Raw genomic sequence first — 72,089 nt, forward strand, 5'->3', positions numbered from 1 at the left:
CAAATAGTCAAAAAAGAAGAAATCGTGCATCAAATTCTTCTGATATTCTTCCTACAAAGAAAAGAGGTGTTGTCAAAGATGTTATTGCTGATTCGATTGCTAGAATGGCTTTATCATTTGAAGAGTTTATCTGTGCTGATACTAAGAACCTTGATCCAGCAGAGGTATATGCTGAAGTACAAGCAATACCAGGTCTTAGTGAAAATGAACAACTCAAAGCATGTGCTTGGCTGATAGAAAATGACAAACAATTTTAGATGCTGAAGGCACTCCCAGTTGAGAAAAAAAAGAGTATGTTGCTGATGTTTATTGCTCGTGGGGAGTGATTTGGTTTGCTAATATGCTTTGTTTGTTTAAGTTGAGTTATTTAGTTCATCAAACGATATGTTATTTTATACTTCGAGGAATACCTTCTATGTCGGTTATCAGTTTTTTTGTTCTTTCGAAATATTTAATTTATGTCATTTATAATTTACATGAGCTATCCAAACATTGAAATTTTCAATTTCTGTCATTTACAAAATTCGACATACATAAATCCAAACATTGAAATCTTCAATTGCCAGAAATTGAAATAACGGAAATCTAAATTCCGTCATTTTAGAATTCTATGTAATTTGCAATTCCTTCATCCAAACAGAGCATGATGTTATTTGAATTTTCTTTTGCCTACTTTTGTTGGACAAAACTATGGGATTTACAGATTTTCTTTGTCAAGTACTTTAAAGAAAATCTCAAGACATTGTAAGTGCTTTAAATCTTGTTTCAAGTACAAAAATGAAGCTAGACGAGTTGAGAAATAATGGTTGGGATGATTTTATCAAGAGTGTGCTATCATTTTATGAACAACATGACATTAGTGTACCTGATATGAGTGTCTATCATAAAATGGGTAGAGGTCATTCTTGTCAACAAAAGGATTCTATTACATTTGAGCATTATTATCACATTGATGTATTTAATGATGTAATAGATTTTCAGTTAGTGGAGTTAAATACTAGATTTCCTGAGCAAACAATGGAACTTCTTTATATGACCTCAACATTGGATCCTATTAATTCTTTCAAGTGATTTAACATCGATGATATATGCAATCTTGCTGAGAAGTTTTATCCGGAAGAAACCGAGTTGCAGGCTTTAAATCAACAATTGAGATTTTATAAGATTGATATGGACCATATTCTAGCCTTCAAGAATCTCGATTCCATTCTTGAATTGCTGAAGTGTTTACTTCACACAGGGTTAGCACACAGCTACCATTTGGTTGATAGATTGATTAGTTTGGTGTGAACTCTTCATGTTTCTACAACAGCAACAGAATGTGCATTTTCATCTATGAGACTTATCAAAAATAGACTTTGGAACAAGATCGAGGATGAGTTTCTTGTTGATTGTACGATACTTCACATTGAAAAGGAATTTGTTGATAATATTGATAATGAATCACTGATTAGTGATTTTAACTCTTAGAAGTCTCGAAGGGTGCAACTTAAATAGTTTTATTTTGTATTTGCATTGCATATTTATTTATTGTTGCCTTCGTTTACTAGTTTCTATCTTATGTACTATATGCATTTTGAGAGGTACGGCTCATTATGTCTGTCCTGACTAGGTGTATTATTTTTTGTTATTAATTAAATTCACTTGTGTCGTTGAGTTTTATTGTAAGGTAAATCCAGCCCATGCCATTTGAATTCCTAAATCTGTCCCTCGTCAGGAGCACTTGCGGAGCCCTTGACTAGCTTTGGTCTGGCGACTATGGCTTAGGCGCACGTCTTGCGCGCATAAATATTCTTCTCTTTTTTTGCTGCACATGCCTCAACCTTCTCTCTCCCCCTTTTCTCCTGTAGGTCCCACTTGCAAATAATGTAAAAAAGATACACATGCATCATTTTATACATTTTTGGGTGGTAGTATAAATGTACATCGTTTTACACCTGACCATTGGAGGGACTTCCGACGATATTAAATGTAAATATAGCATACAACTGCCTTTACACCTAATTATTGTGAATGCTCTAAGCAAATGCAATGTATTTAAGATGTAACAATCAGACTGAATTTCAAAAAGAAACATCCTAGAAAGAAAATTCTATGAGTTGTAGCATCAACAAAGTAAATAGAACTATGCTCTTATATTATTTGGAACTCTCATATTTGCTCTATTTTACAATATGTTACGTTATCAACATGAAAGTCATATATTTTCTTTACTGTAAATTTCTCAACTGCAATCAATGTGGTTATTTTCTATCTTGTCCGCTCTCACCTTATTATTGTGATGATGTGCAAATGTTTCTTGATGTATTATGTTTTCTCACAATTTATCTATTATTGCTTTTCATATGTACTTGATTTATTAATATGTATAACACGAATAATTAGAAAGCCCATACGATAAGTTAATTATGAAATAAAATTGCTCTCGAAAGCAAACATAGTATTGGCCTTTAAAATTTTTTTTTTGAGAAAACGGTAGATTGCATTGCATTCATAATTTAGGTGCTATCTGCCACAAGGACAAATACATTTGTAGTCACACCGATAACAGCAAGGGCACAAGATATTCCTCATAGTCACACATGACCAAATAAAATTCCTTGAAAAACCAGCTAAAGGCCTCAAAATACAAAATTACAAATACAACAACCTTTAAATTCTAACAAATAAAACTTTTAAGTAAAGACTACAATACACACAATAAACTCAAAAGAATTGATACATTTATTACAACTCAAAAGAATTGCAAATTGCAGATTTTGTCATCCCCCATTAATTAACCCATTTTCAAATTTTTCATTTGGTTGTAAAAGGAATTAAGTGCAAATTGAGCAAAATTTAGAGAAACGCACCGTCTTAATCGACTTTCATCTCTCGTTGTGACATCTAAACTTGTTGTGAGCGTGCGTTTCAGTTCTCTCTTCCAAGCCCTAATCTGTTGCTCCTTCCACCTCTCCTCTTCAGGTAAACTCGTCACAGTCTCCAACTTTCCTTTCGTTTCCTTTGGTTTCTGAGCAAACAAACGTCGCTTGGGTTGTCCATGTACGTTAACTTTGTTGAAGAAAATTTAATTGTACTGTAGAAAGCCTTGTACTTTATGCAACTGATAGGCATTTTCATGGTTAACAGCATGTCGAGGCCGCTCTCAAAGTTGCTCTTCAAGGGAATTTCAGGCTTCCCGGCTGCCTGTTCTAGTAAAATTGTAAGATTCGACATATGGGTTTGTTTTGCTTCAGTTCTAATTTCAGCTGAAATGGGAAATCGGATTGTGGGCTTGTTTCAGTGCAGAATTGATTTGATTGTGTATGCATATTCTGTGTTTTTGCATAAATAACTGGGTCAAGTGATAGCATGTGTGTGTGCTTGTGCGTTTATTAGTATTGAATTCATGAATTCCATGTCTTCAGTGTTCGCTTACTTTGTTCAAATGTTTATACTTCGTACTCCCCAATGTTAGCAGTTAAATGTTTTCTTTTAATTGGTAGTAGGTATCTGGATCCTTTTATCAAAATGGAATGAGATACTCAACCTCTGTGCCTAATGACTCCGACACACATGACGATTTTAAACCCGCTAATAAGTTCGACGGTTCTGGCCTTAGTTTGAAGGAACTTGTTGAGCAGGTAAATATATGCCAAACGAATCCTCTTGATATGAGCTCCTTGTTTCCCTTTGTCATCCAGACAAAAGTTCACTTTTCCTTAAGTTAATAGTTCTGGTCTGTTTCTGGTGTAGGATGTGAAGGACAACCCTGTAATGCTTTATATGAAAGGAGTGCCTGAGGTTCCCCAATGTGGATTCAGCTCACTTGCAGTAAGAGTGTTAAAACAATATGGTAAGTCTTGAAATGCTCAGTTTGTATTCTAACTATTTTTCATCCCTTGGTTTAGTTCACCAAAGTCAAATTTATGAAATAAGAACAAAGGATAACTAAACTAAACCGTAGTGATGTTCATGGTCTTCAGATTGTTCATATTTGTCGTCACAGTGGAGAGGCCTTTAGCTAAAGATAGACATCTAAATGGCTTGACAGTTTTGAACATATACACACAAGCTGATATGATGATTGTTGCAAAAATAAGTCGGTTTCTTCTAAAAGAAACTGAAAGAAATTCAGAATTTTTATCCCCTTTGAAGAAATTGGTCATATGTTCCTTGCATTGTTGCTAATGATATTATTATGATAATCTTTATCCATACAGCTGTTCCTTTGAGTGCTAGGAATATTTTGGAAGATCCTGAGCTCAAAACTGCTGTTAAAGCTTTTAGGTAAGGGTCCATTCTATGAATTTTTTGTTTTTAGCTTTCAGTTTTGTTTTTTTAGTTACAGATGAAGAGGAAAGATAAGAATTAAATGTGGAGGTAGACAAGAAATGAGAGAAGTGAGGGAGACATGAAAGAAAATTTATAAAACTAAAAGTTAAAAAGACAAAAACTGTTTCTAGTTTCTCTTCTCACTTTGCTCTCCTTTTCCCTGCACTATCTTTATTTAAAATAAAAAACAAAACCATTATGAAACGGGTTCTAAGTTCATTCATTTCAGCATTTTCCTGCTTGTTTTTGTCCTATGCAGCCACTGGCCAACATTTCCACAGATATTCATCAAGGGGGAGTTCATTGGAGGGTCAGACATAATTCTCAATATGCACCAGGTTAGTGCTTATAAAATTAGTACTTTTTTTTTTTTTTTTAAATTTAAAGCTTTGCATTGCTCTGATACTATGATCTATCCTACGTAGTCTGGTGAGCTCAAGGAAAAGCTTAAGGATATCGCGGTCAATCAAGAGAAGTCTGCATAAGAAAAATTATGAGAGGGTAGGTTAAATGTTATCTGTGTAATCTTTTGTTGATAAAAGATGACTAGATATGTGGTTATCCTTGTTTCCTTCAAGGTTGATAAACCTAATTTGCAATAAATGTCAGCTTAATATTCTCTTTTCATCTTCAACCTTCATGAAATATGTCAAAGTGTTCATGTGGGCTTCCATTTACTGCTTGTTCACCCAGTGTGCTCAAAGTGGACCTCTGAGGAAACATACAGTTTGGGCCAATGACTTTTCAATGGAGTCAAATTTAGGAGTCTTGAAAAGCCTAAAAATTACAACATTGCCACCGAAGTTTGCGACTCTGAAAACCATATTGCAGGGATAGTAATAGTATTTTACAACTGGTCCTTTTTGGGTTTTTTGCCTTTAATTTGTAGGTGGTTGTGTTTATATATAAAATCAAGGCTAGAAACGGGGTTCGTTATAGATATCTACAAAGGAAACCTCTTTCAAGGAATTACTTAAATAAAATTTCAGTTTTTATTTATAGGACTTCAGGTTCTGATTTGAATTTCATACAGAATTGCATGTTAACATAATTCATGAAACGAAAAAGATTGAAAAGTATTTATGCATCTCTTATGCAATGGACTACTTTACTAGTGTGTTGTGTGATATTGTGCCCCGATGACATTTGAAGGATATTGTAAACCATACGGTATCCCTCTATTGTAATTTGAATGAACTAGAGAACTAGCAAGTGATATCATGTAGATGGCGGCAACGGGTCTAGTTCAGTATAAAAGAGTCTTAACTTGTTGATCAGTAGTTTCAGAGTTCGAACCTTCATGACACCTTAGTAGTGTACAGGTCTGTTAAAAAGAGCCCAAGTCCAATGAACTAGTTCGAATTCAGCCCAATTGTAGAAAAGGTAGGGCATGGGCATTTCTTGTATTTTTTATTTTTTTTAGAAGTATGTGGATGGCATGAGATGGAGAGAACATTAGATTGGGCCAAATTTCAAACCAATCACCCATTGACTAGATCCTCCAAATGGGCATTGTAACCTGTCAAGTTTGCTTGGGCCATAGCTTAAAAGTGTCAACTTCCTTTTCAGTCCAATCAAGTTGCTATAGGCTCGATAGTTACCCGAGTAGGTAGGTACCTGTCTTGCAATGCAATTATGCAACAAATCTCACCGCCCAAAACACAACAAATTGGCATTATTTTTTTTCTTTTTGGGTTATCATTGACATATCATAATGCCATACAAAGTCAAATTTCAATCTAAAAAAAGTGGAATATGGAAAATTACAGAATCATATACATGAATGATTATACATCAAATATTCATCTTCCAGGGAATGCCGCTTTTATGTTTTTGTTTGGTTTGAAGAAACTCTATTGTATATAACAATAGTTCCAAACCCGAGAAACAAATGTTCGTAAAAAGATACATTAATGCAAGACGCTTATACTTAAAATGATTAACAGCATTTGAGCTCCTAGATTCGATTACGTAATTCTATATTGGATAATAGTAGTACAACTAGGACACTTAAAAGAATGAGCTAAGAGGACGTGGACCCAAGACTCGAAATAATCTGAGGTACCTTACATTATTAAACATGCTTGGTGAAGAATAATAGAAATAAAAACGAAGGGAGCAATGATCAAATTGCAGCGTCTGCTTAAGGATATTCAAATTCAATACACGATGTCTGTCCAAACCTGAACAACCAAAGGGCCCAAAGGGGACCAAGCATGTGGGGAAGGGAGAGAAAGCCAACGCGTCACAATTCTCACCACACAATGGAATTGAAAACATCGATGTCATGTATTTTTCCCATGCTTTAAAGAAATCAGTTCGTAGGGTTGGGCTTGTGTCCATTTCTTTACCACATTTCACTTCTTGAATTGGATTCGTGGATTGGTAAGATCAATTGCATGGTAAGATGAGACACAAGGGGACCGGCACTCTTCTTAATCTCATCAATCTCTTGTGTTATCCGACTCAAAAGGATCTTAAATTTCCAAAATAAAAGAAGTGGACGACATGTCATTTGAACCAACGGCCGAGATCGAGTTGCGATGCACTATAAACATCTTCCCCCTGGTCGGGTCCGCGTTGCGGAAGCTTTAGCGCCAATTCTTCTTCGTTTTGCGATAATGTCAACTCTTCGTCAATGCCCTTCATCCAATCGCGTAGCCACTACATGGCTCATTGTCACACCATGCAAGTGATGCATCTGCGTGTTCGGGTTGTCCATTCCACCAGATGGACGTCTGCAATCGTGCCACGTCTTATTAAAAAATTTATTTTTTAGTTTTAAAATTTCAAAATTCCACCAAAATATCCTTGATCTCAGAGAAATTCATCGAAAAATACAACAAACTACTAATCGCTTCTACTAATTTAAAATAATCCCAAACTAATTCATCTTAATCTCCAAATTCTTCATTTATCATCAAAATTGAGTTTCCACACTTGTCTCGGGCCTCATGTTTTTTTTTTTTTTTTTGGTTATGTTCACTAGCACATAAATTATGTATATTAATTTATCTAAGTATTTTTTATATACTAATAATTATGTACTTCCTTCCTTTATGGTAGAGTATGATTAATGTACCTACAAAAATGTTATTTTATGAATAATGTAACTAGTATGAATGATATATTTGCATATTAGGTAGTGATTTGGTGTCGCTCTCTCGTATACGAGGAGAGGCGAAACAATTGGGGGTTTGCACGAATCCTCCCCTTTTGTCCACTCTCTATAGTCGGTGTTAGCTCCTGGGTTTTGCTTTGACGCTTATAGCAATGTACAAAGAACTATGCACTCATAGGAGGTTTTTGTCGGTAGTCTTACGTTGTGGTGGATTGTTATTTGTTGGGCTTGTAGTAGTGCTTTGTTTTGTCTGGTTGGTGGAGGTGCGATTGGTAGTTCTTCTTTATTTTGTGTTTTGTTCTTGTGGCAGTTTCGTTTTGGTGTTCTTTTGGTAATGAAATTTTGCATGCTCAACAATTATCGCGCTGTACAAAAGACTATGTTTAAATAGGAGGCCTTCTTTGACAGAACCTGAGAGGTGGTGGCGTGCTCTTTTGATGGGTTCCTTTTAGTTTTCACTTTGTTTCTTTGTATTTTGTTCCTGTGGACTATTCCTTTTGGTGTGTCATTGTTTCTAACCCATTGCATGCTGAACAAATCTTGCGCTGTACAAAGGACTATGTTTACATAGGAGGCCTTCTTTGACAGAATCTGAGAGGCCTTGGTGTCCTCTTTTCAATGGGTTGCTATTAGCTTATATTTGGTGATGGGTTAGATTTGTTTTAGAAGTGTCTGTTTTGTGATTCTGGTTTTGTTTGGACTCTTTTGTTAGTCTGTTGCATGTGTGACACTCTTTTCTCGCTCGGGCTTAGTTTCCTAAGAAGGTTTTAATGAGACCACTGTAAACATGCCGGTTTCTTTTGTACTATTCCTGGAATGAATTTCTCTTCTAAAAAAAGGATAGTGACTTGGCTATTAAGTATATATATATGAAATGGGGGTTTTTTTTTTTTTTTGGTCGTAATATATATGAAAGGGTTTTGTTATGCATTCTTATTCACAAAGTGATATTTTTTATAATAAAAAAAATTCTCCAACTCATGAAAGCCGCCTCCGTTGCTCTTGGCGGGTCTTGTCCAAGTTGAGGTCCAGTAGTGAGCTGACACATGAGATTAGCGCGGGCATTTTAGATCGAAAAATCGCAAATACCGACCTAGGTTTACCGCATCTAAACCGACCTATCATGAAAACCGACCGCAATATGTGATTGCAGTTACGGTTCCACATTTTCAAATAATGCGGTATATCGAAAACGGCAATATAATTTAATTAATTATTAAAATAAATACTTATAATTATTTTATATTAACTAATAGAGGCTAGGACTTCATCATTTAGATGAATCTTTCTCTCTTCTCTCTTATCACTTTTTATTTTTCTTTTTATTCTTCCTCTCTCTCTTCCTATCTGTCGGGCTCACCTAGGCTCTGAATGTATTACTAATGAAGTGATCTCCGGCAATCTCTTGAAGTTCCCTCTATTGTTTTTTTAAAAAATCTCAGCCTTGAAAAAATATCTTTTGAATATTTAGTGAATTAATATAACTTAATTAGTAAATAATTAAACTTTTTCTAGTAGGAACCTCGGTTTCAATTAGTATTACAAACTCATCGGTTGTGTTGATAATTTTCATAGGTTGTTGTTAGTGAGTTAGCCGAGATAATCTCTAACTTGCAATCAACTATGTAGGTCGATTCATGGTTCGTCTTTTTATCATACCATAATACGTCAGTCCGATTCACGATTTCATTAAAAAGTTGCGGAAATCGAACTGCAACCACCCCTAAGCGGTCAATACCCTGTAACAACGAGACTAGAGGAGAGACAAACGTTGGTTGGTTAGTTAGGTACGAGTAAGTCTGGTGCTAAGTCCGCGTCCATGTGGCATAATATTACTGTTTTGTTCAGCAGGATAAGTCCCCACATGTCAACATATTTGAAACATTATAGATGATAAATTGAGAGTGGAGGACAAATGAAAGAAACAATTTCTTTTTGTTAGAAAAGATATGTAGTCGATGACACAAATATTTCTTCCCCTATACATGACTTTCTCATCACTACAACACACAGTACAAGATGCAAAGTCACCTAACTGTAAAATGCAAGAAATCCTTTTGTTGTCTTTTTTCCTTTTTATATTCCCCAACCAAAACCAATGATGCAAGGATCCCCAAAATGGACCTACTAGTCAATAATAATGAAATTGGGATTTATATTCACTTTACCAAAAACATAAAAAGATTGTGATTTATTCACCAAAGGAGATAATTTTTGGTTTCCCTATTTCCCGATCAAACAAGTTACTAGAAAGTTGACACAAGGGGACCCAACGTACCAAACTTTATCGAGTCCAGAGGCATGTGCATTTGTACTATTCAGTAATTAAAATGGTTGGTACATATTTTACCAAATGTGCATTTCTAAGTGCTACCAGACTCCATATTCAGTCCTTCAAACTCACAACATCATTAATAAATACAGAGGTTCGAAATCCTACAATCTTATCAAGTTATAAGGACGAATATGTTAAAATACTTTTGTTAGATGGAACATACTCATTCATAAAAGTTGTTAAAATCTTTTATTAGACCAAAGAATAATAGACAATAATTTTGTTCTTGTAATTATATGATTAAAAGGTCATCCACATTGTGCATGGGGTTTAGTTAGTGGAAAAGGGTCTTCGAATTCCCGCAACATCATAGTTCTATGTGTGTAAAAAATCTTTCTCTACTGTAGTTTAGATTATCACTTATGCTAAAAAAAAGTTGAAAAAACAATAAGATTGTGGGTGGACACGTGTGCACTCTATCCTTTCTAAACATTATGTACAAAAAGCAAATAGAAGGGATTTGAATAAGGGTGGACGGAAAAGTGGAAATAAACATATGCAATATGTATTGTTTAATAGATAAAACGATTAGAGGGAATGGGAAAATGGATGGGTGATGAAAACCCCCATGCCACAATTTTTAATATTTCTTTTGGTTATTTGGTGCCTACCAAACAACGAGAGGATGCCATTAAAAAGGAGAAAAAAACCTCGTATGGGTCCTCGATCCTCCTTTATTTCAAATCTCAATCCTAAATTTCTAACCCTTTTCATTGTGGTTCATTTCTTTTAGGGTTATTGATGAACTAGTTTATGATATGTTGCAATATTGAAAACTGTCTCAAGTTTGAATCATCTTTTATATGTTATAAAAATTAATATAACAATAAATCAGAGTTAGACATAAGTGGATCGAAAGAGGGATCATAAGGGGCAATTGCCTCCACTAAACAAATTGAGCCTCCATAGATCTTCTCAATTTCCTGTCTAAGACATGGAAAAATAACTAAGTGAGGACAAATGCTAAGGAAAAGGGTAAAATAGCTAAGTTGGTTTGCAAAGTGTTCATTAAAATGTCTTGAAGAGTCCGGGCAAGTAAACAACTAGTAGTTATGCAGCTTAGGCCTTTCTTCTTTTACAAAAATATTTTGAGAGCTTATTCATCTTATTCCGAGACAAGAAAATTCCTCGATCCCCCACTAATTAGAGTAGCCATCAAAAGGTTGCATTAAGATTTAAACACAACTTGGTAATTCATGGAACATCTGAAGCCAAAGTGAAAAACCAACTCTGTTTTGTGATGTAAAACCAAAGTGAAGAACCAATAGCGTTGAAACAGAAAAATTAAGTGAAAAAAAATTCATGGTGATAATATAATACACAAATGGCATTTCTGTACTTACCTTCATGTCGTACATGGACAGTAAACATTCTCTTCGGGTTTCGCTTGATCTTTTTAGTCAACCAGAAGAATATTGAATACCTGACATTAACAAGAAAACTGAAGAAGGAAGAGTACAGAACTTTTATTTTTATGAATAGTTCTATAATTTGAAGAAAAAAAAAACCCTTTTGGTTCCTATAGTATTTATTGAACAAACCGTATAATCAGTTGTGACAAAATAGAGCTAGTTCTTTTCTATACGTTCACATGTATAATGGTTCACGATTGGTGGTTCGAACTGGTGGGTCGAATTTTCTATAACCATTGTTTGATATACTGAGACTGAACTTATTAAATTGAACAATAATCTTATATATTGTTTAAGTTTCATCTAAAGGAGCGAGACTCACAAATACTAACTTGAGCAGTCCAAGCGAAATCATTGTTTGTTGTTCCAAATTTAAATATGAATTATTACAATATTGGAAGAGATCTCAAATTCAAGTCTCTCCACTTCTATAAGCGAAAAAAAGTTTATTATTAATAATAGCATTTGGCTTATAATTGGAGTAACTTCCATAAATCATATTGTCACACATGGTATGTTAGATACCCGCAATAATTTCTAGTAAAAATGAATAAAGCTTATGTCTACAATTTTTTATTATTATTTATTTAAGACCAGAGAATATCAAAAGAAGAAACTGAATCTTTCCCATTCTTTATGCATAGGGGGAACCAATTTAGCTGAAAAAAGCAAAGAAAGGAGGCTCCGAGTGATCCAAAACAGTACCTACTAATATGCCCATTACTACACAGCCTGTAAGAGCTCTTCGAAACCTCTTAAGAAGCCGACAATTGGAGATAATTCCAAGCACCCCATGTGAGTGAGACTCATCCCTTTTAGTCTCCTTACATCTTTCTCAGTTTCACTGCCTTCTTTATCTGCTTTGTTCTGCTGCTATCTCATACAATCTCTGTGCCTGCTCTTATTTGTAGCCACTTTGTCGAGAAAATTCCAGCTTAAGTTTTCTGGGTTCTCTTCAAAATCATGTGGGATTCAGAGACTGAGTCAGTTGGAGGGAGAGATTACGGCAATGGAGTTCTTAGTTCAAGCAAGCACAGTGTTAAGACTGATGGATTTGAGCTAAAAGGCAGCTCTTGGTATGTATGAAATTAGATACAATACAATTTAAGCTGCTAATTTGGACTTTGAAGTGTCTTGGTGTACTTAGTTGAGTCTAAATAAAATGAAATTTTACTTCTTCATCATGCTTGTGGTGTGTTGGTTAAAGGGTGGATGATTTTTTAGCATGCAAACTAATTAAAATATTTGGTGGGTTTGGTTCACATATAGGTATGTTGCAACTGATATCCCAAGTGACCTGCTAGTTCAAGTTGGAGATGTGAATTTTCACTTGCACAAGGTACCATTTCTAATTCTCCCTCAAATCTTTGTAGTTTCATATCCTTGAGCTTACTAGTCTAATAATTTCTTTTGTTCTGTTATAAGTTATAACCAGTCTAATTATTTGTTTGGTAAGAACTTATAAGAATGGAATTTTATGTTTCTGTCATTCTGTTTTGGAAGTATCCCCTGCTGTCAAGGAGTGGAAAGATCAACAGAGTTATGTATGAATTACGCGACCCGGACTTGAGTAAGATGGCGTTGGATGACCTTCCTGGTGGACCGGAGGCGTTTGAGCTAGCTGCGAAATTCTGCTATGGAATTGCTGTTGATCTAACAGCAGCTAACATTTCAGGCCTGAGATGTGCTGCTGAGTACCTTGAAATGACAGAGGACTTGGAAGAAGGCAATCTTATCTTCAAAACGGAGGCGTTTCTCAGCTATGTGGTTTTATCCTCATGGAGAGACTCCATAGTTGTGTTGAAAAGCTGTGAGAAGCTCTCACCATGGGCGGAAAATCTTCAAATTGTCCGAAGATGCAGCGAGTCTATTGCTTGGAAAGCTTGTGCCAATCCAAAAGGAATAAGATGGGCATACACTGGAAAGCCACTAAAAGTTTCAAGTCCAAGCTGGAATGACATGAAGGACTCAAGTCCAAGTAAAAACCAGCAGGTCCCTCCTGATTGGTGGTTTGAAGATGTTTCGATTCTTAGGATTGATCACTTTGTCAGGGTTATTACTGCAATTAAGGTAAAGGGGATGAGATTTGAACTGATTGGAGCTGCAATAATGCATTATGCATCCAAATGGCTTCCGGGTTTAATAAATGATGGCGCGGCTGCAGCAGATGAAGGAAGCAACAGCAGCAATAGTAATACCAGTAATAATGGCAGCAGTTGGAAGGGTGGACTCCATTTGATTGTGGCAGGAAATAAAGATGAGCCTCCAACTGTTCAGGCCAAAGATCAACGGATGATCATTGAGAGCCTCATCAGTATAATTCCACCACAGAAGGATAGTGTCTCATGCAGCTTCCTTCTTCGGCTTTTGAGAATGGCAAACATGTTGAAAGTAGCACTTGCTTTGGTTACTGAGCTGGAAAAACGCGTGGGAATGCAGTTCGAACAGGCTACACTGGCGGATCTTCTTATTCCTTCCTACAATAAAAGTGAAACTTTGTATGATGTGGATCTTGTTCAAAGGCTTCTGGAGCATTTTCTGGTTCAAGAACAAACAGATATTTCAAGTCCAAGCCAACAATCTTTCCCTGGAAAACACTATGATGACATTCAAAGGGGTACAGGCCCAAATGCTAAGATGAGGGTAGCTAGGCTTGTCGATAGTTATCTTACCGAGGTATCCAGAGATAGAAGCCTCTCCCTAACAAAGTTTCAGGTGCTGGCAGAAGCTTTGCCTGATTCTGCAAGGATCTGTGATGATGGACTTTATAGAGCAATTGATTCCTATCTTAAGGTATTTGGTTCTTCCAAATTTACTCTGTCACAGAACTGTGTTTTCTATCTTTTGGTCTATTCTGTTACAGAAATTACCTTTTCTTATGCATGAACGTTTTGAATACCAATTGAAGGTGGAAAAAGAAAGAGAAATTAATCACTCACAAGAAGTTTGCATACAATGGGAGGTCCTACGAGTAAACTGCATGAAAAAGTTTTAATTATAGATATTGCTTTTCTCCAGCTTCCATGCTTGATTGATTTTAAAGCAGAAAACTTTGAAAAAATGTGAATCTGAATTTACTGCAGAGGTATTCAATACTTAATTTGTGACCCTTTTTGACATGGTTATGTGCTTTTTTTTAGCTTTTGTGCAAATCTGCCCAGCAGAGGTCCAAAAATACAACAGAAGTTTCCCTGTCTCGATAATTCGAACATGTTATAACATATAAGTGGAGGCTGTAAAGAAATCAGAACCATAATAATCATAAATCAAATATTAGAACGATGGTAGAGTATTACATGTTTTTTTTGGGTCGAAGATGGTAGTCCTCCACTACTATACTCCCAAATAAGACTTAAAGGAAGTCCTAGTATTACTGACTGCTTGTAATGCTACATTTCTGTTAGTGAAAAAAATGTCGATGTGGGATCTACAATGTGTGTAGAAAGTGCTGCAAGTCGGCTTTCGTGACTATGAACTGAAACTACAGTTAGACAATGTCATTCGCCTCTGGTTTATATAAGTTTGATGAACCATTCTTGATTTTTTTTTTTTTTTGGTTCTGTTTTTCCTATAAAGCATGACAGTATTTTTGTTGATCAATTGCTTCATATTAAGAGTTCCCATCTCCTTATCATTAACAGGCCCATCCTACACTTTCTGAGCATGAAAGGAAGAGGCTTTGCCGAGTGATGGATTGCCAAAAGTTATCAATTGATGCCTGCATGCATGCTGCCCAAAATGAAAGACTCCCATTAAGGGTGGTGGTGCAAGTTCTTTTCTCTGAACAAGTAAAAATAAGCAATGCATTAGCCACCAGCTCCCTCAAAGAAGCTGGAGAATCTCAGTATCAGCCAATGGTTTCGAATCGAAAAACACTCCTCGAAGGGACCCCGCAATCATTCCAAGAAGGATGGGCAGCAGCTAAAAAAGACATCAACACGGTAAAGTTCGAACTGGAGAGTGTCAAAGCCAAGTACCTTGAGCTCCAGAATGACATGGATAACTTGCAGAGACAATTTGATAAGATGTCAAAGCAGAAACAGACATCCGCATGGAGCAGTGGGTGGAAGAAACTAAGCAAACTCACAAAGACCACGAACTTAGAAAATCAGCACAACATTGGGACTGAGCACCAAGCAGCTGTAGATCAGCAGAATAGAAAGACACCTAGGAGGTGGAGAAATTCTATTTCCTGAAAACAAAAAGACAGATTGAAGGAAAGAGATATACATCTACATGTTTGAATTTGTGTTCCAAAGGTTTTCTTTTATTATTTTGGGGCTTCTTCCCTTTTTATTTCAACAGGAGTTGGGAGACTTCTTTTCTGAACACCTGTATCACTAAAGTCTGATTTTTTTTATATTATGTGAGTGACTTCTCCAAGCATGCTCTAGGGAATTTGTTTTCAAGGGGGAAAGAAGCTAAATATGTGGCTTCGACTTATATTCCATTCAAAGTTTCTTGCTCGATAGATCAATCGTTTGATTAGAATGAGATCTCAAAAGCATCATCTACTTATATTCTATTCATGTCACTCGACAAAAAAAGACCAGAACTCTTTCTAACCGCCAACTGGCCGAAGACAGAAAAACAATACCAAAGCAAAAAATAAAAATAAAAATTCAATCTTATGGTGATTTTCAGTGAAAAAAACTTTCCCCTAGAAAATTTAAATGCCCCTAGAAATAGAAAAAAGCAAAAAAGAAATACAAGAGCATCAAATCGGCATGCCAGTAAGGTAAATGTGATATCAGTAGTTTTTAGTTTTCCAATTTAAGCACTGCATGCACTGGGGCCTTTTAGTCATCATTCACAATATATGTCTATTCTGCATTAACTTTTTGAAGGGCTTTCCATCTGTTTCTAGAAATTTGATGCATGAAAGAATTGATCGGTAACCGAATTAGAGACCATAAGTGTGATTCTATGGGACCACTAAGCTCAAAGATGGTGTTCGTTACTATAATAATCACACCAATTTGGAAAACAATAAAACAATCATGATAAGGTTTCCACTTAAAACAGTATAATCTCATGTTACCCGAAACTCGCATTATTGACATAAAATGTCCAGGTTGAATGTTTCAAAACAAATGTGTTCCAATGTCTTATGTGGACGACAACTTTCCAGGTCATCTGTTGACACTACGTCAAGCAACAGCACCTAGGGCTTGAAAAAAATTAAATGGAACTCTACACTAGAAATTTTTTCCAAAAAATGCCTATGTACTTTTAAGCTCCTTAAGGGGGCCGTTCGGTTACGTTTTCACGGCCTTATTATCATTTTATGTTTTTAGTTGTTTCAAAAAATTCTTTTGGTACCTTGTTTTTCAAAACTGAAGAATTCGTTTTTTGAAAACAAATTTAAACCTATGAATTGTCGTTTTCATTATTTTCTAAAAACTTATTTTGTCCAAACTAAAACCATTCATATGTCACCTACTTCCACTTCATCTCTCTATCTCCTCACAGCTGAGAATCTCACAACCATGAATTGCGTCCATCTCCTCTAACCCAAAAAAAAAAAACAACCAACTCTAAGCAAAGCAAGCACTCTTCTTCTTCTTCTTCAAGAAAGTAATCAAGACACCCAAGTTGTCATCGTCAATTGGTGGTGGCGGGGGGAAGAGAGGGGGAAGAAAGGACAACCACATGGGAGGGATGGGTTGCGAGAAAGTATGGGTCAGAAGAAGGGTGGTGGGAAGAGATCTTTTGGGATTCTAATTGTGGGTGGTATGAGAGGATTTTCTCTTGGGATGGGGAGGTGCAATAAGTGGAATTAAGATTGGGTGGTATTTTTTTAGATATTTTTTACAAGTGTTTGTACCATAATTAACCGAGCACAGTCAGTACTGGGGGACTGGTCCATAGACAAGCACACTGACTGCCGAAGGAAAAACACTCACGTTAATCCCTAAAACTCTAATGACATCATCATGATCCCAACCTGCCGAAGAGATACCTCATTCCGAAGTGGCAATTTGCCTATCGAAGCTGGTTGCTAAAGCTCCCAACTACATAACCTAAAGCCTTGGACACGTGTCATCACCACGGTGATTCGCACACAGTTCCACATCGAAACTTTGTGCAAACTCTCATTTTCTCTTCTCTATAAAAGAAGAATAGTGCCCAAGTAAAAAGGGAACTACTTTTCACCTTTACTGTTACTCTGTGAAAATTACTGTATATCTCATACTTGCTAACTTAAGCATCGGAGAGCTTTCGGCATGTGCCACACCAGTATCCAAAGTTTGACGATTGCTTCTTCCTTCTTTCTTCTGCAGGATCGCTTTGTGGCCGAAGACCCCTCATTGCCAAAGGTCCATAACCCTCTTCATCTTGCTGAAGACTCCACACTTCTTCTATCTAAGTCAACACCCGATTTTGGGCATCAATACTTTGGCGCCGTCTGAGGGAATTTGAATTTTACATCCCACATCTCTACTAGTCATGCTGGGCCTATCAGACTCCGTCGTCTTTTCAGTCCATCACACTTCAAAATTCAGAGCGAAGCTAGCCTTGGCACTCAGCATCACATCCCCATGTGGAGTCTTCTAAAAGGAAACCCTCGATTGACACGCATCTTCAGGCTGAAGTGGAGTGACTTCGTGCCTATGTTGCGAAAATAACGGAGAACTACGACCAACTCCGTACTAAAAATGTCAAGTTGGAGCATGACTGCCGAACATTGAAGCATAACTTGGAGAATACTCACCACCAATTCGTCCAGCATGACGTCAACCATGATATCGAGGGCACCCTGTCGAACCAGCTGGTCGTCTCTTTTCACAGTGCTCCAACGCAGCCTACCTGACAAAGGCAAAGGCATCCTTTATTCTAAAGCAACCAAGTCACAACCTCTCGAAATTTCCCCTCCAAGGGATCGGCCTCATACCCCAAGAAAGATATACAAGGACTGCGTGGATTGTATCTCGGAGCTTTGGCTAGAGCCCATTCAGATTCTCGTAGATCTCGACGACCCATGCGTATGCTCAATTGGCAAGCCATTCTTGAAAGTGGAGGATGCGATCCGATTATTGCATCCCACAATGTTGGACTTTGTCGCTTTGAACCTCTTAATGTAGTCTCTGATGGACTCATATGGCTTTTTCTTCAAGTTGAAAAGATGGTCCGCCTACTTCTTGATTATCTGGTATGAGGTGTACTGCTTTATGAAGATGAGAGCTAGCTCCTTGAAGCTATTGATCGACCTTGGTGGCAAAGTATAGAACCAGTCATGGGCTACTCTTTGCAAGGTCATAGAAAATACTTTGCACATCAGCGCATCTTCAACCTTAAAGAGAATCATAGAACTCCTAAAGTGCTTGAGATGGCTCTCAGGATCGTAATCCCTGTTGAATGGTGTGAAGAAAGGAGTCGAGAACCGCTTCGGTGGAGCTCACTTGAACAGTATCTGCAGTACAAAGAGGTTGTTGCATGTATGAATTTGATTTTAAAGAAGTTGGAATTGGTAACCAACTTAAAAAATAATACCGAGCACAAATGTTGGCAGATCATTAAGATTAAAAACAATACCAATGTGATTCAGATAAGAAGTTTCTAATTAAGAATTAAACTGAGCATTTGTTTGGGAGAAGAATAGAATTCCAATCATGAGTTGTCAACTGGGAACTCAAAGAGTATAAGAGGATTTGGGTTCAAGTTTTGGCTCTGGTATGTTGTGAGACACTTTGACAAGGTGTTTGAATGTGGTTCAAATTGATTGTTTGTTCTTGAGATTGGTTGTATTGTAATCTTGGTTTCTGCTTCTATTTATAGGCTCTTTAATTTATGAAATTACACGATCTGTGGAAGTGTACTAAACTGCTGTCAACTCCTTTTCGGATGAATTTGGAAAACTCCGATTTGCTTTTGGCACACATGATTAGTTATTCAACTGCTCCAAGCATGGCTTAGCTTCAACAAGTTGGTGCTAATGAGTCTCACGAATCAAATCGCATTTAATGTGGTTGCTTAATTTCTCCTTCGCCACTAAACTCTTCCTCAACTGTCGAAATCAGCTTCGAACTCAGCTTTGGGTGTGAAGCCCATTTGAATAGTCTTAACTGTTGTGCGTGCCTATACCTTATGCATGCTAGAAGCAGGGTTCTTCACGGATTCCGAGGGGGAATTTGGGGTGAGTCTTGTCAACTTGGTATCAAAGCATTAAGTTCAATTTCCTGTGGACTCTACACCTCGTGTGCATCCTTAGTATTGTTAAGTTTAGTGTGTTCAGTTATGAAATGATGCCTCTTCGATGTGGATTTCAGGTACATTACGTAAGTTCATCTCCTTTGACACGTGGCGAACTTTAACTTATGGGTTGTTAAAGTTGTTTGAGTTAACTGTGAGTTTTGGCTAACTATAATTAAGGAGTAAAGGTTCTTGGGGTAAAACGTTTTTGTTTATTGTGCTAATGAGACCCGAAAGTAACTCTTGTGGTCTCAAAACGATTTTACCAAAGGTCTACTGGGCTTGTTATTGTGAGCCCGGAGTTAATCTTGTAGGAAAGTTTGCGATAAACTTTCAAGAAAAATGTTCGGTGTTTTCAAAGTAAACTTGTGTAGGAAGTTGTTATGAGTGTAACCAGAGGAGGGTAGTGGAGATTGTTAACCAAATGATGACAAGTATATCACTGTTAGCAAGGGAACCATTTAGGTGACATCTATAGTGTATTGGAACAAAGTTCCATATGACTAAGTACGGGTTATTGGAGTGCACGTGTTTAGTTGAAGGGAAGTAAGACTATTGAGCCTCTCAACTGAGTCTTGAGGGTTTGGTGGTGAAAATATCACTAGTGGAAGCTGAGGAATGAGGATACTTCTGAGATTGTTCTTGTTCAAGTTAGGAATAACATGGTGGTAGCAGGTGTGGTTGGTATCGTGATTCACTCAAGAACTTGAGAGGATAATGATAGAGAAATAGTTTGTATGGGGGTCGGTTTCAGTTAGTTGTCTGGGTGGCATTAGACTAATGCACAAATGTTTTGGTTCATTACACTAGGGTGTGTGAATCCAATGGTTGTGTTTGAGGACCGAGAAAGTTACTATATGTTGAGGACTAGTATGACTATTTCCTCAGTGTTGACCATTTCCTCAGGTGGAACTGGTTGTGTGTTAGCATGGGGAATCTTGAGACTTATGTTTCAAGATGTTCAATAACCTAGGTCTAGGGAAATTCAACTGATGATTGGAGTTGGCGACAGTGTTCTTTGCTGAAGAGTTGAAAATATTACCGAATCGGTTAAGAGTTTGTTGTGTTACACTTGTGCAGCATCCAGGGAAAAATAATGTGGTTGTGGATATCTCAAGTCCGAGAGTCTAGTGAGTCTTGGAATGATGATGGTGCAAGAAAAGGAAGGTGTCGGAGATTGCATCCAGTTTGTGTTACCTTTACCTTGCTCATGCTTGGATTCCAAGGGGAAATCTGGAGCAAGTCCTGTCAGGTCTTCCCTGGGATTCGACCCTAATGGGTCTAGCGTGAAGGATAAAAAAGGGTATGAGGACGGATTCAGGGAATTTTTCGGGTATGGTATTTTGGGAATGGCGGGGTTGGTTTTCTAATCCCCAACTGTAACCCTCCCCATTTAGAATATATACATATATGTAATTTATTTTATCATATAATTATATTATTATAGCATATCTAATGGGAATGATCTGGCCTCAAATGAAAAAAACACACTTTCTAATGCATGTGTTTGACCCAGTCCAATTTGGCCTATGGCAAGATAAGGCGCTGGTTTTGCCCCACTGTTAGCCTGGGCAAGAGTGGACCCCACGATCAAGTTTTGAAAAAACAAAAGAGCGAAACTTTTGCAGACTTTTCCAATTGCAAAGACCATTGACAAGCTGCCACATGGTGCCCTCAATGGCAATGGCCTAATGGCTATAGTTCTTGACCTTTTTTGTTTTTTTTTTTTCCAGTTCCTAACTTGCTATCTTTTTCTTCTTCTTTTTTTCTTTTCTTTTGTTCATCACCTTCTCACCTAAACAATCTCTCAATTACTCCAAACATTTCTACTTGTTTGTCTTTTTTCATTTTGCTCAAAATTGTTGTTCTAAAGTATGGCTCAAAAATAAATTTTCTTGTTACTTTTGTTATGCTTTGATTTTTATCACAAATAAAATAGTAATAAATTAAAATAACAAGTTTTGAGTTTTAGCCCCTAGCCCACACCACCACTAGAACCAAAAAAATTTAAGAGGCTAGATTTTGTGAATAGTATCATTTTGAGGGGCCACAACAACATCTAGCCCCTTATCCCTTACCCTTGCATGTATGATGGTGGTGCTACTTCTATACTGATGATCATGTCTTGAACATGTAGTTATGACATGTATTAATTTTTAACTAGTCTAGATTTTTTAGTTAATAAAAATGAAATTGATGCATATCTTGTGCTAATAATGCTTTTATTTTCTCATTTAACAAAGTAACTTTTTATGTTTACTTTTTCATAATGGGGTAGGTCGGGGAACCCGTTCCCCAATGAAGACTAGAATGGAGAATCCCCGACTTGAAGATTGCGGGTATGAAGGCTGGGATAGGGAAAAAAAAAATACTTGAAATGGGAATAGAAATAGCATACCCACCCCCGATTCGGCCCATTGTCATCCCTAGCAATATTATGTTAATATCCAAGTTTCAAACAAGTCTTTTACAGTTAATTAGCATTGACTGTTAAGTAACTTCCAATTTACATAAAATGAACTGGGTATTGGAATAATTATCCACATTTTGTATTTAAAACCATTTAGTTTTGGTTGTTGGGCCTTAGTTACTTAAACCATATAATTGGTCCAAATACCTACGAAATTGGGCCATGCTAATTTTGGTCCAAATAGGGTGATTATTAAAATTTATTTCATTTAGAAAACCAATTTTAGGCAATGAAGATAACTGTAGAATATTTTTTCTCAAATCCTTATTGCTTGCTTGGGAAGTCGTTCTATATAGTAGCTTCACTTAAATTTAATGAAATGATCATGTAACTAATATGATACTCTCACTACAGAATTTTGCATTACTTGGGAGCCTCCCAACTTGGGCTATTTCAAGCTCAATGTTGATGGTTCCTGTAAAGTGTGATTCTGATACCATTGAAGCTGTAGGAGTAACTCGTGATGACAGAGGGGATTAGATTGATGGCTTTGTGGCTAGTTTCTTTTCTTTTCTTTTCTTTTTTTTTTTGGTCAAAATCCAAGAAGTTTTTGGGTGGAGGCTTGTTGTGGAACAAGGTATTAAAAACCTAATAGTCAAAATGGACTCTGCTACTGCAAATATGCTACTTCAGAAGCCTGCGTTACATGCTTTCCATCCACCGGCTACCTTGTTGTCTAGCTAGGGTGAACTTCTAGGCCTCGTTTGGTTGGCTGGCTTAAACTGGTTAGAATAAACTTTGAAGCATTGGATTGGACTGACTTGGACTGACTAAGTTTTGAGTCCAATACTATTCATTTTTGCACCAAACAACATATTGGAATTAATTTTATTTTTAATAAAATCAAAATTTTATTTTATTAACAATAATCATATGCAAAATTCCAACTTTTTGCCTCAGTGTCTTTCTTTCTTTTTTTTCCTTCACTTTCTTCCTCTGTTTTCGGTTTTTTTTTTTTTTTTCTACTCGAAATTTCAGTATCTTTCTTTATCATATAAAATTCATATTTTTAACCAGAAAAAGAAAAAGGGTCATTCTTTTTCTATCATAATAAAATATGTCTTTGTTATTATACAATATTTATAAAAAAGATAATTCTGGAAGGAAAAGATTGTAGACTAAAAACAATATTAATAAATAAATAAAAAGAATATGCAAATTCTGGAAGGGAAACAAGATCTGAAAGATCTTCAATGCAAAGTGAAAAATAAAGGAAAAAAAAACGTACTCAACATCTAACCCAAATCTTCCAGATCTTCAATTCTAGAAGGGAAACAGAGATGAATGAAATTTTTTTTTCAAAGATATCAAAAGAAATCAAACCCACAAAACCACACTAAACATCTAGCCCAGAAAAATAGGCTAAGAATTATCATACATCTCAATATTTGGCAATAAAATCGAAAAATATATTGAAAGAAAGCCAAGTAATCCAGAACAGAGAAATCAGTTATTAAAAAAAACAAAAGAGAGAAGAGATGAGAGAAGAGGAGAGACGAGAGACGAGAGGAGAGAGGAGACCACGCAGAGCAGGTTGAGGGAGCAATGCGAAGCACACTAAGGGAGACGACGCGAGAGAAGAGAAGACGAAAGCTCATTTCCACGTAGTCTTCGAAACCCGTGTCTCAGCGTGGGTTTTCAAATCCGGTGTATGCTGGATTGATATCCAGAATTTTTTTTGAGGCATAACCAGTCATGATCCATTAAGCCCATCAAACAACAGACTAAACCCATGTTCATTTTAATTAAATTTGACCAGTCCAATCCAACCAACCAAACACGACCCTAAAGCATTTTGATCATTGTTGGGGATTGCTTGGCCAAGGAGAGTTACAATTTTGACTTGGGCCTTGTTGTGTTTGCTGATGAGTCATTCTACGGTGAGAGTGTCATATATAAACTACATATATAAACCATATCAGCCACGTGATTCATTTAAATAGTAACTTCACTTAAGTTTAATGTAATAATATGAAAGTCCACATAAAGAGTCCATATATAGCACTCTTTCTGCAGAATTTCGCAAATGATGATATGTTATAAGTTCATAGAACTCTTACTATTTCTACTTTTAGTTTTTGTGTTTGGGGTTGATTCCCCATTTCATCCAAAAAAAAGTAGAAATAAAAAATACACATCACACCCATATCCATTCATTGTCCCCCCCATTATAAAAATCACAAGATAACTCTAAAAACAAAGGAATCCAAGTACATTATTCTCATCTCTCAACAAATACACATACAAGCATGCATAAAAAGACACATCCAAACCACAATACAGCTAAGGTGTGCAGTACGTACCACCACCACCACCATCATATCCCTCCACACCCCAATTATTTATACTCACACACAATACTGACAAACTCAGAAAAAGCACCACACAGCAGAAGCAAATCTCCACATTCAAACTAGAGATCTCCCTAACCACGAGCCCATACATTTCACTGTACAACAACAACAATTACTTTCCACACCCACATGTAAAACAATCTTACCTTTTGCTGCTGCTGCATTATTTGATCATAAGAAAGGGCCCCACCTCAACTCAGCACCAAGCAATATACTCCCCCACACCAGAAACTTTCTCACCCTTTAGAAATCTCCCATGCGTTTAAGTCTTTGGTGACTTTCCTTAATCTTTAACACCCAAAAAGCTAAAAGATAATGATTTCTGGTCAACAAACATAACCCTTCTTTGATCATCTCCGGCGTGCAATATCATCCCAATGCTTTGCTTCCTTTATTGGCCCATTATATACACTGCTATTTATAAAGAGAAACCAAAAGGCAGAGAAAGGGCCCCATAAAACCAAAGCTACCTTGCTGATTTCAAATTCACCAATCATTCAAGCCTGGAATTCTGGGGGCCTTACCACCTTTTCCCTTAGCATGGACGGAACGCAGCTTCTTCATGGAAGCTCACTCCCAGAGTTTCGGCTGCAAGCTGCATAGACTTCAAGTATTCTATAGCTTTGTCTATAATGAACACTGAATCCTTGCCCTTAGCATCAGGAATCACGCTCTCAAAAACTCTAATTTTCTCACGAATTGTGTCTTTTTGGACTTCATCTTACCCACAGTAGAATGTATTTCCTCTCCTTGGATCTGGCCAAGTCCGTAGCTCGATTCCATATTGTTCCCGTGCCCGTGAGATCCATACGGCTGTATCAAATTAACAACAGTCTCCATTGGTGATAATTGCCTGTAACCACCCTTGAGTAATTTATGCCTTTTGTTTGAAGCATCAGAACTGATGACCTTCTCTGTTAATTCCTCCACATGTTCTTTCTTTCCATAACTCACTTGAAGATCTATTGGAGAATGACCCGTGCTTTTTACTTCATCATCCTCACCACAATCACTGTCATTATCATCTCCGTCATCATCATTATTATCTTCATCATCATAATCATCAGAGTAAAGCAATGCATTGATTTCTTCTGTGTCTTCATGCATCTCACTCTCTTCAATTATGTGATTCTCACCGATCTCTTCACGCAAGAGGTACTCGGTTGAACCAATTTGGTCCATGCTGGTTGTTAGTCCTGCTTCATCTGAACCATAACCATAAACGAACTTTTTACTGGCAACAAAGGGTGGATCCTGGCTAGGAGGGCAATCAGAATTATATATTAGCTTTGTTTCATTCCCAGACTGATCAAAAATGAAGAATCCCTTCTGGGAAGACCCTGGATTTGCATTTGGCACAGCCATGCGACCACCAAATCCATAAGAAAATGCTGACTGCTTTTCATTAAGATAAGAATTTGGTGGAGGAAATAAGGTCTGAAAATATGGAGGTAAATGTTGAAGCACCCCATGACCTTCATTTGTTTGTTTCGCCATAACACCCTGAACACCAGAAACTGTGGACCCTGGCAATGCCATATGTCCAGAAAAAGGGCAAATGCCCTGATTTGTAGATGATGGTAAACATTCCTGTTGCCTGGGCTCAAGCAACATGCTCATATGATTCAAATTAGGCAGTTGCCAGGCAGAATTCTGCTCTGGGAAAAGCCAAGAGTTGTTGTTTGCCTTAACCATCCAACCAAAAAGATCACCTATACATAAGAGAACAAAGATGATCACTCAAGCATGACCTATGATTATCATAGCTACATTGACAAGCAAGACATTACTATACCTGACAGGAGATAGATGGTGCTTTGACCTGTAATGTTCAATTACTTTCTGGGTCGTTTCAAGAATGGAAAACAAAAAGGAACAGAATACTACAACTTGCGGCTTGGTAAAATGACCGAAAACCTGAATAAATCTACGTAACAGGCTTAAGAAGATGTCGAAAGTACTCAGCCTGCAGAACAGCAGTAACAAAAACACATTATTAACTACGCTTCTTACAGAACTCTAAGGAAATAAGTGTAAATCATTTCGTAACAAGCAACTAGTATAATTCTTACTCTCATGAAAGCATAGTTGAGAGATTAAAGAAAATAGGCCAGCAATTGATCATGTAAACAGTTGAAAAGAATTCACATATTGAAAGAAAATGAAAGTTGGTCACTGTATGCAACACTAACCTGGCAATCCTGTAAAGGTTGAAAGCATGCAATCACTCTAACTATTATTGTTGGTCTTCCTGCGATCCCATTTTCATGTTTCAATGCCCGAAATCTTGTTTGGCTTGCTCCTTGGCACACCATAACTACACTTGAACCTTGATGGAACTACTCAATCTAAAAGAATACTGGAAGGAAGACTAAACAGATACCCGATTTGCAGAATGTGCACACAACTAAGCCAGATATTAAAATCAGCAATGGAGGAATCTACTTTACTAGAGAGTAAGAAACAAATTGAATAACTGGTGATAGAGAAGAATAATAAAGGCCAAGCTAGATATGATGATCAACAACTGATGAGAGCTACACTGCGAGGATAATATAAAAGAAACTAAAAGGGGTTTGAACTTTGAGACAAACAAGGTTTTGCTTTCTAGCTTCAGATGATCCTATAAATATCAAGAGAAGTGAGAAAAAACTTATTTGATCCCATGGAAAGTTGAATGAAAATCGACAAAAGGATGAAGAACTTAAAGTTCAATGAATGCAGAACAATTTACAGAATAACCCTGCAATATAAGTTCAAGTGCACAACTTTCCGATACACGTCGACTGACAGACTCAACCAAGGCATATTGTTTCTCTTCTCTGTGATATAGAATTATCCAAACTTCTGAATTGATTTTCTCTCGATATTTCACCAATTTCCTGCACATATAGTACATACAACTAAAAGTAAGAGAACAGGAGACTTATCAGACCAATAACATAAAGCCCACTAATAACCCAAGAATTAAGAAACCCAACAGAAACAAAGATGACCCACTAAGCATCTGAAGAGGCAGCAAGGGAAAGGAACACAGAGAAATGAAAGGAAGAAAAGAAACTGTAGACTTTGCACTTTAGATGTTTAATCTTCTTAAACCTTTTTCCTCATTTTAAAATCTGGCAGCTGAGAAAACAAATCCACCAAAACTGATTTTTCATTTTACTAGCAGAGCAGAGGGTCCAAAGAGAAATCCAAATACCAAATGAAAAACTATAAATAAATAAATAAAAAAACATAAATTTAAAGCCACAAGGCCGACATCCTGTCGAGAAAAAGCTTAGAAAAATAAAATTAAAAAGAACAACTTTTACAGTTGAAGTGCGTAGAACAGAATGAGGGTTTTACTGTTCCCATAGTTCCCAGAAATTCAAAACTTTAAGATCCAACATCCCTTTCTCTTTCCTTTTCTTTTCCCTCACTTTTCTCAGGAACCAAACGGATGATATCGACAAAATAAAATTTATGAAAAATAAAATGAAGAAGAAGAAAGCAAACACCAAATTTAAGAACAAAGAGAAGAGCTTTTGGAGAATGAAAACAAGGGATTGAGATCACGGACTTACAGTGCAAATTGACAAGCTTGGATGGATCTGAAGGCGAAAGCTCACCGCTCAGTCACAGCAAACACAGAGAGAGAGAGAGGGGAAAGTTTTTAGCTGTTTGGTAGTTGGACAGAAGATGTCTAAAGAAGTGAATTTGTTCAGGGAATGCTATGATTATATAGTCGTTTATATGACCATTTTGCCCATCCCAGTTGCCATTCTCTCTCCTCTGTTAGAGTGGCACTGTTACTGTAAAAGGTTCTGATTGACCTGCAGACAACCATTTTTTTATTTTATAATGTATTTCTTTTTGTTTAATGTTTGGCAGTAACATACAGTTCAGAGTCTTCAGAATATTAGATTTGGCTTTACTATTTTTCGTGTTTCTTAATCAGAGCATGCAATTTTCATATCCATGAATATTCATTATTTTGTACTAGTGCTTGTGCTAATTAGTTTTTTCTTTCTTTCTTTTTTTTTAATTATAAAATTAATAAAGATAAAAATAGGATTCATGTTTTGATTTGTTATTATTTTAAATTTGTTTAATACGAAAAAGTATAAAATTATTATATTATTCTCATTTATTTAATTATTATATGATGGGAGGGCCTTTTTTAAGTATTGCATTTGCAACGTGTCAAGCCCAAGTTTCCTTTTTTTCTTTTTTGGACCTAACTAGGTGTTCATGCTCTTCCGTTCTTCGCCATCAATAGTAATGAGCTAGAGATGCCCTTGCTATCACATTACAAAAGTAGCATTAGACACCTTGATGTACGCTTAGGATATCTCCAGTCAGAGGACTAAATGTAATTCAGGGTTAAATATTTAGTCTTTCAAAATATTAATTTTTAAAAAAATAGTGCATGGCTAAATTTTTCCATCTCCAATCATGCAGGGCTATATTTTAAGGTCATTCATATTTTATTATTTTGAGAAAAACTATGGTACAATACTCATGCATTCCACAACTATGTATTGTTTAATTTAATTAAACTACTATTTGGAGAAAATATTCCATGACCAATCCATTTCTATAATTTTTTTTAAACAACACTTGAAAAGATTTAAAAAGGTGACCACATTTATTTTTATATTATATAAAAAATAAAAATAAAAAAAGGATGGGTTTCAATGGTCTTACCTCCAACAGTCATGACCAGTAATTTTTTTTAATTTTTTTTACTAATTGAAAACATTTAAAAAGGTGACCACATTTTAAATATATATAATAAAAAAAGGTTGGGTTTCAATAGTCTGACCTCCAATGGTCATGACCAATAATTCTTTATAAATTTTTCTTAAACAACACGAATTGAAACATTTAAAAAGGCCTTTCAAAATATATATAGATGACGTCAACACTTTTATTGTTGGCTATTGGATATGCATTTGCACGAGATGATTCGTGTTCTTGCCCATACTTGATAATTTATCTTCTTCAAAAGCACATACATGGGACCCACAAAAAATTTGGCCTAGGCCAAAGCTGGGCTAAATGTGGCCCGGTTGGAGAGCTAAAGGGCCAAATTTGGCCCTCCAAATTTGGCCAAAATTTTATTTAGCTCATGACTAGAGATGGGTTTTGCATTATTTTAGGGCTATATCCCAAGACTGGAGATGGCCTTACGTCCTAGTTTCCTAGCCTTTAATACCAAGATTTCATTAAAAAAATTTCTCTTCATTTATAGTCGTAATTGTTTAAGGCCAAAAAGTGTTCCTTCCTCGGTCGTACTCACTAAATTCATATCTAGTGCATTTACCGACATCAATTGTACCCTCAGTTTTTTGTGTACTGGCACACCAGCAATAACACACCGAAGGACGTTCAATTTACCTCAAAATACAGCATGTTTCCAAATAAGTTATTTGATTTTAAGGTCATTCATTTTGTATTGAGCCAAGGGCAGCAAGGCCGAAGCTCAGGCTTGCCTTGGCCATGCCTCCCTCCACGTCTAAATATTCTAGCTTTGGCAAGCGAAGGTCTAGCCCTGTGAAAAAAGACTTTGAATTGCAGGTTAGTAGTCTCAAGTTGGAATCCCCATGGCACTTTAAGTGTGCGTGCATGCATGCGTGTGTGCCTCTCTTTGGTAGGCATTTTGGCACATGAGACATATGTGAAGCCCAATTTTTATGTTTTCTAGACCTAACTAGGTGTTCATGCTCCTTCTTTCTTCACCATCAATCGTAAGGAGCTAGGAATGTCATTACTATCACATCACGAGAGTAGCACATGACACATTGACATACGCTTACGTCTTGTTTCTTAGCCTTCAATTCCCATATTTAAGTAAAGTTCTCTATTTTTTTAGGGAGGTGATTTTCCCACTCCCTTTTTTTGCACTTGCACTCCTTTTTGCTTTTAAATACTTTTTAATCAATTTTATTCTTTTGTTCTTTCTCTTTCTTATTCTACCCTTACTCTACAATTCCCTTTAATAAGAAGACATGTACAATCACTTACTAATATTATAAAAGAATAAAAATATGAGACTATTATGCATACCTTGCTCTCTACATATCTAAGCTCTTAATGACAGTTTGGTTAGCAGCATTCTTTGTGTCTTCTATCTGTAAAAACGTTAGCCCATAAATTTTATTATCTATATAGACAAGTATGGATATATTTAAATTATCTATATAGATGAGTATGTTAGCCTAATAATTTAAATATATCAGTTTATACCACACATGCTATAAACTGATAAAAGAGTCAAAATCAAGAATACGAGACTACACAATCATCTTTAAGACAATGCTAGCACACCATCAACAACAAACTTAAACAAACCTCATAATGCAACGAGTCGACGACCAACAAACTAGAAAACAAAGTATCCAGCACATCAAATCTGCCAAAACACTAATCCTTCTCAGCAAAATCCAAGGACAGGCGAACCACACAAATCTGCAAAAACAAAAGAACAAAAATCAAACCAACAAAACAAAGAGGGAGGGGAAGAAAGAAACCCAAGAGAGGGGGAGGGGCGAGTAGAAGGAGGGGAAGGGATGGGATGGGAGGAAAGGAACTGATAGGAGAGGTGAGGGAAGGAAAGGGGAAGGGAAGAGCTAGAGAGAGGCCGCCAACCCCCAAAGGGGGCGGCAGCTAGAAGCCTTAGCCTAGGGTTTTAATTCTTTAGTCATTTTAAATACATAAATTTACGTGTGACGGGAATATATGTAGCACAAAATGAATGAAAAAATAAAGAGGGAAAAGTAGCCATCACTCCTCAAGTTTATTACAAGAGTGTTAGGTGATGATAAGTATAATAATTCTAATGATAATAGCATAGACATTCCATGTGGCATTCACTTATTATTTATATAATCTACTCATTAGAAACATAATCTTGTGATTGAAAGATTTAGGATTTCTAATTACAACGTAGGATGTCATAAGGCCATATGTGTGCACTATGGAGGAGCCAGCCATCAAGTGCAAGCTCCAATACTTTGCACACTAACAACAATCATAATGCTAATATATGATCCGCATGTATCAATAACCTATGAAACTTGAAAAAAGATAACAAGAAAACTCATAGGCATGGTGCCTTACCATGTTGCTTATGGGTGGAGGGAACAAGTGTCAAATAACCCAATTGAATATATACATCCAATCATAAGGTCTGCCCTTTTGGTAGCACAAAAATATGCTCCAAAATTATGTAGTTGAGATGCAAATGCTAGAATTCAGGGATTCCTCTAATCTTTTTTAACTAAAGTTTATTGAAACCCCATCACTTTACCACTAATTAGAATTATTATTTCAGAGCATTGCTTCAATTGATTAGGAATTATATGCTTGTGCATTCTTAAGGAATAGTAGTGGTAAGTGGGTCAACAACAACAACTCTCGTATGGTTTTAAATTTGCTTTCCTTCTTTTGTAGAGAAACATGTTTAAATTTGCTGTCACGCACTTGCTTCTCTAATTTTATTTTTCATTACTCAACAAAACAATCATGTCTAAGCTAATGGTTATAGTATCAGCAAACTTTAATTAAAACAGTGATGGAGAGTGGGATTGATCAAGGCATGTAGTTAAAATTATTTCATTTGTGCAGTGAAGTAAGGATACCAACCACGTGGTAATTATTGTGGTCAAGATAGGTTTCATTAATAAGAAACAAATCATTACAAACAGGGAATACATAATATTACAACAGAAAAAAATTGAGTAAATTGAACCAAGCCCAATATTACCACAAACCTTAACAACCCTACCAAAAAAAGGTTATAATTAAACACCAGCCGTAGCCCTGATCATTGTCGCCGCCGCCGCCAAGTTCATCACCACCGCAACCACAAGAACATGGTTTCGTGAAGACACCCGAAAGAACCGACGGGCGAGACCATATGGTAATTATTAAGATGTATATTTTTTATTTTTTTAAAATAAAATTAAGGATGAAAGTATATAATATAATAATAATAAGAAAAGTGGCAAAGATAACCACATCAAAGGAAATCAATGAGTAGGTTTGATTGTCTGGCTCGCTGAATCTTCCACCTTCGCCTCTCTTTGGTTCCATTTTTGTATCTGATTCGGGTGAATTTCGTTTAGTCCTTTGTTTGTTTCCTTTTAGCCATTTTTGGTCTTTCTATAGAATTTCATGTGGACCAAAAAAATAAAAGAGAAATCAATGAGTATCATGTTTGTCATGATGCTTATAATTCCCTCCTTTCCACATAGGGTTATACTTCCAACAATCATAATTTTGTATTTAGTGGTGTGATTAAGGGAGAATGCAGATGTAAGAAATTTATAGCTTAAGTGGTTAAAAATAATTTTCCCTGCATTTGAGATTCTACGTTCGAATCTTCCCTCTCTTAATATTGCTTGTAACTTTTTAAATAATCTAAATAAGGCCGATATGTGCGAAACTGAAAATGAAACCTTTTTCATATATGAAAAGAAAAAAAAAACTTAAAAAAGTTCCAAAGATATTCGTAGTACATGACCATTTGGACTTCTTGTGGAGGCTAGCTAGTTTTGCTTCAATAATGATGGAATCGGATGCTCAGCCGGCCAAGCATGCCCATGTACAGACTTTGCAAAGCATGTTCTCTCGAGAAGGACCAAAATGGTTAATAATACGGTCCATGCATTTGTAATGGGCTGGAAATGGCCCCTCCTCTTCTTTGGTCTAACGATGCTTTTTTTGTGGATGGAAAAATTAGCATAACTTCAAGAAAGAAAAAAGTCTCGGGCATCATTAAAAGGCATTTCCACAAGTTCTATGAGTGCAAATCCTTAAAACCAAAACATAGTATATATTATACCGAGAGTTTAAGGATGCCTTATTTTTTAATGCACACACCTTCCCGAGGGCTATCACGGTGCAATTCAATGATCAGAACCGTTTATATTTTTTTGGCTAAAATGTTCTTAAGGTTTACGAAACTATCAGATTGCATCCTAAATGTTTTTTTGTGTCACTCGTGGTCTTTAAGATTAATATGTGCGATCACAAACAGTCTCTGTCATTAGGTTCCGTCAAAAGCTCCGTTAGTTTGTTGACGTGTCATATATATATATATATATCACAAAACATCCTTGAGGTTCATGCACCTATCACAAATGGTCCTTACGAAATTTTTTAATTTTTTAATTTAAAATTCATAAAATTGTGATTTTCTTTTTAAAATTATTTATAAATGAAAAAACCATTTATAGAAGAATTTTAATTTTGAGGACCATTTATGAACCATAAACCCTTATTTTTTTCATTTTTAAATTTTATGAATTTTAAATTATTTAAAAAAAACTCCATTAGTTTGTTGATGTGACATATATATGGAGCCCACATCTACAATAATATAGTACCATATGTATTTAAAATATAATATATATTTTTAAATAATTTAAAATTCATAAAATTTTAAATTTATGAATTTTAAATTAAAAAATTTTAAATTTTGTAGGGACCATTTGTGATAGGTGCATGAACCTCAGGGATGTTTTGTGATAGCCACATCAACAAACTAATAGAGTTTTTGATAGAACCTAATGACAGGGACCATTTGTGATCACACATACTAACCTTGAGGACCACAAATGACACAAAAAAACATTAAAGATGCAATCTGATAGTTTCGTAAACCTTAAGGACGTTTTGTGATAATAAGCCTATTTTATCGTTTAATCTTTGTCATGTTCAAAACTTCATCTTTAAAAAAAAAAAAAAGATGAAGGATGAGCAAACCACCGCTAAGTAGGTATAAGACTAATAGATTAGTACCAATTAATCTTAAGGAATTTGAGTAGTCTCAAAACTACAAGGTTAACTAAAAAGAATTGTGTCCCAATTGAGTTAGAATACATCCCTTTTTAACTATAGCCTACTCACATACTTTTATTGCATGAAATATGATTCATATTGCTCTTGAAATATTCAACATAACTCTTTAAATTCTTGTTTGTAGTTGATTTTCAAGGCCGGTTCATTTAGGTCTCATCATTTGGCCCGCAGGCTCATGGGCAATGGGGGCCCGCCCGACCCATTGGAAAAAAGCCCGGTCCGGCTCGTTATGGGCTTTGAGATGGCCCGACCTACCTTGGGCCAAGCTAGGCTTGGGCTTGGGTGTCCGAAGCCCGCCCAACCCATAGGCCCGACCCGATTAAGCCCAAGAAGCCCGGCCTGGCCCACCCACAAAAGCCCGGCCCGTTAGGCCCCCATACATATATAATTATGTATAAATAAGAGTTTAGGTTTAGGATTACATCACTTAAATCACATATATAATTTGTTTCATTTCATTTACTTTTCTTTACTCATTCCTAGTTTATAATTGGATGATTAACACATTAATTTGTGTCAATTATTAATTCAATAATTATACATATATAAAAAAAAAATAAGATGAACAACATATCACATCACCAAATATAATCATATCACGAAACATAATCGTACCACCAAATATAATCATGTTTTTCTTGAACACATCACCAAATATTTGCATATTTATTCATACCATCCTTTAAAAAATATTTTTTTGATACTTATTATTCTTTATAATTATTTCTTAAAATGTATTACGATCTAATTATTTAATAACCTCAAAAATAATACTTGGTTTTATTATTTTTGTGAAAAATCTTATAAGTTGTGTGACTTTTTGGGGTGTTTTATGAATTTGGTTTGATGTGAAAATATTGGAATTAAGTGAGTTTAATTTCAAATTTGGACTAAAATGCCCTTGTGATTAAGTTTATAATTTTTTTAATGAAGTAGGGCTTGTTTAGGCCCGACCCGTTGAGCTTAGCCTGGCCCGGCCAGATGGGCTTTCTCAAGCCCGGCTCATGGGTCGGGCTTGGGCTTTGAATTTTCTTAAAAAATCCGACCTGATATTTTCTCTCTCCTCTTCAAAGCCCGACCCGACCTGGCTAAAGCCCATTAAATTTGGGCCGGGCTAGCCCGACCCGGCCCATTGACGAACCCTAGGTTCATTGATTTTGGAGATCCTTAAAAGAAATAAAAAATGCCTAAATCCTAAAAACACAACCCAAACTTAGCCCAACTTGAACTTTTAGGGTCAGGCCCACCAAGCCCAGCTTAGTGACAAACCCTAGAAGGACAAGAACAATACATTTTAAAGAAATTCATTACAATGTGTATTGGAACTCCAAAAAGGGCATCCAACATTTTTTCCCGTATAAAAACATAAGCGGCAAACTGTACTATGAGGAGTGCATGATAATAATAGTTCCCTTTAGATATTAATAAGTTATTTTTTCTTCTTATGCGTAAGGCTATTGTTGGTGTTACCAAAAATATTGAGGATAATACTAATGAGTTTGGTATAAAAGGATGACTACTTTTTCCGGTATAAAAATGATGTTATTTTCGGTATTCCCAAGTTACCTATTTTAAAAAAAAAAATACCGTTCCTAACAAATCAAGAGTGAGATTAGGGATGGCAACGGGTCGGGTAGGGACCGGGTATGACAATACTATCCCTATTCCCGCTCTTCATCCCCGAACCCATCCCCATTTATTAGGTTTCGGGGAATCCCTGTCCCCGTTCCCGTCGAGGGACTATCCCCTATACCAGTTCCGAATCTCTGAATTTTTTGCATAAAAAAATATTTACAATACATTTTAACATTAAGTTTCATATTAAATTATCATTCAATACATCCAAATTAACTATAAAGTTCAACTCAACTATTCAAAATCACATCAATATGAAATTCCATAGAAAATTACGAAAAATTAGGAGAGGGAAGTTAACTTAGGGTTAAATATAAATATTATAATTATATATTTATTTATTTAAATATAAACATATATATTTTCGGGTCGGGTTCAGGGATAGGGACTTCGATACTATCCCCTCCCCATATTCGTCGGGGATTTTTCAAGTTCGGGGATCCCCGTACCTGATACCCATTTAGCTCCGAAATCTCCTCCCGTTAGAGTCGGAGACACCTAGATTAATTTTCTCATTTAAATTCTAAAATAAAAGACCGAAATAAAAAATTGAAATTCAAGAATATTGTCTTTAAAAAAAAAAAAAAATCAATTAACACACACTTGCGACTATATTAAAGCTCTCAAGTAAAACAAATAATATCGTCCCTAGTCTATATTAAAACTGTAAAGTCCCAGAATGAATCAAATTATAGGTCTACGAGTGGCAACTGACACGTTCCCGATTTATATGAAACACACTAAACAAAACTCATTTTTTTTACTAACATGAGCCTCTCCAAGTCAAAAGCGCAGCACAGCACGCCGAGAAAGAAAAAAGGTCTAGTCTCACCCTCTCACTCTCGGGTCAAACCACAACATCTTCCACCCACAGTTAATAGAACCCGCGTAAGCACACGCTTTGCAATTAATACCTCCGTATCTATAAATCCACGCTTCTCCTCTTCAACTTTCTCAAAACACACTGCAACCCTCTCTCTCTCTCTCTCTCCCCTGAAGTTGGAAATTGAAAACTCTTGTTTCGTTTCATCTTCATTTTTCTAAGTGTAATTCATTATAATCGCAAAATGGGTGTAAAAGGCTTCGTTGAAGGTGGCATAGCTTCCATCATAGCAGGAGCTTCCACGCACCCACTTGACCTCATCAAAGTCCGCATCCAACTTCAAGGCGAATCCCACCTCCCCAACCCTGCAATGCAGCCTGCTTTCCGCCCGGCCCTCGCCTTCACCTCTGCCACCACCTCCATGCCTTCTACATTCTGCGCACCCGCGCCCCAACCACCCCGAGTGGGGCCTGTCTCCCTTGGACTCCGCATTGCGCAGACCGAAGGCGTTAAGGCGCTGTTCTCCGGGGTCTCCGCCACCATCCTCCGCCAAACCCTCTACTCCACCACCCGCATGGGCCTCTATGACATCCTCAAGCGGAAATGGGCCGACCCTGAATCCGGAAACCTCCCCCTCCCGCGCAAGTTAGCCGCTGGACTGGTCGCTGGAGGAGTTGGCGCCGCGGTCGGCAACCCCGCTGACGTGGCAATGGTCCGCATGCAGGCTGACGGGCGCCTCCCGATCCACCAGCGCCGCAACTACAGGAGCGTGATCGACGCAATTCGGGAAATGTCGAAACACGAGGGGATCACTAGCCTGTGGCGCGGCTCATCTCTTACGGTGAACCGCGCCATGATCGTGACGGCATCACAGCTGGCGTCTTACGATCAGATGAAGGAGGTGATATTGGAGAAGGGCATCATGAACGACGGGATTGGGACCCACGTGGTGGCGAGCTTCGGGGCCGGGTTCGTGGCGGCTGTGGCGTCGAACCCGATCGACGTGATCAAGACGAGGGTGATGAATATGAAGGTGGAGGCCGGGGCTACCGCACCGTACTCGGGTGCGTTGGATTGTGCGATGAAGACAGTGAGGGCTGAGGGTCCCATGGCTTTGTATAAGGGCTTCGTTCCTACCATCTCAAGGCAAGGACCTTTTACTGTAGTCTTGTTCGTTACATTGGAGAAGGTCCGGGAGCTCCTCAAAGATTTTTGATTTTTTTTTTCCCTTTTTGTAATTAACATTCATTCATTATTTTCCTACGAGAAAATCATATTTTATTGATAAAAGAAGTATTGCAAGGACTTGTAGTTTAAGTGATTAATAAAATTTACTCATGTAATCAAGATCCTAATCGAGTAAATAAAATCAAGAGGATTAACCACCCAATTAAATGAATCATCAATCGAAATATCAAACCGGGCAATACAATGACAAATCCCATTACATTTGCAGATCTATTGAGGGATGAGTGCAGCTCAATATGAGACACACACACACACCCATTAAATTGCCCAGCTGCTTTGTTGTTTTCTTGGAGCCTGGGGGCAAAAGGCTGCAAAATGTTTGATAAAATGTCTCAAAGAAGGCAAAGGAATGGATGAGACCTTGTTTGCATTAGGCCAAACTTTACAGGTTATTTGTAGGCTCCATTATCCTCTGCATCCGAGGCGAGACTCTACAGATTCTTGCCCCCGGAAAGGAAAATTCCTGGATCCGTCAATGCCCCGTTACACCAACTAAGAACACAAGTAAACCCTTCATCCTTAGTATGAGAACGAAGGTTCTTGACGAGATTAATGATTTTACTCATCCTCTTTTCAAACCAGTGAATTGCTACAAAATGAAGCTTTAGGAGCCTCAGATTTGTTCAAGCATGTTTATCGAAAGCAAAATTAACAAAAGATGGTCTGGCCAACATGAGATCTTATGAACTTCGTTCTATCTGTTCTAGTTGCTGCTGATGTTAATTTGGCTAGACCCAAACTGGTTTTCTGTCGAGTTATTTTTATTGTTGGATTTCGGCCCGTTTCACCTAAAATAGAAAAACTCCATTATAATAGGTAATCAATTCATTAGATGACAGAGAGAAATCAGACAAAGCCATAAAGCCCACGTCGCCTCATTCCTATTTTATTTCCAGTGTTTCCTATTTAATTAAGATCACATAATTAAACAAGCTAAATAGCACATCTAGGGCTTAATTAATACCACCCCGTTCCTAAATAAATAGGGCTAAGGCCAAGAACCAAGTGACTTTTGGTTTAGTGGTATTTATCTTCCTAATGCTAGTTAACATTGCATCAGAACCAATCCTTAAAACGTGTCAAATACGAAAGGTCGCAAGAAATTATTTCTAGGATAACCATGTGGATATATCCACCAAACCAAGTATTAAAAAAAAACAATGAAAAAGGTCACAAAAGATTACACACCAAGATTTTTCGAAAAATAAAGTGTCATAATACTAATATAAGCCCATGGAAAAGCAAGTTAATTAGGATAACCATATAGATTTGCAGAGGGTCCGACTCCCTGCCCAAATGCTTACTCCGCACCGAGGACTTCAATCTCAAAAACCAAAGCCGAATTAGGTTGTATCCCCCATGCACCAAATCCGTTAGCACCATAAGCATAATCTGGAGAGCACTGCAAATTCATCAAGAAGGAATATGAGATGTTAATGTGAGATAAAGTGCATTCCAGTTCCAGACTTTCAAAATGCACACCAAATGAAAATAAGAACATGAGACATTCCTAGCTTCTTACATCTTAAATCACTAATTTAGAAATGGCAGATTGCTAGTCGAAATAATAGATTTAAGACACTGGAGTCTGGGACCATTCAGTTTGAAGAGGAATTCATAATTTGCGCATCAGTCAAAGAAATATCAAACATTTTGCAAGGTCGCAAATAACACAATGAGAACCAAGCCTAGAAGTTGTTGGTAAATTTCAGGATGGGGCAAAACATGTTGTCCCATAAAGAAGAAAAGAGGTAAATTAACTCTGTTTCTATAGAAAACAATACAGTACTCTTAGAGGAGTGAAAAAATGTGCGAAGATTCATGAAAACATGACCTAAATATGGGAGTTTATTGCTGAAAAATGCAAAGAGATCAATTTCACAATGACAAACAAATACAAATGAGATACTTAAAAGTTTTCCAAATGAGTCTTTAGGATCATGTTCAAATGGCCTCCTAAGGGCCTTCTAATTGCACCACGAAAATTTTATAATAAGCTTCAGAGTACAGCAAAACTATTTGTTAAATCATAGAGCATAAATCTTCCGGAGCACAGAAGATGAGCATTACCCGTAGACGAGCAACTTCTCCCACTTGCATTTGGAGCACACCTTCATCCCAACCTACAAATGGGTTCCAACAAAACAAGTCATATATCAGAGAAAATATGGAACGAACAAACACACACACATACACACAATCACATATATGTGTACACATACATAAGGAAAAAACATATAGTTACCTTTTATAACAGCACCCTTCCCAATTTGGAAGCTGAAAGGATTCTGCCCAGGGTCCTTCGTACTAAAAAGATCAAAGAAAGAAAAAATTACATATCAAATTTATATAATTCAATTTTGGGAATATATATACAAGCCTGAAAAGACCCATGAAAACATTTATATAAAAAAATGCTCACCTCCAAAACTTCTGACTCAGATCACCATTTTTTCCTGGGTTAAGGACACATTCAGACCATATAATGAAATTCAACTACGATAATTATATTGGGTTGAAAAACATTCAAGGTTCAAGCAATGAAAATAAATAAATAAAGTAAAATTTTGTTTTTATATTTCATAGCTCGATATGTGGCTAAGAAAAAAGCAGATTTTAAACAGTAATAGAATGAAGAGCTAACCGTAACCAGTGCAATGAACGGTGACCTTCTGACCGACGGTCGGTTTTGGACCGGTTCCAGCACTCACGACTTCCCTCTCCACTCCCATCTTCTTTTCTCTGTGCTCCTACTGTTGTTTGCTCTCTTTGCTTAGGGTTTTGGTTGTCGAATCAATCGAAGCGTTGATCAAAATAGAGAAATCAATCTAAGATCGTTCTAGTCTCGACCAAAAAAAATCTTAAGATCTTTTTAGCAGTTTTGTCGTTTGAAAGCCCACTGGGCCTGTGAACTATTTTAGTGGGCCATATAATCATGCATTTGGTAGAATTCTAAAGAGTTGACCGATTCTTTTTCATAACTGGCACTAGGAAAAATTCATTATGCACTATTTCCTTATGAAAATTCAAGTAAAAAATGGCAATGTATGACCACTATTTTGGAGTGATAGAACATTTCACTTTTCATTTTTCATTTTTAAAATTATCACTCTACTTAAATCATTAACTTTGCTAGCTCTATCTTCAATTTTTTTTTATTGGGTAATGAAAATTTTGTTTTGTTTTGTGTTATTTGTTTTAGGCTTATTGCTTCAGTGCTTCTTGAAGCTATGATCAAATTTCATATTGCTCAATGAAATTAGGACTCGGCATCTGAAGCCAAAGTACCGATACCGTACACATACCGAATCGTATCATACCGGTTTTATCCCATTTCATTTGGTTTTAGGCTGCATTTGGTATGATACCGAACCGTGTCAACTTTGTATGGCATGATAGCGGTACTGGATATTTGATACCGTTTAATCCCGTATCGTACAGTAACAGAGACTAATTTTTATACTTCTTTCACTCTCGATCTCTCAGCCCATTCGAAGAATCTCGATGACTAGCTCTCTCTCTCTCTCTTTATCTCTCGATCTCACTCGATCATTCAAGCTCTCTCCAAGCTAAACTCTTCTCATCTCGATCTCTCGACGATATCTCTCGATTTGTCTCAGTCTCACTTTGTCGATCTCTGTCTCACTCTTTCGATCTCTCTTTGTCTCACTTTCTCAATCTCTGTCTCACTCTCTCGATCTCTCGGTCTATCTTTGTCTCACTCTCTCGATCTTTCGATCTCTCTCTCTCTATTTGGAATCTCGATCTTTCGATCTCTCTCTGCTAAAATATGAAAACTATGAGAGAATATTTGTTTGTGGGAATTTTCTTTGTATTCTTCTCCTTGTAGGAGGTCATATTTATAATACAACGAAACCTGAATGGACAAGTAAATAATAAATTCTTAAATCTATTTATAGTAGGAAATCAGGAATTAAAGTAAATCAATTACAATTATAATAGGAATTCTTGGTGTGTAAGAAAAGTAAGTCAATATCCACAAGTCACACCAACACTCCCCCTCACGTTGGTGCATAGATGTCGCCAATGCCCAACTGATCCAGTGAATTGTGGAATGCTTTGCTAGAAATTGCCTTTGTCAAAATATCCATCAATTGATCCTCGGATTTCACAAAAGGAAACTGAAACACTTTAGCCTCAAACTTCTGTTTGATGAAGTGTCGATCCACCTCAACATATTTAGTACGATCATGCTGAACCAGATTCTGTGCAATGGCTATAGCAGCCTTGTTGTCACAAAATAGATTCATTGTGGATGTAGGTTTATACCAAAGTTTAGTAAGCAACTTTCTTAACCAAAGAAGTTCACAAATCCCTTTAGTCATGCCTTTGAACTCGGCTTTTGCACTGGATAAAGCTACTACATTCTGATTCTTGCTTCTCCATGTCACCAAATTACCTCCCACGAATGTGAAGTAACCCGATGTGAATTTTCTATCTGTTACATTACTTGCCCAAACTGCATCTGAATAACCATCAATATTTAGATGACTATGCTTTGAGAACATAAGTCCTTTTCCAGGTGCAGACTTCAAATATCTAAGTATCCGAAGAATTGCATTCATGTGGTCTTCACTTGGAGAGTGCATAAATTGACTGACAACGCTCACCGCATAAGCAATGTCTGGTCGAGTATGTGACAAATATATCAATCTTCCCACTAACCTTTGGTATCTTTCTTTGTTAGTTGGAACTTGATCTGAATATTCTCCAATATGATGATTTTAAACAATAGGAGTGTCTGCAGGTTTGCAATCTAGCATTCCTGTGTCTGTCAACAAGTCCAAGACATATTTCCTTTGAGAGAGAAATATGCCTTGTTGCGATCGAGCCACCTCAATTCCCAAGAAATACTTGAGTCCACCTAGATCCTTCATCTCCAACTCAGTAGCCAAATAGTATTGTAGCTGTGATATTTCCTGTTTATCATTCTCAGTAATAATCATATCATCAACATAGATTATTAATGTTGTTACCTTCCTTTTCCGATTCAAGAATAGAGTATGATCTGAGTTGAACTGTTTGAAACCATTGTTCTTCATTGCCATGGTGAACCATCCAAACCATGCACGTGGTGACTGTTTCAATCCATACAATGCTTTTCGTAACTTGCAAACTGTTCCAGTCTGAGTAGTATTATATCCAGGAGGAATGTCCATGTACACCTCCTCCGCGAGTTCGCCATGTAGAAAAGCATTCTTTACATCAAACTGGTGTAGTGGCCAATCCAAATTAGCTGCAAGGGACAATAAGACTCTGACGATGTTTAACTTTGCAACTGGAGCAAAGGTTTCTTCATAGTCTATACCATAGGTCTGTGTGTACCATTTTGCCACAAGTCTTGCCTTGTATCGCTCGATAGATCCATCTGTATTGTGTTTTATAGTAAACACCCATCTACATCCGATAGTCTTTTTTTCTCGTGGTATAGTCTCCAATGTCCAAGTCTGATTTTTCTCAAGAGCTTTCATCTCATCTTTTATAGCTTGGACCCACTTAGGATCTTTCAATGCTTCAGAGACCTAGGTTGGAATATGGATAGCAGACAACTGATGCACAAAACCCTTGAGTGGTTCAGACAGCTTCTCAGTGGATACATGATTTGCAATTGGATACTTGGATGTCTTGCCAATATCAAGTGAATAATGATTTGGTGGCTTCCAACGATTTTGCCTGAAAGGTAATTGATATCCAACAGTTTTATCCTCTAAATGCACAAGTTTAGTAGGAGTAGTTACCTCAAGGATATTCTCAGGAGATTGGTTTGTTGGTATTGTTGAGTTAGAGTGGGGGTCTTCATCTTGTTGTTCTATATTGTCTATAGGTGTGAGACTTGTATTAGAAATATCTTCACATGGATCAGGTGGGTCAGGTAATTGATCGCTATGAATGGGCGATTGATCGCTTTTTAGCATAGAGTAATCTCGTGCTCCAAACTCGGGACGATCGATCATTTCTGTACAGAGGAGAATTTTTTCGTTTTCCAAGTTGCTCCAACTCTGCTTTTCACTTCGTATCTCCCTCTGACGCGTAGAATTGGATGATGGGTCATGGAAGAACTGTTCAGATTCCAGAAAGGTCACATCCAAAGTGACATAGGTACGTCAGGTAGGAGGGTGATAACAGCGGCAGCCTTTCTGATGAGTGGCATAACCCACAAAAACACAACGAAGCGCACATGGATCAAGTTTGCTATGTTGATTTTTGTGGAGATGAACGAAAGCTACACATCCAAAGATTTGGGGTGGGAGTACCAAAACAGATGGTAGAGATCTGTGTTGCGCAAGCACCTGTAAGAGAGTTTTAAAGGTCAATACACCAGAAGGCATGCGGTTGATCAGGTGAACTGCGGTGACAATCGCATCATTCTAGTGATGGCGAGGAACATGAGCGCCAATTAGAAGTGCTCGGGAGGTTTCAATAAGATGTCGATTCTTTCGTTCAGCAGCACCATTTTGTTGCGGTGTCTGAGGACAAGTCATCTCATGGATAATTCAATGTTGTTGGAAGTAAGTCTGAAAGTCATGATTGACAAATTCTCCACCATTGTTTGAGCGAAGAATCTGGATTTGAGCATTAAACTGAGTTTTTATCTATTTGTGGAATGACTGAAAACTGGAAAACACTTCGTTTTTATTCTTCAGCAAATAAAGCCATGTCATCCGTGTACAATCATCTATGAATGTGACAAACCATCGAACACCAGAGGGAGCAGTGATAGTGAAGGTCCTCAGACATCAGAGTAAATTAACGTAAATGGAGTAGTACACTTGTTTGTACTCAACGGGTAGGGCACACGGTGACTCTTGGCCAAAATACAAGTATCACATGTGCAGTCGGAGTCCTTGAAACCTGAGAATAAATCTGGTGTAAGATGCTTCATATAACTAAAAGACGGATGTCCTAATCGACGATGCCACAACCAGATTTTCTTTTGTTTGCTATCAAAGGGATGCGTCACACTGTTAGCCATACTGGGACTGAAGTCATCGACATAATATAGCCCCCCTCTCTTAGTACCACGACCAAGAATCTCCTTAGTGTGAATATCCTGAAGCAAACAAAAACTTGGGTAAATGAGTACACAACAATTCAATTGTTCAGTAAGCTAACTAACTGACAATAATTTATTGGATAAAGATGGAACAAGTAAAGTATTAGACAGTGAGAGAGAGGATGAGAGTGCAACAGTGCCAGCCCCTGTCACAGGATAAGTAACTCCATTGGCATTTGCAATACAAGTTCGTTAAGGTTGTGTAGTATTCAGAAAATCATCAGGATCAAACGTCATATGATCAGTTGCACTGGAATCAATTATCCAGCTCATGGAATCAATCTTATCGGAAGTGTGAAATCCATAACCAGTACCATTACTGGTCGTATTGCATTGTCCTCGATCTGTAAGAGTAGCCCACTAATCGGGATAGCCATGCAATTTAAAACAAGTCTCACGAGTATGTCTCAGATCACCATAATATGCGCAATCTGGTCCATGTGTCGGGGTTGTTAGTCGAGAAGTCATATGTTATGCAGCAGAAGATGCATAGGATACAGGTTTGGTAGGAATTCGGATCGGGATCTGAGCCCGAGTCGGGGTTGGAGTCGAAGTAGGGATCGGGGTCTGAATCAGAGACAAATTTGGGGTCGGGGTCGTCATCGGAGTGGGGGTCGGGGTCATCGTCGGAGTCGGGGTCGTCGTCGTCATAGTCAGAGTCAGGGTCGTCAAAATAGGATCCTGATTCCGGATCGGGTTCGGGGTCATCAAAATAGGATCCTGATTCAGGATCAAATTCAGGGCCAAAGTTTGCATATGAAGGAGTTGAGCCATCTGGGCACTCAACTCGGCTATGGTTGGTTGAGAAGGAGAGAAGGAGTTGGTGGTGCTACCTCCATGAGGATTGAAAAAAATATCAACCCCTATAGTGGCGGCAGGGGTTTGAAACTAGAGTCAGCAATTCCAAGATCGCCGCTCTGATACCATGCTAAAATATGAAAACTATGAGAGAATATTTGTTTGTGGGAATTTTCTATGTATTCTTCTCCTTGTAGGAGGTCATATTTATAGTACAACGAAACCTAAATGGGCAAGTAAATAATAAATTCCTAAATCTATTTACAGTAGGAAATCATGAATTAAAGTAAATCAATTACAATTATAATAGGAATTCTTGGTGTGTAAGAAAAGTAAGTCAATATCCACAAGTCACACCAACAGATCAGTCCCAAATCAACAAAGCCTCAAATGGTAAGTTGTTCTTGTTTTGATTTTTGTTAATTTGTTTTGGGTTGATATGTTTGCTGTCTAAATTTGGATTGTTTGTTTAGGATCTCTCTCTCTATTTGGATTGTTTGTTCTGAATTTTATTAATTTGTTGGGGTTTACTGTCATGCAGTCTCGATCAAGTAAGCAGTAGCATCAAGAGCACAGTGGGCTTGTTGCTTCTTCAACAGCAACATCACCAACACCACCATAAATACCACACCCTGTGCAGTTGGAAGGCCAACCTTATGAAGCTCTTGTGGTAGAGCCAGTGCAAGCCTAAGCCATTAAGAGTGAAGATACATAAATGGTTAGTGAACTGAACTCAGATAGCAAAGCTAGAGGTAATAAGAGAAGTTGGTTTTGGGATCATTTTACACCCTATGATCATAAGAAAACAGTCAAAAGAAAGGATGATGCCACAAGGAAGATGATAGATGTAGAAGTTGTGAATAAAAGAGCTAAATGCAGATATTGTACTAAATCTAAACTTGGTATAAGAGATAATGCATGTGAAAGTGGGAAATAAATGTCTTGTGGCTATGTTGTTAGGCCATCCCAATGCTTGGGGCTCTAAAAGGGGTTGATAAAGCCCCATTTAGAGCTCCAATGGAATCTTTAGGGCTCTAAAGGCATCTTTCCCACAATGCGAGGCCTTATATTCATGGCGGGCTCTATATATTTTTTTATGATGTAATTTGATTTACGTGGTTTTTTTTTTTTTTGGTGGTTAATTATTTGACTTTAAGACGTTCATGTTATGTTAAATTTTTTTTTTTGTGCGAACATTTCAACAACAAAAAAAATTCAAAATTTGGACACAATTGGAAATCAACATTTTATTTCATAGATACAATACAACAACATGGTTAAATTAAGACAAGATGCACAACATTTATTTGGTGGTCCTCCAAAGTTGGATATGCGTCCCTTGCATTATGGCTTTCCACCCCTCTCTTATCTACATTGTCAGATAATAATTGTGGTAGCATGGTGATAGTTGGATATGGGTCCCCTTTGTTATGGCCTTCCATCCTTATGCCATTTACATTTGTCAGATAATAATGGTGGTAGATGGATATGGGTCCCATTCGTTGTGGCTTTAGATAAAAATCTTATCATTTCATATTACATCTTACAATAACCGTTGGATCCAATTACCTCATATGAATCTTATCCATATATTTTTTTTATCTCTTAAACCATCATATCCTCTATAAATGAACAACCACCTCCTTTTCATAACACACCATCTCCCAACTCTTGTATTCTCAGTATTCATTCATCTACCACCGTATTAGAATGGCCAACAATGGATATGATAGCTCTTCTTGTGATGAGACAGGTGCCAACATAATGTTTTAGGAAATGTTCGAAAGCTACCCAAGGAAAAAAACAGCTAAGAAGAAAGAGAAGGCCTCGATGGTTGTCCACAGGGGTACATTGTCACGACGACATATTATACCAAGAGATCGAGTAAGTGCCTATGAAAACCTTCTTCAAAATTACTTCTCTAATCATCCATTGTATCTCCCGTTAGATTTTCGTAATAGGTTTCGCATGAGGCGTGAGTTGTTTAATCAAATAATGGAACAAACTGTCTCTTCCGACGATCACTTCAAACAAAAACTTGATGCCACTAGAAAGCTTGGTTTCTCACCACAAGTGAAGATGATAGCCACCTTGCATATGCTTGATATGGTATAGCAGCTGACCTCAATGATGATTATCTGAAGATAGCAGAGACCACATCATTTGAAGCTTACAAGAGATTTTGTCATGCAATCAACAACTTATATGGAGCTGAATATCTTCGTAAACCAACAAGAGGGGACATACAAAAATGCTCCAAAAAGCTGAGGAATGGGGTATTCTTAGTATGTTAGGAAGCATTGACTGTGTGCATTGGGAGTGGAAAAATTGCCCAATGTCATAAGATGGGGCATACATGGGCCACTATGGTCGTCTAACCATAATCCTTGAAGTGGTTGCTTCTTACGACACATGGATCTGGAACGCCAACTTCGGAATGCCAGGAGTATTTAATGACCTCAACGTACTATACAAGTCACCCTTTTGATGACGTCATTCAAGGACGTGCTTCGCGGGTCCGATATTATATGAATGAGAAATTATACAGGCGAGGGTATTATCTTGCAAATGGAATGTATCCAAAGTGGAACACAATTGTCCAGTCATTTTGGGATCCTCAAGGACAATACATCAATTATTCTCTAAGATGCAAGAGGCGTATTGTAAGGATGTGGAGAGAGCTTTTGGAATTCTTCAAGCTCGTTTTGCAGTTGTAGCGAGGCCTGCCCTCCAATGGTACCGAGATGCTATTTGGGAGGTACTGAAGACTTGCGTAATTATTCATAATATGATTATTGAAGATGAGTGTGACTAAGACGACATAACTTCTGCTGATGACACACCATATCATGTGGAGGAGGCTCTGGTGTGGCATGAATGTGGATCACGCAATATATAAATAGAATCTATTAATCGAAGCATAATAAATGATCCAACTGCCCACTACAACCTCCGATCTGATATCATTCAACACTTGTGTGAGCAATATGGAACATAACTTTAATTGTTGTGTTTTTAAATTTAGTGTTGTGTACTTAGAATTCAATAACTAAATTGCAATGTCCTTGCAATTTAGAGTTGTGTGTTTAGAATTCAATAACTAAACTGCAATGTCGTTGAATTCAATTATTTCACTAAGTTAAACAAATTAGAACATTTTTAAAATAATAAAACAAAGTACAACGGAATTTAAATAAAACAAACTACAACATTCTTTAAATAAAAAAAACTACTAAACTATTCTAGGAATTATCATTTTCTGGGGGTTGGGGACAATAGACTTCATCCTCAAAGTTTAGCGAACGGGATGAACTCTTCACGATAATATCGGTTTGTTTCTATTGGACCCATCGCCTTCTTGCCGAAGTTTGGATTATGGCAGGTTTCCTTAAACATAACCGTCAACTCTTTGTTCTCTCAATCATATAGTCTTTGTAAGACCTCATAATCTCTTTGAGCTCTTTATTATCTTGAGATGACTCTTCCACAATAGCCTTTCTTTTAGCTCCTTAGCTTTTTTTTTTTGTGTCACATAGGCTTTCACCGTGGGTTTGAAGTTTGTGGGAGCGCTTGAGTTTCTGGAACGGATTCATACGGTGAATCATCATCTACATAAATGGATTCACTCATTGGAGAATCGTTCACAAAGGGGATGGATTGGAACCCTTCAAAGGGTTGCCACTTATGAGCATGTTGGACAACATTCCAATAGTGGTCAAGGAAGAATGCTTTCTTGGTCCTCTCGAAAAAAAGTCGTTTTGCATCAATAATCTACACATATTATATGCAAGAATTTAAAATAGTTGACAAAATATTAAGTTGGCAAAATAAATTAATAAATTATAAAACTCACATTGTCCATTTCATTTTGGCCACTCTTGTTTAACCTTGCCACTTGAGTAAGACACTAGGAGAATTTGTTGCACATTTGGGAGATGTTCGTCCAACGCGATTTCAAGCTTTTTGATGACCTAACTTCCTGGGCATCGGGATGAAATTGTATGAATTGATCTCTTATCCGATTCTACATCGTTCCATTTGATTGACAATTCCTAATAATTAGATCTTCACTAATGATTATCTAAGCTCGGCATAGAGCAACATCTTCATCGATGGAGTATGCTTTGAACCTTTAGCCATTGGTAGAAAAGAGATTAACAAAAAAATTAAATAATTTTGTGAGTGGAAAAATTTGACAAATTGATCAAGAGTGATAAAGATGTTGTGATGTGTAAAAATTATAAGAGATATGGTGGATATTTATAGGAAGAATTGAGTTGCAAATCTATTTAATATATATATATATATATATAGCCATTTATAGCCGTTGGTCTCACTTGTAGTCGTTTATAGCTGTTTATAGCTGTTGGTTCCACAACTTTTGAAAAAGTGGGTCAGCATGGTGGCAAGCATGCTGTCGATAGAAGGGGAAAAAAAAAGCAAGTATGGCTTTCCACAGCCGCAAAGCAAGTGAGAGACAAAATATGTGGGTTGCAACTTTTCTCCTTGCGGGACCCATTGAGTTTCAAGGGCTTCAACCAAGCATATAGATTTAGCTAGTGCTCCGGTTGTGCTTCAAGTTTTAGAGCCTTGAATTTGCACCATTGGGGATGCTTTTTAAGGAAAATTTCTATTTATGGGAGCCTTATGGTGGTTGAGCCCTAAATAGAGCCCCCATTGGGGATGACCTTAGTCTTTGAGGGCACTATGCAGTTGTGTTGATGAAGACATGACCTAAAGATATTTATCAGGAATCTCAATAAAGTCATGGATACATGAATGTACAACAAGGAATCTCTACTCTTAGTAAGGAGATAGAATACTCCAAGAATATGATTAATCAAATCTGTGCACATAGTTGGGGATAAGATTTGAAAAAATAAATTTTCAAATCTTACCAGGATAATCATATAAAAGAATAATTCATGTTAGGATATTCAACATTAGATTCCATTATCTAGTAATGTGAATAAGGAGTATTGTATAGGAGAAAGATTCAATTGTGCAGTCATTCCAATTTGAATAGGTTCTTTCTTACATCCTATTTAGCTCGAATAACCATGACATGCTGCTAGGCATCAACCATGGTTTGTGGAAGTCCTAAAAGGTTCAAACATATTTGACCTTCACTAATAGGAAGAATTAAATAGTGATACTTAATTCACAAGTTAACTAAGAGAAGTTGAGCCTACCCACTGCCTTGCTAAAAGGAACCTACGGATCACACACCGAGAAATGAGATTAGAGGTACAAATGAAGCAAAAAGAAATTAGGAGTCAAAAGTCAAAGGTCAAGTCAAAGTCAACATATTTGACTGGAGCAATTAACCAAGTCAAATTAGTAAGACCATAATAGTGGTTTAAAAGTTAAATTATATTTCATAATTAAAAGTTGATTATGAAATTAACTTTGACATGAATAATTGGGTTGGGCTTTTAAATATAGTTTCAAAGAAGAATGACAAAATACCGAAAAGCCAATTGGGCCTATGGATAAGTGTTGTATGACAACACAAGTCCACAAGACCCAAAATGAGCCCACTTCCCATTTTGGCTGAATTTTTAGGGAGAGAATCTCTCTCTCTCCCTTTGTATGCTTTTCCTATAAAATCCATACTTGACTAACCTAGTTAGAATTTTTGGCATTTCAACTTGGAGTTCTTGATGTGTATGAGAGACATCCCCCCTCTCATCTTTCTTAGCCAAAAATCGGTCCAACCTAGAGGAAGCCTAGCATCTAAGTATTCTAGGTTGATTTCTCTTCATCTCTAGTTTATTTTGGTGTGGTGAGGTAGATGGCTTCACTCTTGGAGTCTTAGGTTGAGGAGATTGTAAAAAAAGGAAGAAAAGAAGGTATTTTCACATAGGTGTTCATTCTTGGCTTATCCAAGAAATAGTCTTCAAGGGTAAAATCTTATCCTTTCTCTCTTTTCTATTTTGTGCACAAAGAGACTAGATTATAAGATATTTGGGATAAAATGAAAAAGGCTTAGCTAAACTAGAATAGCATAATCAATCCGCCATTATGAATGTTTGTGTGTTATATGTTTTGACTAAATTCATTTCCAAGGAACATGAAATGCTATATGTTTCCTTCAAGTCATGAGATGCTATATGTTTCCTTCAAGAACTTCTTTGGAAAGAGCAGACTTTTCAACCTCATGAAATATGACCAATATATCAATCACTACTTTTCTTTTGATAGCTCTAGGAGTGGTGCCATATATCAATTCTAACGCATGATTAAGAAAAAAATGACTGTATATATAATAAGGGATTAGTTACGTTATATATACTGGTTGCCCAGGAGGCGATGGAGGAGAAGGATAAGATCTTCTTCTCACCGGATTGCAACAAACCACGCATTTGGTCTTACGGCTTGGGAGGCAATGAATGATGGAATTAAAAGCCACAAACACAACATTAGCTAAAAATGAGAGAACCCAATTGGCTTTCCCTGGAAAGAATTATATTTAAAAAAACTCAATTTACTTGATTTTTGGACTTTTTGTTTATTGATTTCAGTTTGTGGTTTTGGGTTGTTTTGTTTTAGTCTAGTGGCATTGCTTGCTGGTGGGGTCGTTTTGGTTTTGCTTACATTTGCTGCAATTGGAAGATTCAGTCATGGATTCTTTGTTTTTGTTACTACAAGAAAATTACCCTTTTGCGACCAAACTTATCAGCGACCAACTATTTTTGGTAGCTGATAGGGTGATTCTGCGACCAAGTTTCCAAAGTTGGTCGCCAATAGTTTCTTAAGATTTCCAAACATCAAATTTCAACAGGGGATACACAACAGGGGTATTACAAATGGATAAGATTGCCAATCCATTTAACCTCTTTTCATAAGATTGCCAATCCATTTAACCTCTTAATGCTATAGATGAATGTCATATGGGGGTATTCTGGATATGTTTATTATCCTTGATGAAAATATAATATGCGTATGATAAACAATTATATCATCAGTTTGGCGTATCTCAAACTCAGGATGGGATACACGTATGATAAACTTTACATCTTGATACACCATAAACTTTCCACTCACCATACGCGAAAGTATTTTGTCCCGCTTAAATTTTTGGTAGCCCGCCCCCACTTTTTTTTTTCTTTTCTCTTTTTCGCTTGAGAGCCTTTTTTTAATCAAATTTTCATTCCGCAATCTATTATTTTCCAGATCCCTCTCTCTCATCCCTAACCCCAAACGCTCTCTCTCTCTCTCTCTCTCTCTCTCTCTCTCTCTATCTCTCTCTCTCTCCATCAAATTCTCTGGCCCTTTCTAAACCCAAACCCTCTAGCGTTCTCTCCCATCTAGAAACCATCTTCGTTCCCAAACCCTCTCATGGCTACACTCTTGAGGCTCCCTATCTCTCTCACACTCTTATTTTTTCAAGATTTTAGCCTGAAAATTCAATCTGAAAACTGATGGTGCTTCGTTCCCAAACACTCAAGGTAACCCCCTTTCTCTCTCTTTCTCTCTATCACTCTTATATTTTCAAACAATGATTAATTTAATTTTTGCAGAATTCTGGGTTTCGTTTGTCTCCATCTCCCTATTCTTTACAAAAACCCTATGATGCCTGCACTCTTAAGGTAACCCTCTCCACTCTTATATTTCAAAGAGGGCTTAATTTAATTGGAGAGCAAGTGGGTGTGCAAACCGACAACATAAAAGTATGAAATGGGATCTTCTTCTTGGGTGGTTATAGATTCTTTGTTTGCCTTGTATCTTAAACCATTCATTCTGTATATGCTAGCTTTTTTTAATTGAATGAATCAGATCTAACAAGAACCCATTTCCTCATCTCCTTCCATTTCATTCAGTTGAGGTCTGTTTCTCTGTTTTATTTTTTGTTTTTGTGCAATTCAATTGGTGGGGGTGCTTATATTTTTGGGTGGTTTTTCAATTAAGTGTTCGATTGGTTGTGTTTTCCTTTATTATTATTCAACATTTTGGGTTGTACATTACAAGACAAAATTGTTTTTAAGATGGTTTTCTAATATGACATTTTTGAGTTGAGATATTCACTCAATAGTTTATGTTAAACACTAGGGACCAATGTTCAAGCACTCTGTTTAATCCTTGAGCTAAGGGCAGCAGGTAAGTGTGTGTTGACCTATGTTGCACCGATACGGATACGGGTACGGCGATACAATACGATACGATACGCCGATATGGCAAATCTCCAAAAAATAGGATATGGGTACGGCACCGATACGGCGATTAAAATAATATATATATTTAAAAATAATATAACTAGAAAATTTGAAAATGATATTTCACCAATAATAATTTCAAAACATTAACAAAACACATAACTTCATTCAAATCTCCATAAACAAAGCAAAAATTAACCAAAACACACAAAATACAAGAATCCATAAACAAAGCACAAATTAAAACATTAGAAATCACTTCTCAAAGCTCTAACTTCATTCATCATGGGTAAATATGATGCCTTCTAAGTCCGGTTCATCAAGAGAGAGGTTTGCAATCTCAAGCACTCCGGCATTTTCCAAATCCATGGAATCAAATGCATCGCCTCCAACATCCCACATATGAGTTTCCCCTTCTTTATATTCGGGCCTTTTCCTTGAAAGGAGACGAAGATTGCTATGCACAAATACTAAATCTTCCGCTCTTTCCGGTGTTATCTTGTTCCTCTTAATAGAATGAATGAAGTTGTAAGTGCTCCAATTTCTTTCACAACATGAGGAGGAAGAAGGATGTCCAAGTAGCTTCAATGCTATGGTTTGAAGTTTTGGTGTGGAAGCTCCATGGATAACCCACCATTTTACCGGAGCCATGAAACCTCTATCTTTCATGGAGTCCATACCCGAAAAATCTTCAATACATGCCGAAAAAGAGGCATACTCCTCATTAACCGCTCTTCTCTCCACCTCATTAGAAAAGAATCTCTCAATACATTTCTTCCTCTCCCTTGTAATCTCAATGTCTTTATGTGGAGGACAACGATTAGGAGCCATATCAAGCCATTCCTTGCAATAATACCTAGAAGTATATTATAAGAATTATAAAATTATAATGATAAACACAAGGAGAAATTTACTAAAGTAAAGACTTACTTAGGATTTAGAGAGTGTGCGAAGCAATGGAGTGGTGTGCTACTCTTGGTCCATCGGTCCACCAAAATTTCATGCACCACATTGAAGAACATTGACTCTTCATTGAGTTGCTTGCGTTCCTTTCGATATATAATTGTCTTCACTTTTTCTATCATACTATCCCACCACTCATAAATCAAGTGAAGACAAGGCATATCCGTGTCACTCAACCTAAGCATCTCATATATTGGAGAAGTAAAGTTAAGTATGTAATCAATGTCCTCCCAAAAGCACTCATCCAATATTTTTTCCTTCACCGTTCTTGCTTTTACCACATCATCCTCTTTATAAATGTCCCATTGCTCACTAATAACCATTTGCTCTAAGCCTTGTTTCACTTGCTTAAATCTTCTAAGCATCACAATTGTAGAAGCAAAACGTGTCTCGGCAACGGAGAGCAACTTCAACTTACAATGATCATTATACATTGACAACCTCATATTATGGTTCATAATAAAATTCTTAATAAACCATGCATCACTTGAGATTGTTGAAATCCAACTACATTGCTCATACACTTCCGGATTTCTTGGCACGGGTGAGCATATGTTCTTCAAAGCAAGATTGAGAGTATGAACCACACATGGTGTCCAAAAGATGTGCTTAAACTTTGCCTCAACAATATGTCCGGCCGCCTTACAAACCGGAGCATTATCGGTGACCACTTGGACCACATTTTGAGGACCTATTTCCCGGATTGATTCAATAAGCAAGTTTGCCATGAAAAATTTATCCTTACACTCACCTTCACAATTTATTGCCTTCAAGAACATAGGCCCACTTTCACAAACGGCCATCACATTAATGAGAGGTCTTCTTTGTGCATCCGACCACCCATCACTACAAACACTTACCCCTTTACTTTGCCATGCCCTCTTCATTGGTTGCAAACACTCCTCAATGTTATTCTTCTCTTTTTGGAGAAGTGTAGTTCTCAACATATTGTAACCGGGGGGTTGGTAACCCGGAAGTGTTTTACTACAAGCAATTCTAAAGGCATTCACATAATGAGGATTCCTTGAAAATTGAAATGACAAGCCACTCGTGTAAAACATTCTTGCAATCTCACCATCTAATTGCTCTCTAAGATTATTGTTAAATGCTTTCTCAATAGGATTACCCTTCCTTTTCTTTGAGTCACTACACCAATTTGAACTCATACCCAAACCACTACTTGAACCTCCTTGACTTGAAGTGTTGGAGGTGGGTAAGGGTACATCTCTAAGTTGTGCCATTTTAACCCTCAATTCCGCTTCCTCCACTACTTTTTCCATCTCCATCAAATGAGAATTTGTAACTTTAGTGCAACTAGCAACTCCATTGCCTTTGAGTTTTAACAAGTGACTCTTCACTCTAAAGTATGATCCTTTGAAAGTTTTTTGGCAATAGTTGCATTGGAATGAAGTATTGCCACCGGCTTTACCATCTTTCTCAAGCTTCTTGACATATTTCCATAAAGGAGTATTATCATTATCTCCATGCTCCCCATTATTATTACTAGTATTCCCATCACTAGAACTACCCACACTATTCATTTCCTGTGAATCAAATAAAGTTTGATAATAAAAAAAACCAATTAATACATATACAAAAATTCGTAGGCAGCTATAATCTAATTAACAAAAATTCTGACTTCACAAACCAATTAAATTATATACCCAAACCAATTAAATTCGTAGGCAGCAACAATACCCAAACTCAAACTCCAAGTTCCAACCATACAAGTTACAATACCCAAACTCCAAGTTCCAACAATACCCAGGTTCCAAGTTCCAACAATACCCAAGTTCCAAACCCATATAAGATAACAATAGAGAGCTAATTGAGCTGGGAGCGACGACTCAGATGAGCAACTGCAGATCAACAACATGACAACATTGACAGAGACAAACTTGAACAATGGAACGCTATAAAAGACCTTTTTGGACTCATAGAAGCTTATATCCAAAAAAGGTTAACAAAGGTAGAGTGTATGAAGTCTAATTATGACATCGTGAGACTCATACAAGACAATAAGGGTGGGCATAAAAATCGATGAACCGAATGAACCGACCGAACCAAACTAAACCGAACTGAAAAATAAAGTTTTTTTGACTAAATCGAAAAAGTCAACGTTGAACCTGACCCGAAACGAAGTCAACGGTTCGGTTCTTGGTTCCAAATTTTTTTGAACCGGTGGACCTGAACCAAACCGCCTATTATTTAATTACATATAAATTTGACACATGGCATGATATTATTAGCTAAAAGAAACTTGTACCGCGCGCTTGCTTGCACTAGATTACTCTAACCTAATATAAACATCTCCTTTTGACCTAATTCGTAGCCAGCCTCTATCTCAATTAATTTTTTTCGCCGCTCTCCATCTCTCAACCCTAGCTTTGAAAGACAAGATTTCTAGTCCTCACGAAGTCGATGACGACGAGTACGGCTACGACGCGCCATCGCTCTCTCTCTCTCTCTCTCTCTCAAGCGCGACCTCACCCTCTCTCTCTCAAACGCGACCTCACTCTCTCTCTCTCTCTCTCTGTGTCTCGCTCAACCCCACCCTTTCTTTCTCTCTCTCTATTAAGGTAGATGACTGTGAGTTACTGCGAACATCGTTCTTTGCACAGACCATGTAGGAATGAGAAAATCAGAGAATGCAAGTTGGCTATCTGAGGTAGTAAGAGCTAGTTTCTGTAATTTTTTTAGAAAAAAAAAAGATTTTGAAATTTTTTTTTTTGAAGCTTTCGTTTGGTTGATGAGAAAGTCAAGTTTCAATTCTCATGTAATTTTAGTGGTTTGTGCAGAGCGATGTTGGAGTTTTGGTTGTTCAGATAAAAGACTTGGAAATTGGAAAGGAAGAATGCAGAACTGGAAGAACAAAACAAAAAATTGACTTCCATGGTAGGTATATTATTTATGTAGTTTTGTGTTTCTTTCTTAGTTTGCAGTTTAGGAGACTTTTAGTTATGGGTGATGATCAATTGTGGTGTGCTTAATTAGCTAGTTTTCTTGATGTTTCAGCTTGAAATAAAGGAAGCTGGGGTGACTTTTAGTTTTGGGTTTTTGTCAATTTTATTCTGTAGGTTTTGCCCTTTTCTTTTGTCAATTTTGTATTGGGTTTTCGATTTAATGTGTGGATCTTAAGTTTTGGTTGTGCATATGTGAGAGCTGTAGATTTTGGATTGTATATTAAATATACATGCACCGTAGTGATGTTCATGGTCTTCAAATTGTTCATATTTGTCATCACAGTGGAGAGGCCATTAGCTAAAGATAGATGATAATTTTCTTCTGGTGCCTATGTTTACTTTTATAAAGCCCTAGTATGAGGTTATATAATTTTGTTGTTTATCTATTTCTTATTCAGGAGTAGGAGTTCATGATTTTTGACATGTTCGTTTGTTAAACTTTGAAGGGTTTTGAAGATAAGCAAACAATTACCCAAGGGGTTTGGTCTAGCGGAACCACTGGCTAGTACCTGCATGTTTGGCGAACAAGGTTCGAATCCCAGCAATGTGAAAAACACCCACTGGGGAGAGCCTTTCCGCAAACAGTCCTGGCTCGGAGTGGTTGCACACTTTGCCACCATTTTTTTTCACCAAAAAAAAAAAAAAGATAAGCAAACAATTTATTTCTATTTTTAATGAAATTATATGTTTGGTGATTGATTGTTGACTGATATGAGTGTATTTTTGGACAGATGAATGCAGGTTGCTTGTCAAGGCTTTTGAATGGATGGATGCAGATGTTTTGGAAGGATATTTGTTATTTTTTTGTCATGGGTTGTAATCATTATAATTTGGATTTCTTGCTTTATTATTTGTATGTATTTTTTTTTTTTTGGTGATGGTTTGTAAGTCGGTCTACTTCCGTGGTTGATGATTGTGTGAATTTGTGATTAATAGTTGTTTAGAAACTTAGATTTGAATGATGGATTTTTTTATGGATTATACTTGAATTTGCATGATTTCAGAATTTGAAAGAGTAGAAAAAATTGATTTGGGCTTGTTAATACTGATTAGGTTTTGGTAATTTGATAAAAAAAGAAAAAGATTTTGGCTAGAAAGTGATTTGGGCTTTAAAAAAAACTAGTATTGGGCTAAAGCCCAAAACTGACCAAAAAACACGAACCGAACCGGAGCCTATTAAGTCGGCCCATTTTTGGCTTTAAGTTTAGACCTGACCCGACCTAAGAACCGATGTCTTACTCGGTTCGGCCCACGGGTCGTAGATAATTCAACCTGACCCGAACTGTGCCTAGGCCTACAAGACAATGACACAAAGATGAGGAAATTCAAGTTTCATGATGGTGCATGGAGATGAAAAGCCAAGATGTGGCTAAAAAAACTTTAAAAACAACCAAAAACAAGCCCAACCCAAATTTTTAAATAAAAAACTCAAAACAATTTATTAAAAAAAAAGATTCGTGAAAACCGAACAGGGGCTCTTCATAGAAGTATATTGGTAGTACGATGTTATAGAAATACATTGTTAATACTATGTCATAGTACTATCTTGTTAATACTACTATGTCAGAGAACTATCTTGTTAATACTACTATGTCATGGAAGTGCATTGTTAATACTCTGTCATAGAACTATCTTATTAATAGTCTGTCATAGAAGTAGATTGTTAAACAAAAATGAGATCCATAACTGAAATAGTAACAAAAGATAAATCAATAATCAAAACTTAAAATACATTCCTCAAATCAGCTAAAATCAGAAGAGAAACACAAAATTGAAGCAAAAGATCAAAAATCTCAAGTCCAAACCAAGCGACGAGGACGAAAATGACGATTATGACGACAACAACGATGACGATGATGACGTGGCGAAATCCCCGTCTTCCTCCACAACTAAAGATGATGAGTTGCTGTCAAAAAGCAAAAATCTCACTTACTTGCAATGAATTGAAAATTCGAACGATCTAAGTACAAGAAAGATTTCATAACGAGAGTTCGCAGCAAAAAATTTGAAAATGGGAGCTAAGAGCATCTAATCGAGGTTTCGAACAATCCAAAAAAAAATATTTGAATATGAGCACGATTTTAGAACAAGAAATCGAAGGTGAAATATTGAAAATTGTAGATCAAAGATGAAGAATATAGTTGGACCTGAGACTGAGCTTCAATGGAAGCTCTTCTTGCTCCAACACCGAAAAAACATCGAAAATGAATCTGATTTGGTTTTTTGGCAATTTAATATTAATATCAAAATGAAGTTTTGGCAGATCTGATTTTTCTCTCTCAAATCCATAGTACAAGGGCAATATACATATTTTACACACACAAATAAACTAAAAAATAGCTATTAAATTGAAAAAACCTACAACTGTCGATTTCTGGATTTTTTTGGGTGTGTTTATAGTTTTTAAATGGTATAAGGTTTCTTTATAAGACTATGTCTAAGATTGGATATATAACTAAATTTGTATTTATTTATTTATAATTTAAGTTTTAATCTTATTTATTTTATTTTAAAATATATTATACTTAAATTTTATATTCAAGTTAATTATTTTTAACTTAATATTAAATATTTTTTAATTAGTGAAACTGACGGAATTGAGAAATTGGACTTGATTTGTTAACAGCTATAAGTATAGTGACCAAATTTGAAAAATTGAAATCACGGTGACCAAATTTAATTTTGAGTCAAACCCCAGTGACAAAAATTGTAATTAACCATATAATAAAATTAGCCTATTCGTATATTATATTTATCTAATACAATGAGGCATAAATTAGATTATATCAAAATATTCCATTTACCATGACTGTAATTTTGTTTTTCATTGGGTTACTGAACCGATTACCAAACAGTCATAGTCGAAATGTTTGCTCGCGATTCCGCCATTGAACCACAAAACATTTGGTATCGATTGTTTGATATCGATCAGTCTTGATCCCATTTTGGAAATTTCCAGATCTGCACCACCAACCACTATATCTGAGAGAGAGAGAGAGAGAGAGAGAGAGAGAGAGAGAGAGAGAGAGAGAGAGAGAGATACAGACAGACAGACGGAGACAAAGACAGAGACATAGAAGGAATTAGGGAAAAAGAGATAAAGAATCGGAGAACCCATCAAATTAGATAAGAGGAAGAGATAGAGAGACATAGTGAGCTTCCCGATGTCCAATTCCGAGTTGGTGTGGGGGGTTGTGGTGTAGTGCGTCAAATCTTTGATTTGAAGAGTTGGTGGTACTCGAGATTGAGAACAGGTCGTGGTTGTTGTAAAAAGGTCTTCACATTGTTGATGCGTGGTTTTCGCAACACCAGTTAGAGTGTGTCTAAACCTTTTGGACCATCCTTCCTCAAGGTTGTTCCTTTTGGATTTGGATAGCACACTTTTGTAGTTCTTCTTTTTTATGCACTAGATGCAACGAAGTGCTGCATACAATCGCACTTGATCTTCTAAAATGAAGACAAGAATAGATTACTGAAGAAGTGGCGGTGGGGGCCACCAAGCACACTTCTATACCTAAGTTATATTCTTCCCCAAAGAAGGGTTTGAAAAGTATTGTAGTTAAGTCTAGAAAGGTGTGAGGGGAGTTACTAATTTAGGTGAAAAGTACTCCCTTTTATATTGGTAGTGAAGGCTCTTCTTTTTGTCTTTTTCGATGTGGGATTGCTAGGCCTCCAATGTCATGGCATCTTAGGATTGGGTGGTTGGTGGCAGCATGCCATGTGGTCATTTCCTCTTGGGATCAATATGCACCTTGGAAATGCATGTTTACGGGCCTTACTCTTGATGTTTAGGCCTCTTTTGAAGGCGTAGAGTATGGTCCAATGCATGGGGCCTCAGAGTGTGATTGTTATGTAGGCATGGGCTTTTTGTGTGTATTTTTAGGCTTGGGTGGTCTTTGGGGAGGTTGGCTTCAGGCCCCTTGGGAGTGATCACAAACTGACTAGGTTCTCTGGATGAATTCTATTTAGCTTGGGTAGCCATGACATACTGCTAGATGTCACTCATGGTTTGTGGAAGTCCTATAAGGACTAATTACAATTAGCCTTCGCCAATGGGAGAATTGTATAGAGGGATACAATTCACATTCGGTTTATAAGTAATTATTCTTACCCACGGCCTTGCTAATTAGAACCTATAAGATTGCACACCGAAAAAGTATGGATCGAGAAGTAAAAAGAGAATAAATGAATTTGTGGCTTGGTCAAAGTGAAAGGCCAAAGTCAAAAGTCAAAGTCAAAGGTCAAATCATTGACCCAAGACTTGACACGATCAACACAAGGTTGACTAGGACCAATCCTTGTTAGACAATAGTGATTTAATTAGTTAAGTCATCAAATCAATTAAACTAATTAGATTAGCTTAAATTAATTAATTAAGGTTATAGAACTTTAATTTTGGTCCTATATGACTTAAATATTTATAAGAATGGACCTTATGGACTTAGGCAAAGTGTGACACATTAAGAGATTAATGTAGTGGACCAAAGTAGCCCAAAAAGGCCAAGAAGAGGTAGGGTGCGGCACATGGAGGTTTTTGGGGATACATGTGTGACAAAAATATCTCTTTATATTCATACCCATAGCACCAAACCTCCTTAGGGTTTCAAGTTAGGCATTTAGGAAGACAGAAAGACATCAAGCCTCCTCCCTAGTCTCCCTTGGCCGGCCACCATAAAGAAGAAAAGGCTAGCACCCATTTTTTAAATTTTTTATCTTGGTTTCTTATTCTCTCATTCTCATTCTACCTAGGTGAAGATACTTTGGGGATGCATAACCTCTTTTGTGCCTATTTGGAGAATAAGGTGGAGAATCAACAACTAAGGGACAACTCCCTTTACTTGAATACCATTTTGGGATTCAAGATACCCTCCAAAGGTAACCTCACTTTCTACCTTCTCTTTACTATGTGATATTAGTGTCAATGGTGCAAACTTTCATAGACCTATAAAGACTAGGACCTTAGTAGAGACTAGCCTGAATCTCTAGCTACTTTCTTGCTTCCGCTTTATTTGATTTCATATATGATATGCATAGGCTAGATGATTTGTTCTCTCATAGCTTTATGGGATTTTATAAATCCTTACACCCAATTTTCCATTCACAACACACACAAGATAAGTTCACACAACAAAAGTAAACCAAATCAATGGCCTCAGGCCTCCCAAGTGTTTAGGGCAATATCAGAGCATATAAAACAGAATTAGGTTACAACACGTACAACGAAAGGAAATCCTACAAGAAGATGATTTGAAAAGTAGTAGGAGGATTATGATATCACATAGTAGCCTGGTCCATGTCTATCTACAGCCTGGGGGGTGCAAAATAGGTAAATTATGAGTGGACAAAAATAAAACTTTTGAACATAAACATACAAAATGCACTAACTGTTGTGTTTAGAGCACTAAATGGAACAAATAAAATGAAAGAAATAACTCTCAATTTATTAGTTGATTGCGATAACAAATGTACAAAGAGAATCTCACAAATTGGCTCACACAAATTATTTCTACGTGAGCTCCTTTTATTACAAACAAATGGTTTTGCTTCTAATACGTAAAGCCATAAACAAGTTTGTGATGGAGAGAAAACAAGGATAACCGATACAAAGTAATTGACCAAGATTTGTATCGAGCCACATGTCAACAATCTCCACCTTGGGGAGATTCATAATCACAAACATATTCAGGCACATAGTATATAATCACAAACATATTCAGGCACATAGTATATGAGCTATGTTCAAACAACGCTCAAACTTGATAGGTCTGAGTGCTTTTGTTAACATATCAGTTGGGTTTTCGCAGTTGGAACTTTCTGAAGAATAATCTTTCTTTTGGACAAAATCTCACAAATAAAATGAAACTGAACATCGAAATGCTTTGTCCTCGAATGATAAACTTGGTATTTAGACAAGTAATAGCGCTTTGACTATAACAATGTAGTTCCACCTGCTTTTGATAAATTCCTAGATTCTTTATCATTCCATGTATCCAAATGGCCTCCTTTACAGCTTCTGCAATAGCCAATATATTCAGCCTCCGTAGTTAACAAAACGACTGTGGACTGTAGTGTGGACCTCCAACTAACTGGCCCTTTGGCCATGGTAAATAAGTAGCCATTAGTCGATCTTCTTTTATCCAAATCCCCAACATAGTCAAAATCTATATCCAACTACAAAATTCTCAAAACTACTATTACTTCGCTGAAAACGTAAGCCGACATCTCTAGTCCCATGTAGGTATCTTAGAATCCACTTAGCTGCTTGCTAATGTTCTTTTCTTGGATTATGCATATAGCGACTAACCAAACCAACGACATGAGAAATATCTGGTTGAGAACATACCATAGTATACATCAAGCCACCAACCAAATTAGAATATGGAATATTCTTCATCTGCAGCTTCTCTTCATTGTTTTTTTTGGAGATAACAAAGCACTCAACTTAAAGTGAAGAGCCATTAGAGTACTTACAGGTTTGGTGGCATCATTAATACCAAAACGTTGAAGCAATTTACACAAATATTGCTTTTGTGTAAGATACACCAAGCCTTTTTTCGGATTACGAGTAATTTCCATACCGAGTATTTTTTCACTTCACCAAGATCTTTCATCTCTAACTTGTTCTTCATCTATGCTTTGAACTTTTCAATCTCCTTAACATTCTTCGATGCAATTAACATATCATCTACATACAATAATAAATAAATGAAAGACCCATCTTGCAACTTTTTGAAATAAACACAATGATCATATTGACTTCTTAAATAGTGTTGACCTCTCATGAATTAGTCAAACTTCAAATACCACTATCTTAGAGATTGCTTCAATCCATACAAAGACTTCTTCAATTTACAAACCCATTTCTCTTTTTCAGTTACCTGATACCCATCAGCTGAGACATGTAAATTTCTTCATCAAGATTTCCATTTAAGAAAGCCGTCTTAACATCAAGCTGCACTAGTTCAAGATCAAATTGTGCAACAAAGGCTAACATAATACGAATAGATGAATGCTTCACAACAGGAGAAAATACTTCATTATAATCAATACCTTCCTTTTGTGCATATCTTTTTGCTACCATTCGTGCTTTGAATCTCACATTGTCTTCTCTTGGACAACCTTCTTTTTTAGTATACACCCACTTGCAGCCAATAACTCTCCTGCTGGGAGGCAATTGAACTAACTCCCAAGTATTGTTCTTCACAGGAGAATTCATTTCTTCATCCGTAGCCTTAACCCACTATGTATTTTCAGAGCTATTCATGGCTTCCTTCAACTTTCTAGGATTTCTGCATTAATAATAGGAAGAGCATAAGCAACATAATCACTATATCTTGTTGGTCTTTTTGTGTTTCTCTTTAGTCTGCTTACAACAATAGACTCATTAATTGGTGGCTCTGGTGCATGATCCTCATTTTCTTCTGGGCTTTCATTAACTTCAGGTTCAGTGTGGACATGCATATGAGTACTGGAAGCAATCCTGTCAAACTCCACCTGCTGAACATTTGGGTCAGACTCCTGAATTGTATCACCATAGTTCTTTGTATTTCTACAACTCAACATACTAGCTTCATCAAAAGTAACGTCTCTGCTGAATACAAGTTTTTTCAATGCTAGACACCATAACCTATAACCTTTAACACCACTCTTGAAGCCTATGAATATAGCCTTCTTGGCTCTTGGATTAAGTTTTCTTTCAGTTACACGAAAATAAACTGGACAACCAAATATATGCAAAAAATCATAATCGGAAGCTGGCTTGCCAGTCCATTTTTTAATAGCTGTCTTACCCTCGATTGCAGCTGAAGGTAGACAGTTGAAGATGTGACAAGCATATGTAATTGCTTATGCCCAAAATGTCTTACTTAAACTAGATTGTGACAACATACATCTTACTTTTTCAAGTAGGGTTCTGTTCAATCTTTTAACAACTCCATTTTGTTGTGGAGTTCCTCGAACAGTAAAATGCCTTACTATTCCTTCATCTCTTCAAAGCTTGAAAAATGGGTCAGAAGTGTATTCACCACCATTGTCTGACCTCAGAGTCTTAATTTTCTTACCAGTTTGGGTTCCAACCATTTTCTTCAAATTTAAGAAAATATTCAACACCTCATCTTTATGCTTCATTTTATACACCCATGATATTCTAGAATAATCATCAACAAAAGTTACAAACCAATGCTTACCACTCATTGAAGCTGTCTTGGTAGAACGCCAAACATCTGAATGCGCATAATCAAGAATTCCTCTGTTTTGACATACAACAGTGCCAAATCTGACTTTGGTTTGTTTGCCTAAAACACAATGCTTGCAGAAATCGAGTTTACAAGTTTTGGCTCCTTTAAGCAGACCCTGTTTAACAATCCCTTGTAGAGCTTTTTCACCAACATGTCCAAGTCTCATGTGCCATAACCTAGTTTTATCATATTTTCTACTTTTAGAAATGGCAGTTGTTCCGCCTACAATTGTTTTCCCCTGCAAAACATACAAATTCTGCTTTCGGGGTTCCCCTCATCATCACCAAAGCTCCATTAGTAACTGTCAAAGTACCATTTGTCATACAAATAGAAAACCCATTAGCTTCCAAAGCACCCAAAGAAATTTTATTCTTCTTCAAATCAGGAACATACCAAACATTGGATAATTCTCTAACTATGCCATCATGGAGTTTCAATTTAATTGTTCCAACTCCCTTTTTATCACATGCATAGTCATTACCCAACAAAAGAGTTCCATGATTTACAGTTTCTAAATTGGTGAACCAATCTTTATTTGGACACATATGATGAGAACAACCATAATCCAAAATTCTAACATCAGAATCACATGCAAGAGCAGCAACCAAAGCATAGTCAGACTCATCATCACTCAATGCAACATTAGTGTTAGTGTTTCTGTTCTTACTATGCAACTTAAGACAATCCTTTTTCCAATGACCTTTGTTATGACAAAATGCACATTCATCTCTCTCTAGACCTTTTCTATTTTGGGAATTACCTCTTGGTCTTGATTGAGATCTTCTTTTGTCACTGAATCTTCGTCTTTCAGATGATCTGCCTCTGACAACTAAAGCATTTGATGTTGGATTTTGGGCTTTTTTATCTTTGTGTCTGACTTCATGATTCATTAAAGCATTTGACACCTCGTCAAATATAATTGTACCTTTACCATAAATTAGAGCAGTGGCTAAATGATCATATGAGTTAGGCAATGAATTTAACAATATCAAGGCTTTATCTTCAACCTTGACATCTTCATCTAAATTTAACAAATCAGCTATTAATTTGTTAAATGCATCAAGGTGTGTTATCATTCTCGTACCTTCTTTATATTGGAAACGATATAATTGTTTCTTCAAATGTAGACGATTTTTTGTACTCTTTGTCATGCACTTATCTTCCAATTTTTTCCATAAAGACTTAGTTGATGTTTCTCGCATTACAAAATACTTCTGGGGCTTCGCAAGACACAAATGAATTGTCAAGCATGCCCATCGATTTAACTTCAGCCATCATAGTCTCTGGTTTGTCTCCTAAAGTTATGTCTAGACCTTGTTGAGCCAATACATCTCTGACCTCACACTGCCACATACCAAAATTATTTGTTCCATCAAATTTTTATACTTCGAACTTTGCATTATGAACCGTCGTTCTAGCAACATGTGAAGCTTGTGACTTCGGCAAAGGATGCATGCTTTCCGATCTCGATTCTTCACCCATCTTCGTCAGCCAAATTAGTACAAGCTTTAATACAAATTATAGTACTAATGCTCTAATACCAATTGTTGTGCTTAGAGCACCAAATGGAACAAATAAAATGAAAGAAATAACTCTTAATTTATGAACTGATTGAGGTAACAAATGTACAAAGAGAATCTCATGAATTGGCTCACACAATTCCACGTGAGCTCCTTTTATTACAAAACAAATGGTTTTCCTTCTAATACATAAAGCCATAAACAAGTTTGTGATGGAGAGAAAACAAGGATAACCTATACAAGTAGTAATTGACCAAGATTTGTATCGAGCCACATGTCAACACTAACCCCACCGTTTGAAAACCATATGAAAATCCTTTTTATATAAGCATGTAGAAAAACAATTACTGTATATATAATAATAATAATAATAATAATAATAATAAGCTCCGATAACAAAGTTCTTAAGAAGTCGCTGGGCCTTCGCATGGATGCGGACCACGAGCTGGAGCTGGGGCAAGGAAACGATGGGCCTTGCATGAGGCATGGGCTGCGCATTCTAGCGCTGGAGCGAGCGGGCTAGGTGTGACGTGGGCCTCTGTGCTGGACCTGGGGCTGGGTTGTGCGCTACCTGGGTTTTGAGGATGTGGCAGACTGGGCTACCCTCTATCAGCTTAGGCTGGTCCAAGCAGCTCAAATTTTTTTTTTTTTTTTTTTGCACGTCTTGTACTCTTCCAATCAATTTTTTTTAAAATTTTGTTTTTTTATGATTATATATATATATATATATATTAATAGGTACTTTGGAAGAAAGTGAAGAACGTAGACGTGCTATACCGCTTGGGTTTGATCCATCTCTCTGACTTGGTGATAACTCGCTCAAGCGCTTAGGCTTTACGTAAGTGAAGACGAGTGAAGAACGTAGACGTCCTATACCGCTTGGGTTTGATCCATCTCTCCGACTTAGTGATAACCCGCTCGAGCCCTTAGGCTTTACGTAAGTGAAGACAAGTGAAGAACGTAGACGTCCTATACCGCTTGGGTTTGATCCATCTCTCCGACTTGGTGATAATCCGCTCAAGCGCTTAGGCTTTACGTAAATGAAGACGAGTGAAGAATGTAGACGTCCTATACCGCTTGGGTTTGATCCATCTCTCCGACTTGGTGATAACCCGCTTAGGCTGTACGTAAGTGAAGACGAGTGAAAAACGTAGGCGTCCTATATCGCTCGGGTTTCATCCATCTCTCCAACTTGGTGATAGCCCGCTCAAGCACTTAGGCTTTACTAAGTGAAGACGAGTGAAGAACGTAGGTGTTGAACGGAAAATTTTCACAAAAGCAATTAGCCAAGAGTTTGACTTGGGTTAGAATTGAATTTGTTTTGTCCCTGCAATCTTATCAAGAAAGACATTTAAAAATAAAATAGATGTATTTCAGTGGTTTTGAAACACCAAGAGATAAGTATCTCGGTTGAGAAGTGGTCATCAGCTTGAATTCAAACTCATCATAAGATAGCCTCTATAAGAGGCATGACACGAGGGGAGGAAGAGGAGAAGAAAGAAGGGGGGGAGCGGCAGGACAGAAAAAGATCAAAAAAGAGAACAGTCGTAGGAAGAAAAACTTAGCAAGCAGACTTGAGAAAGAAAAGAGCCATTTCAAGGTACAATTTTAGTTTCATAGCACAATTTTCTGATTTTTTTTGCTCAAGATTTCAGGTTCTGTTCAACTCAAGGGTTCCTGCCCATGATGATTTCTATCATCATAAAAAGGGTCAGTAATCTCTCTAAGGGAAGGCTTCGCTCAAAGACTTCCAAGGATCAAATACCTCTAGGACATCCAGCTATGGATTGACAGCCAAGATGATTGTAATCATCATGAGGTCAAGTCCTGATATGCTCCAAGGTGCAGCTCCGCTCAGACGCTTCCAGGATGTGCTCAACATCCAATTCACAAGCACTCCGTAAGGATGGCTTATCATGATGGGCTAACCATCACAAAACCAAATCTGGTGGCTTTGCAAGGAAAGCACGAACTGAGGTTTGTCTTTGACGTGGGTTGTGCCGCAGGGAGATAGCAGACAGAGAAAAGGAAAAAAAATTAACGAAGGCATTCGTTCAAATACCCAGTCATGGTACCGACTGCTTTTTGTCCTCCAATGACAACAAGACAAGTTAATTGTCTTTTAAATGAAAGCTGCATACATATCTGCAGTAGAAAAAAATTATATCTGCTGTTTGCACATCAACAGAAAAAGCCTGCGAAGGTGAGCCCACCACGTGAAAGCTAAAGAAAAAAATCAGCCATGCTGAAAAAGCAAAACAAAATGAAGAGTAAGTGTGGTGGTGAACCCACCACTTGCGAATTCAAAGGAAGAGGACTTCTTCCTCTTTGACTCGAAGCAGAGTAAGAAAAAAAGAAGTCTTGGACTTCACGGACTTGCATGTCCAAATTGAATCCAAGATTCTGAAAAAGGGATGGGTTGCAACTCTACATGCAGCAAAACAAGGAATTTGAATTATGAGTCCAAATTCTATTGCATGAAGCTTATGATAAAAAAAAACAATTGTGTTGCTGTGGGGCTGGCGCTGTACAGCACGTTTCACAAGACCAATTCAAGATGGCTGGGTCTCTCTACGATGCCTTGAAGCATCCAAATGGCAAGCAAGATTGTCATGATGATTGCAATCATCATGTGGCTTTGCTGCTCAAATGCTCCCATCCCAGGATGCCTTTAGCAATACATGGCAACAACAAAAAAGGAAAACAATTCAAAGTTGGGTTACCACGTGAAATCCTCTTCTCTTTGATGGTGCAACAGGTGGCTTGAGCAAAGCTATGTGCTGGTCTGGAGAAGCAAACGAAGAATAATATTAAGACTTTCGTTTTGTTGCTGTTTGCTGGTGCACATATGTTTTCTTTTTTTATAAGGAAAACACATATGGCCCAATCCTATGTGGACAAGAAGTTTACTTCACTGGATGATCCAACGGTTCCAAATCAACAAGGAGCTTAATCCATACTTCACTTGGAGAAGGATTTTTATCCTTTGGGTGTCTTAATCAAATTGAAAGACACTTATTAATGGCATCAATACGTCAGGGGTCCAGCTGGAGCAAAGCAAGGCCTTTGGTTTACTACGTTTTGCTGAATGTAAACAGAAGAAAAGAAAGAATAAAAGCCTGTGGAGGTGAACCCACCTCGTGAAAATAAGAAGAAAGTGGTTTTATTCCCTTTTGTCCCAACGTCACCAGCACAAAAATGAGACTTAAGATGAAAGCAAGCAAACAAAATAGTCAAAGGTCACAAAGGACCTCAGTTTGCAAGTTGAAAGACCATGTGGGTTGTCGCTTTGGGTTTAGAAAACGTGATCAAGAAAGCTAAAGACTTGTAAAGGTTCAGCCCATTACCAAATCGTGACAGCAATAAGCCCAATACGAAATTGCAAGATTTGATGGCCCAAGACATAATGGTCTCATACTCACGAGGCACGTCTCACATCTCAAGATCAGTCAGTCTCAAGCCGACATCCCAAGACTTGACGGTCTCAAATACAACGGGCTTGGCCATTAAAAATTCCAATTGGTGAACAGTTGGTGCAAAGTCTCAAGTCCGCAAATTATGGAATAATGGGCTTAAATTCTAAAACGCTCATTAATTCTTAAATCAACAAATTGAAGCCCAAGTGGTACAAAACCAAATCAAAAGGCCTAAGTGGTACAAAACCACGCAATTTAAATCAAATTTCCCTCCGCAATGAGTCATTTACTCATTACAGCCTTGGAACTATGTCGGTTTGATCCCGTCAAGGGTACGTAGGCAGTCTAACATCCCAATAGACGCAACCGCAATCAAATTTAAATATCTGGTTTATCTTAACCAAATTTGGCCAAAAAAAAAAAAAACTTTCCCAAACGCAATTGTCAATGTTTAGGAAAAATTAATGGGATAATTAAAATTACTCATTATTTTTCTTGGACATTGACAACAACGAAAGTGGTACAAAACCATCCAATTTTCCATGGGTCATCTACCCATGAAAACTCTAATGAGATTAAATCCAAGTCTCTCAAACAGAAATTCTCAATTAGTGGGCCACACTTACCCGTTGATTTCCAAATTTCGAACTACGTTGGTTTGATCCCTTTAAAAGGGTACGTAGGCAATCTAGAGATTCAATCTAGATGCAACCATCCCAAATGCAATCCCATATCGAATCCCTGGTTTATTCAGCTAAATTCACTCAAACACTTCTCAATACAATTCAAATCAAATTTCCCTCGCAATGGGTCATTTATTCATTGCGATTCTTTGAACTACGAGTGGCTTGATTCCCGCAAGGGATACGTAGGCATCCTGAGGTTGGACTTGGGAGCAGTTGCAAAATCAAACACACACGTTCTGTTTCTTTATGATGGAATCAAAGGGTGTTCCCTTGAAGCAAGGGATTGTAATTAAGAGACTTGCGTCTCGAATGGGTCGAACCTAAAATAATAAAACCCCGTTATTTAATTAGTGGTGGTGAAATTATATTAGGAGGATCACATTTTCCTTCAACAGTAGGCATCCTATACCGCTTGGGTTTGATCCATCTCTCCGACTTGGTGACAACCCGCTCAAGCGCTTAGACTTTAAGTAGAAGATTGCTTGTTGTGGCATTCCATCTTTATCCGAATCTTCAAACTT

The 72,089-nt window shown here is 37.1% G+C and overlaps 5 protein-coding genes across 7 annotated transcripts; 3 read left to right on the forward strand and 2 right to left on the reverse strand.

The window, feature by feature from the left end:
• Positions 1-2,772: 2,772 nt before the first annotated feature.
• On the forward strand, positions 2,773-4,941 carry LOC117637483 (monothiol glutaredoxin-S15, mitochondrial-like). 2 transcript variants are annotated; one of them, XM_034372377.1, is made up of 7 exons: positions 2,773-2,964; positions 3,130-3,202; positions 3,489-3,623; positions 3,736-3,835; positions 4,203-4,269; positions 4,574-4,652; positions 4,740-4,941. In XM_034372377.1, exons 2-7 carry the CDS (start codon positions 3,131-3,133, stop codon positions 4,797-4,799), a joined length of 513 nt encoding a protein of 170 aa, XP_034228268.1. In that variant the 5' UTR covers positions 2,773-2,964; position 3,130; the 3' UTR covers positions 4,800-4,941. The 2 variants fall into 2 exon arrangements, with proteins under 2 accessions (XP_034228268.1, XP_034228270.1); XM_034372379.1 differs by having other exon boundaries at positions 2,908-3,042.
• Positions 4,942-11,790: 6,849 nt separating this feature from the next.
• On the forward strand, positions 11,791-15,565 carry LOC117638732 (root phototropism protein 3). Of its 2 annotated transcripts, XM_034373833.1 has the most exons (5): positions 11,791-11,977; positions 12,094-12,258; positions 12,452-12,521; positions 12,686-13,975; positions 14,824-15,565. In XM_034373833.1, the coding sequence occupies exons 2-5, from the start codon at positions 12,146-12,148 to the stop codon at positions 15,376-15,378; spliced, it is 2,028 nt and encodes a 675-aa protein (XP_034229724.1). In that variant the 5' UTR covers positions 11,791-11,977; positions 12,094-12,145; the 3' UTR covers positions 15,379-15,565. The 2 variants fall into 2 exon arrangements, with proteins under 2 accessions (XP_034229724.1, XP_034229723.1); XM_034373832.1 differs by having other exon boundaries at positions 11,791-12,258.
• Positions 15,566-24,452: 8,887 nt separating this feature from the next.
• Positions 24,453-27,900, reverse strand: LOC117637509 (transcription factor bHLH143). The gene is given in 5 exon segments (XM_034372412.1): positions 24,453-24,907; positions 24,910-25,911; positions 25,995-26,165; positions 26,392-27,081; positions 27,766-27,900. Coding segments are annotated over 2 exon segments (1,158 nt in total). The 5' UTR covers positions 25,895-25,911; positions 25,995-26,165; positions 26,392-27,081; positions 27,766-27,900; the 3' UTR covers positions 24,453-24,734.
• An 8,759-nt stretch (positions 27,901-36,659) lies between these two features.
• LOC117637209 (mitochondrial uncoupling protein 4-like) lies at positions 36,660-37,853 on the forward strand. The gene has a single exon (XM_034372047.1). The coding sequence runs from the start codon at positions 36,751-36,753 to the stop codon at positions 37,720-37,722; it is 972 nt and encodes a 323-aa protein (XP_034227938.1). The 5' UTR covers positions 36,660-36,750; the 3' UTR covers positions 37,723-37,853.
• A 985-nt stretch (positions 37,854-38,838) lies between these two features.
• Positions 38,839-40,642, reverse strand: LOC117637210 (peptidyl-prolyl cis-trans isomerase FKBP12). The gene is made up of 5 exons (XM_034372048.1): positions 40,399-40,642; positions 40,177-40,210; positions 40,000-40,061; positions 39,825-39,877; positions 38,839-39,156 (listed from the first exon to the last, which is right to left on the reverse strand). Exons 1-5 carry the CDS (start codon positions 40,484-40,486, stop codon positions 39,055-39,057), a joined length of 339 nt encoding a protein of 112 aa, XP_034227939.1. The 5' UTR covers positions 40,487-40,642; the 3' UTR covers positions 38,839-39,054.
• Positions 40,643-72,089: the final 31,447 nt, after the last annotated feature.

This window comes from Prunus dulcis, chromosome 8 (genome assembly GCF_902201215.1).
Source record: "Prunus dulcis chromosome 8, ALMONDv2, whole genome shotgun sequence".
Classification (NCBI taxonomy): domain Eukaryota; kingdom Viridiplantae; phylum Streptophyta; class Magnoliopsida; order Rosales; family Rosaceae; genus Prunus; species Prunus dulcis.

What these genes read in the sequence shown, in the direction of transcription:
- LOC117637483 (XM_034372377.1), top strand. Translation starts at nt 3,131, where the DNA reads ATGTCGAGGCCGCTCTCAAAGTTGCTCTTCAAGGGAATTTCAGGCTTC. An exon ending in CTGCCTGTTCTAGTAAAATT is followed by an intron (nt 3,203 to 3,488) that starts GTAAGATTCGAC and finishes AATTGGTAGTAG; the next exon opens with GTATCTGGATCCTTTTATCA. An exon ending in ACTGCTGTTAAAGCTTTTAG is followed by an intron (nt 4,270 to 4,573) that starts GTAAGGGTCCAT and finishes TGTCCTATGCAG; the next exon opens with CCACTGGCCAACATTTCCAC.
- LOC117638732 (XM_034373832.1), top strand. Translation starts at nt 12,146, where the DNA reads ATGTGGGATTCAGAGACTGAGTCAGTTGGAGGGAGAGATTACGGCAAT. An exon ending in GAGCTAAAAGGCAGCTCTTG is followed by an intron (nt 12,259 to 12,451) that starts GTATGTATGAAA and finishes GTTCACATATAG; the next exon opens with GTATGTTGCAACTGATATCC. An exon ending in TGAATTTTCACTTGCACAAG is followed by an intron (nt 12,522 to 12,685) that starts GTACCATTTCTA and finishes CTGTTTTGGAAG; the next exon opens with TATCCCCTGCTGTCAAGGAG.
- LOC117637209 (XM_034372047.1), top strand. Translation starts at nt 36,751, where the DNA reads ATGGGTGTAAAAGGCTTCGTTGAAGGTGGCATAGCTTCCATCATAGCA.
- LOC117637210 (XM_034372048.1), bottom strand. Translation starts at nt 40,486, where the DNA reads ATGGGAGTGGAGAGGGAAGTCGTGAGTGCTGGAACCGGTCCAAAACCG. An exon ending in CGTTCATTGCACTGGTTACG is followed by an intron (nt 40,211 to 40,398) that starts GTTAGCTCTTCA and finishes TCCTTAACCCAG; the next exon opens with GAAAAAATGGTGATCTGAGT. An exon ending in GAAGGGTGCTGTTATAAAAG is followed by an intron (nt 39,878 to 39,999) that starts GTAACTATATGT and finishes ACCCATTTGTAG; the next exon opens with GTTGGGATGAAGGTGTGCTC.